Raw genomic sequence first — 67,257 nt, 5'->3', positions numbered from 1 at the left:
GGGGAGGGTCCGGGGAGGGTCCGGGGAGGGTCCGGGGAGGGTCCGGGGAGGGTCCGGGGAGGGTCCGGGGAGGGTCCGGGGAGGGTCCGGGGAGGGTCCGGGGAGGGTCCGGGGAGGGTCCGGGGAGGGTCCGGGGAGGGTCCGGGGAGGGTCCGGGGAGGGTCCGGGGAGGGTCCGGGGAGGGTCCGGGGAGGGTCCGGGGAGGGTCCGGGGAGGGTCCGGGGAGGGTCCGGGGAGGGTCCGGGGAGGGTCCGGGGAGGGTCCGGGGAGGGTCCGGGGAGGGTCCGGGGAGGGTCCGGGGAGGGTCCGGGGAGGGTCCGGGGAGGGTCCGGGGAGGGTCCGGGGAGGGTCCGGGGAGGGTCCGGGGAGGGTCCGGGGAGGGTCCGGGGAGGGTCCGGGGAGGGTCCGGGGAGGGTCCGGGGAGGGTCCGGGGAGGGTCCGGGGAGGGTCCGGGGAGGGTCCGGGGAGGGTCCGGGGAGGGTCCGGGGAGGGTCCGGGGAGGGTCCGGGGAGGGTCCGGGGAGGGTCCGGGGAGGGTCCGGGGAGGGTCCGGGGAGGGTCCGGGGAGGGTCCGGGGAGGGTCCGGGGAGGGTCCGGGGAGGGTCCGGGGAGGGTCCGGGGAGGGTCCGGGGAGGGTCCGGGGAGGGTCCGGGGAGGGTCCGGGGAGGGTCCGGGGAGGGTCCGGGGAGGGTCCGGGGAGGGTCCGGGGAGGGTCCGGGGAGGGTCCGGGGAGGGTCCGGGGAGGGTCCGGGGAGGGTCCGGGGAGGGTCCGGGGAGGGTCCGGGGAGGGTCCGGGGAGGGTCCGGGGAGGGTCCGGGGAGGGTCCGGGGAGGGTCCGGGGAGGGTCCGGGGAGGGTCCGGGGAGGGTCCGGGGAGGGTCCGGGGAGGGTCCGGGGAGGGTCCGGGGAGGGTCCGGGGAGGGTCCGGGGAGGGTCCGGGGAGGGTCCGGGGAGGGTCCGGGGAGGGTCCGGGGAGGGTCCGGGGAGGGTCCGGGGAGGGTCCGGGGAGGGTCCGGGGAGGGTCCGGGGAGGGTCCGGGGAGGGTCCGGGGAGGGTCCGGGGAGGGTCCGGGGAGGGTCCGGGGAGGGTCCGGGGAGGGTCCGGGGAGGGTCCGGGGAGGGTCCGGGGAGGGTCCGGGGAGGGTCCGGGGAGGGTCCGGGGAGGGTCCGGGGAGGGTCCGGGGAGGGTCCGGGGAGGGTCCGGGGAGGGTCCGGGGAGGGTCCGGGGAGGGTCCGGGGAGGGTCCGGGGAGGGTCCGGGGAGGGTCCGGGGAGGGTCCGGGGAGGGTCCGGGGAGGGTCCGGGGAGGGTCCGGGGAGGGTCCGGGGAGGGTCCGGGGAGGGTCCGGGGAGGGTCCGGGGAGGGTCCGGGGAGGGTCCGGGGAGGGTCCGGGGAGGGTCCGGGGAGGGTCCGGGGAGGGTCCGGGGAGGGTCCGGGGAGGGTCCGGGGAGGGTCCGGGGAGGGTCCGGGGAGGGTCCGGGGAGGGTCCGGGGAGGGTCCGGGGAGGGTCCGGGGAGGGTCCGGGGAGGGTCCGGGGAGGGTCCGGGGAGGGTCCGGGGAGGGTCCGGGGAGGGTCCGGGGAGGGTCCGGGGAGGGTCCGGGGAGGGTCCGGGGAGGGTCCGGGGAGGGTCCGGGGAGGGTCCGGGGAGGGTCCGGGGAGGGTCCGGGGAGGGTCCGGGGAGGGTCCGGGGAGGGTCCGGGGAGGGTCCGGGGAGGGTCCGGGGAGGGTCCGGGGAGGGTCCGGGGAGGGTCCGGGGAGGGTCCGGGGAGGGTCCGGGGAGGGTCCGGGGAGGGTCCGGGGAGGGTCCGGGGAGGGTCCGGGGAGGGTCCGGGGAGGGTCCGGGGAGGGTCCGGGGAGGGTCCGGGGAGGGTCCGGGGAGGGTCCGGGGAGGGTCCGGGGAGGGTCCGGGGAGGGTCCGGGGAGGGTCCGGGGAGGGTCCGGGGAGGGTCCGGGGAGGGTCCGGGGAGGGTCCGGGGAGGGTCCGGGGAGGGTCCGGGGAGGGTCCGGGGAGGGTCCGGGGAGGGTCCGGGGAGGGTCCGGGGAGGGTCCGGGGAGGGTCCGGGGAGGGTCCGGGGAGGGTCCGGGGAGGGTCCGGGGAGGGTCCGGGGAGGGTCCGGGGAGGGTCCGGGGAGGGTCCGGGGAGGGTCCGGGGAGGGTCCGGGGAGGGTCCGGGGAGGGTCCGGGGAGGGTCCGGGGAGGGTCCGGGGAGGGTCCGGGGAGGGTCCGGGGAGGGTCCGGGGAGGGTCCGGGGAGGGTCCGGGGAGGGTCCGGGGAGGGTCCGGGGAGGGTCCGGGGAGGGTCCGGGGAGGGTCCGGGGAGGGTCCGGGGAGGGTCCGGGGAGGGTCCGGGGAGGGTCCGGGGAGGGTCCGGGGAGGGTCCGGGGAGGGTCCGGGGAGGGTCCGGGGAGGGTCCGGGGAGGGTCCGGGGAGGGTCCGGGGAGGGTCCGGGGAGGGTCCGGGGAGGGTCCGGGGAGGGTCCGGGGAGGGTCCGGGGAGGGTCCGGGGAGGGTCCGGGGAGGGTCCGGGGAGGGTCCGGGGAGGGTCCGGGGAGGGTCCGGGGAGGGTCCGGGGAGGGTCCGGGGAGGGTCCGGGGAGGGTCCGGGGAGGGTCCGGGGAGGGTCCGGGGAGGGTCCGGGGAGGGTCCGGGGAGGGTCCGGGGAGGGTCCGGGGAGGGTCCGGGGAGGGTCCGGGGAGGGTCCGGGGAGGGTCCGGGGAGGGTCCGGGGAGGGTCCGGGGAGGGTCCGGGGAGGGTCCGGGGAGGGTCCGGGGAGGGTCCGGGGAGGGTCCGGGGAGGGTCCGGGGAGGGTCCGGGGAGGGTCCGGGGAGGGTCCGGGGAGGGTCCGGGGAGGGTCCGGGGAGGGTCCGGGGAGGGTCCGGGGAGGGTCCGGGGAGGGTCCGGGGAGGGTCCGGGGAGGGTCCGGGGAGGGTCCGGGGAGGGTCCGGGGAGGGTCCGGGGAGGGTCCGGGGAGGGTCCGGGGAGGGTCCGGGGAGGGTCCGGGGAGGGTCCGGGGAGGGTCCGGGGAGGGTCCGGGGAGGGTCCGGGGAGGGTCCGGGGAGGGTCCGGGGAGGGTCCGGGGAGGGTCCGGGGAGGGTCCGGGGAGGGTCCGGGGAGGGTCCGGGGAGGGTCCGGGGAGGGTCCGGGGAGGGTCCGGGGAGGGTCCGGGGAGGGTCCGGGGAGGGTCCGGGGAGGGTCCGGGGAGGGTCCGGGGAGGGTCCGGGGAGGGTCCGGGGAGGGTCCGGGGAGGGTCCGGGGAGGGTCCGGGGAGGGTCCGGGGAGGGTCCGGGGAGGGTCCGGGGAGGGTCCGGGGAGGGTCCGGGGAGGGTCCGGGGAGGGTCCGGGGAGGGTCCGGGGAGGGTCCGGGGAGGGTCCGGGGAGGGTCCGGGGAGGGTCCGGGGAGGGTCCGGGGAGGGTCCGGGGAGGGTCCGGGGAGGGTCCGGGGAGGGTCCGGGGAGGGTCCGGGGAGGGTCCGGGGAGGGTCCGGGGAGGGTCCGGGGAGGGTCCGGGGAGGGTCCGGGGAGGGTCCGGGGAGGGTCCGGGGAGGGTCCGGGGAGGGTCCGGGGAGGGTCCGGGGAGGGTCCGGGGAGGGTCCGGGGAGGGTCCGGGGAGGGTCCGGGGAGGGTCCGGGGAGGGTCCGGGGAGGGTCCGGGGAGGGTCCGGGGAGGGTCCGGGGAGGGTCCGGGGAGGGTCCGGGGAGGGTCCGGGGAGGGTCCGGGGAGGGTCCGGGGAGGGTCCGGGGAGGGTCCGGGGAGGGTCCGGGGAGGGTCCGGGGAGGGTCCGGGGAGGGTCCGGGGAGGGTCCGGGGAGGGTCCGGGGAGGGTCCGGGGAGGGTCCGGGGAGGGTCCGGGGAGGGTCCGGGGAGGGTCCGGGGAGGGTCCGGGGAGGGTCCGGGGAGGGTCCGGGGAGGGTCCGGGGAGGGTCCGGGGAGGGTCCGGGGAGGGTCCGGGGAGGGTCCGGGGAGGGTCCGGGGAGGGTCCGGGGAGGGTCCGGGGAGGGTCCGGGGAGGGTCCGGGGAGGGTCCGGGGAGGGTCCGGGGAGGGTCCGGGGAGGGTCCGGGGAGGGTCCGGGGAGGGTCCGGGGAGGGTCCGGGGAGGGTCCGGGGAGGGTCCGGGGAGGGTCCGGGGAGGGTCCGGGGAGGGTCCGGGGAGGGTCCGGGGAGGGTCCGGGGAGGGTCCGGGGAGGGTCCGGGGAGGGTCCGGGGAGGGTCCGGGGAGGGTCCGGGGAGGGTCCGGGGAGGGTCCGGGGAGGGTCCGGGGAGGGTCCGGGGAGGGTCCGGGGAGGGTCCGGGGAGGGTCCGGGGAGGGTCCGGGGAGGGTCCGGGGAGGGTCCGGGGAGGGTCCGGGGAGGGTCCGGGGAGGGTCCGGGGAGGGTCCGGGGAGGGTCCGGGGAGGGTCCGGGGAGGGTCCGGGGAGGGTCCGGGGAGGGTCCGGGGAGGGTCCGGGGAGGGTCCGGGGAGGGTCCGGGGAGGGTCCGGGGAGGGTCCGGGGAGGGTCCGGGGAGGGTCCGGGGAGGGTCCGGGGAGGGTCCGGGGAGGGTCCGGGGAGGGTCCGGGGAGGGTCCGGGGAGGGTCCGGGGAGGGTCCGGGGAGGGTCCGGGGAGGGTCCGGGGAGGGTCCGGGGAGGGTCCGGGGAGGGTCCGGGGAGGGTCCGGGGAGGGTCCGGGGAGGGTCCGGGGAGGGTCCGGGGAGGGTCCGGGGAGGGTCCGGGGAGGGTCCGGGGAGGGTCCGGGGAGGGTCCGGGGAGGGTCCGGGGAGGGTCCGGGGAGGGTCCGGGGAGGGTCCGGGGAGGGTCCGGGGAGGGTCCGGGGAGGGTCCGGGGAGGGTCCGGGGAGGGTCCGGGGAGGGTCCGGGGAGGGTCCGGGGAGGGTCCGGGGAGGGTCCGGGGAGGGTCCGGGGAGGGTCCGGGGAGGGTCCGGGGAGGGTCCGGGGAGGGTCCGGGGAGGGTCCGGGGAGGGTCCGGGGAGGGTCCGGGGAGGGTCCGGGGAGGGTCCGGGGAGGGTCCGGGGAGGGTCCGGGGAGGGTCCGGGGAGGGTCCGGGGAGGGTCCGGGGAGGGTCCGGGGAGGGTCCGGGGAGGGTCCGGGGAGGGTCCGGGGAGGGTCCGGGGAGGGTCCGGGGAGGGTCCGGGGAGGGTCCGGGGAGGGTCCGGGGAGGGTCCGGGGAGGGTCCGGGGAGGGTCCGGGGAGGGTCCGGGGAGGGTCCGGGGAGGGTCCGGGGAGGGTCCGGGGAGGGTCCGGGGAGGGTCCGGGGAGGGTCCGGGGAGGGTCCGGGGAGGGTCCGGGGAGGGTCCGGGGAGGGTCCGGGGAGGGTCCGGGGAGGGTCCGGGGAGGGTCCGGGGAGGGTCCGGGGAGGGTCCGGGGAGGGTCCGGGGAGGGTCCGGGGAGGGTCCGGGGAGGGTCCGGGGAGGGTCCGGGGAGGGTCCGGGGAGGGTCCGGGGAGGGTCCGGGGAGGGTCCGGGGAGGGTCCGGGGAGGGTCCGGGGAGGGTCCGGGGAGGGTCCGGGGAGGGTCCGGGGAGGGTCCGGGGAGGGTCCGGGGAGGGTCCGGGGAGGGTCCGGGGAGGGTCCGGGGAGGGTCCGGGGAGGGTCCGGGGAGGGTCCGGGGAGGGTCCGGGGAGGGTCCGGGGAGGGTCCGGGGAGGGTCCGGGGAGGGTCCGGGGAGGGTCCGGGGAGGGTCCGGGGAGGGTCCGGGGAGGGTCCGGGGAGGGTCCGGGGAGGGTCCGGGGAGGGTCCGGGGAGGGTCCGGGGAGGGTCCGGGGAGGGTCCGGGGAGGGTCCGGGGAGGGTCCGGGGAGGGTCCGGGGAGGGTCCGGGGAGGGTCCGGGGAGGGTCCGGGGAGGGTCCGGGGAGGGTCCGGGGAGGGTCCGGGGAGGGTCCGGGGAGGGTCCGGGGAGGGTCCGGGGAGGGTCCGGGGAGGGTCCGGGGAGGGTCCGGGGAGGGTCCGGGGAGGGTCCGGGGAGGGTCCGGGGAGGGTCCGGGGAGGGTCCGGGGAGGGTCCGGGGAGGGTCCGGGGAGGGTCCGGGGAGGGTCCGGGGAGGGTCCGGGGAGGGTCCGGGGAGGGTCCGGGGAGGGTCCGGGGAGGGTCCGGGGAGGGTCCGGGGAGGGTCCGGGGAGGGTCCGGGGAGGGTCCGGGGAGGGTCCGGGGAGGGTCCGGGGAGGGTCCGGGGAGGGTCCGGGGAGGGTCCGGGGAGGGTCCGGGGAGGGTCCGGGGAGGGTCCGGGGAGGGTCCGGGGAGGGTCCGGGGAGGGTCCGGGGAGGGTCCGGGGAGGGTCCGGGGAGGGTCCGGGGAGGGTCCGGGGAGGGTCCGGGGAGGGTCCGGGGAGGGTCCGGGGAGGGTCCGGGGAGGGTCCGGGGAGGGTCCGGGGAGGGTCCGGGGAGGGTCCGGGGAGGGTCCGGGGAGGGTCCGGGGAGGGTCCGGGGAGGGTCCGGGGAGGGTCCGGGGAGGGTCCGGGGAGGGTCCGGGGAGGGTCCGGGGAGGGTCCGGGGAGGGTCCGGGGAGGGTCCGGGGAGGGTCCGGGGAGGGTCCGGGGAGGGTCCGGGGAGGGTCCGGGGAGGGTCCGGGGAGGGTCCGGGGAGGGTCCGGGGAGGGTCCGGGGAGGGTCCGGGGAGGGTCCGGGGAGGGTCCGGGGAGGGTCCGGGGAGGGTCCGGGGAGGGTCCGGGGAGGGTCCGGGGAGGGTCCGGGGAGGGTCCGGGGAGGGTCCGGGGAGGGTCCGGGGAGGGTCCGGGGAGGGTCCGGGGAGGGTCCGGGGAGGGTCCGGGGAGGGTCCGGGGAGGGTCCGGGGAGGGTCCGGGGAGGGTCCGGGGAGGGTCCGGGGAGGGTCCGGGGAGGGTCCGGGGAGGGTCCGGGGAGGGTCCGGGGAGGGTCCGGGGAGGGTCCGGGGAGGGTCCGGGGAGGGTCCGGGGAGGGTCCGGGGAGGGTCCGGGGAGGGTCCGGGGAGGGTCCGGGGAGGGTCCGGGGAGGGTCCGGGGAGGGTCCGGGGAGGGTCCGGGGAGGGTCCGGGGAGGGTCCGGGGAGGGTCCGGGGAGGGTCCGGGGAGGGTCCGGGGAGGGTCCGGGGAGGGTCCGGGGAGGGTCCGGGGAGGGTCCGGGGAGGGTCCGGGGAGGGTCCGGGGAGGGTCCGGGGAGGGTCCGGGGAGGGTCCGGGGAGGGTCCGGGGAGGGTCCGGGGAGGGTCCGGGGAGGGTCCGGGGAGGGTCCGGGGAGGGTCCGGGGAGGGTCCGGGGAGGGTCCGGGGAGGGTCCGGGGAGGGTCCGGGGAGGGTCCGGGGAGGGTCCGGGGAGGGTCCGGGGAGGGTCCGGGGAGGGTCCGGGGAGGGTCCGGGGAGGGTCCGGGGAGGGTCCGGGGAGGGTCCGGGGAGGGTCCGGGGAGGGTCCGGGGAGGGTCCGGGGAGGGTCCGGGGAGGGTCCGGGGAGGGTCCGGGGAGGGTCCGGGGAGGGTCCGGGGAGGGTCCGGGGAGGGTCCGGGGAGGGTCCGGGGAGGGTCCGGGGAGGGTCCGGGGAGGGTCCGGGGAGGGTCCGGGGAGGGTCCGGGGAGGGTCCGGGGAGGGTCCGGGGAGGGTCCGGGGAGGGTCCGGGGAGGGTCCGGGGAGGGTCCGGGGAGGGTCCGGGGAGGGTCCGGGGAGGGTCCGGGGAGGGTCCGGGGAGGGTCCGGGGAGGGTCCGGGGAGGGTCCGGGGAGGGTCCGGGGAGGGTCCGGGGAGGGTCCGGGGAGGGTCCGGGGAGGGTCCGGGGAGGGTCCGGGGAGGGTCCGGGGAGGGTCCGGGGAGGGTCCGGGGAGGGTCCGGGGAGGGTCCGGGGAGGGTCCGGGGAGGGTCCGGGGAGGGTCCGGGGAGGGTCCGGGGAGGGTCCGGGGAGGGTCCGGGGAGGGTCCGGGGAGGGTCCGGGGAGGGTCCGGGGAGGGTCCGGGGAGGGTCCGGGGAGGGTCCGGGGAGGGTCCGGGGAGGGTCCGGGGAGGGTCCGGGGAGGGTCCGGGGAGGGTCCGGGGAGGGTCCGGGGAGGGTCGTCCCGGGGAGGGTCCGGGGAGGGTCCGGGGAGGGTCCGGGGAGGGGGTCCGGGGAGGGTCCGGGGAGGGTCCGGGGAGGGTCCGGGGAGGGTCCGGGGAGGGTCCGGGGAGGGTCCGGGGAGGGTCCGGGGAGGGTCCGGGGAGGGTCCGGGGAGGGTCCGGGGGAGGGTCCGGGGAGGGTCCGGGGAGGGTCCGGGGAGGGTCCGGGGAGGGTCCGGGGAGGGTCCGGGGAGGGTCCGGGGAGGGTCCGGGGAGGGTCCGGGGAGGGTCCGGGGAGGGTCCGGGGAGGGTCCGGGGAGGGTCCGGGGAGGGTCCGGGAGGGTCCGGGGAGGGTCCGGGGAGGGTCCGGGGAGGGTCCGGGGAGGGTCGGGGAGGGTCCGGGGAGGGTCGGGGAGGGTCCGGGGAGGGTCCGGGGAGGGTCCGGGGAGGGTCCGGGGAGGGTCCGGGGGAGGGTCCGGGGAGGGGTCCGGGGAGGGTCCGGGGAGGGTCCGGGGAGGGTCCGGGGAGGGTCCGGGGAGGGTCCGGGGAGGGTCCGGGGAGGGTCCGGGGAGGGTCCGGGGAGGGTCCGGGGAGGGTCCGGGGAGGGTCCGGGGAGGGTCCGGGAGGGTCCGGGGAGGGTCCGGGGAGGGTCCGGGGAGGGTCCGGGAGGGTCCGGGGAGGGTCCGGGGAGGGTCCGGGGAGGGTCCGGGGAGGGTCCGGGGGAGGGTCCGGGGAGGGTCCGGGGAGGGTCCGGGGAGGGTCGGGGGAGGGTCCGGGGAGGGGTCCGGGGAGGGTCCGGGGAGGGTCCGGGGAGGGTCCGGGGAGGGTCCGGGGAGGGTCGGGGAGGGTCCGGGGAGGGTCCGGGGAGGGTCCGGGGGAGGGTCGGGGAGGGTCCGGGGAGGGTCCGGGGAGGGTCCGGGGAGGGTCCGGGGAGGGTCCGGGGAGGGTCGGGGAGGGTCCGGGGAGGGTCCGGGGAGGGTCCGGGGAGGGTCCGGGGAGGGTCCGGGGAGGGTCCGGGGAGGGTCCGGGGGAGGGTCCGGGGAGGGTCGGGGAGGGTCCGGGGAGGTCCGGGGAGGGTCCGGGGAGGGTCCGGGGGAGGTTCCGGGGGAGGGTCCGGGGAGGGTCGGGGAGGGTCCGGGGAGGGTCCGGGGAGGGTCGGGGAGGGTCCGGGGAGGGTCGGGGAGGGTCCGGGGAGGGTCCGGGGAGGGTCCGGGAGGTCCTGGAGGGTCGGGGAGGGTCCGGGGAGGGTCGGGGAGGGTCCGGGGAGGGTCCGGGAGGTCCGGGAGGGTCCGGGGAGGGTCCGGGGAGGGTCCGGGGAGGGTCCCGGGGAGGGTCCGGGGAGGGTCCGGGGGAGGGTCCCGGGGAGGGTCCGGGGAGGGTCCCGGGGAGGGTCCGGGAGGGTCCGGGGAGGGTCCGGGGAGGGTCCGGGGAGGGTCCGGGGAGGGTCCGGGGAGGGTCCCGGGGAGGGTCCGGGGAGGGTCCGGGGAGGGTCCGGGGAGGGTCCGGGGAGGGTCCGGGGAGGGTCCGGGGAGGGTCCGGGAGGGTCCGGGGAGGGTCCGGGGAGGGTCCGGGAGGGTCCGGGGAGGGTCCGGGGAGGGTCCGGGGAGGGTCCGGGGAGGGTCCGGGGAGGGTCCGGGGAGGGTCCGGGAGGGTCCGGGGAGGGTCCGGGGAGGGTCCGGGGAGGGTCCGGGGAGGGTCCGGGGAGGGTCCGGGGAGGGTCCGGGGAGGGTCCGGGGAGGGTCCGGGGAGGGTCCGGGGAGGGTCCGGGGAGGGTCCGGGGAGGGTCCGGGGAGGGTCCGGGAGGGTCCGGGGAGGGTCCGGGGAGGGTCCGGGGAGGGTCCGGGGAGGGTCCGGGGAGGGTCCGGGGAGGGTCCGGGGAGGGTCCGGGGAGGGTCCGGGGAGGGTCCGGGGAGGGTCCGGGGAGGTCCGGGGAGGTCGGGGAGGGTCCGGGAGGGTCCGGGGAGGGTCCGGGGAGGGTCCGGGGAGGGTCCGGGGAGGGTCCGGGGAGGGTCCGGGGAGGGTCCGGGGAGGGTCCGGGGAGGGTCCGGGGAGGGTCCGGGGAGGGTCCGGGGAGGGTCCGGGGAGGGTCCGGGGAGGGTCCGGGGAGGGTCCGGGGAGGGTCCGGGGAGGGTCCGGGGAGGGTCCGGGGAGGGTCCGGGGAGGGTCCGGGGAGGGTCCGGGGAGGGTCCGGGAGGGCCGGGGAGGGTCCGGGGGAGGGTCCGGGGAGGGTCCGGGGAGGTCCGGGGAGGGTCCGGGGAGGGTCCGGGGAGGGTCCGGGGAGGGTCCGGGAGGGGTCCGGGGAGGGTCCGGGGAGGGTCCGGGGAGGGTCCGGGGAGGGTCCGGGGAGGGTCCGGGGAGGGTCCGGGGAGGGTCCGGGGAGGGTCCGGGGAGGGTCCGGGGAGGGTCCGGGGAGGGTCCGGGGAGGGTCCGGGAGGGTCCGGGAGGGTCGGGGAGGGTCCGGGGAGGGTCCGGGGAGGGTCCGGGGAGGGTCCGGGGAGGGTCCGGGGAGGGTCCGGGGAGGGTCCGGGGAGGGTCCGGGGAGGGTCCGGGGAGGGTCCGGGGAGGGTCCGGGGAGGGTCCGGGGAGGGTCCGGGGAGGGTCCGGGGAGGGTCCGGGGAGGGTCCGGGGAGGGTCCGGGGAGGGTCCGGGGAGGGTCCGGGGAGGGTCCGGGGAGGGTCCGGGGAGGGTCCGGGGAGGGTCCGGGGAGGGTCCCGGGGAGGGTCCGGGGAGGGTCCGGGGAGGGTCCGGGGAGGGTCCGGGGAGGGTCCGGGGAGGGTCCGGGGAGGGTCCGGGGAGGGTCCGGGGAGGGTCCGGGGAGGGTCCGGGGAGGGTCCGGGGAGGGTCCGGGGAAGGTCGAACTAAACATTAAACTAATTTCAATGGTACAGTATATTTTTCAAGTAGTGGTACCCCAAACTTTCGCAGCTCTTATAAATTCCCCCTTTTCACACCATCAATAGGTAAACTCCCCCCTCCCCCCTTTCCCCCCCCCCCCCGCGCCAAACTGCGAGTCCACCGGCACGTACACCACCTCTTTCCTAAAATCCGACAATCAAATGCTGATTTGTATGCTAATTTCTTTGTCAGAACACCTTGTTTGCTCGCACACAGGTCCAATGTCTGAGCGTGGTTGTGTTTCGCTAAATTATCCTGTTTGATGAGTCCTAGGTGCCTCGTTGAACGTATATGCTCTAACTTTAACATAGCTATTTCTGTGACCAGTTACAAGCTAATCACTCAGCCATTTCAATGCTAATTCCTTTGTCAAGGGGTACCTCTGCGGCTGTGTATACTTTAACTTAGCTATTTCAATGAGCCATTTCAATGCTAAATTATATGCCAATTCCTTTGTCAAGGCACTTGGCCTTTTTCTTCTCACACAGCTTAAAGGTCGTGATCTAAGCGTGGCTTCTTCCACTCCAACGCTAATTCCTTTGTCAAGGGGTACCTCTGCGGATGTGTATACTTTAACTTAGGTATTTCAATGAACCATTTCAATGCTAAATTATATGCTAATTCCTTTGTCAAGGCGCGTGGTCTTTTTCTTCTCACACAGCTTTAAGGTCGTGATCTAAGCGTGGCTTCTTCCACTCCAGCGCTGTCCTCCAGACAGTCTCGTCCCTTCACCTGATGAAGGCCGCTTGTGTCGTGGCCGAAACGTCGTGATTTTTTGTTATTTTATTTTCACCTACGTGACTTTACCCAATAGAAGCAAAGAGTATGGATCCTAGCAGTCACGAAAGCTTTAAATCTAGAATTTACATTGTAACTTTTATGTCTATAGTTATAGATTGAACAAAGATAATGACTTTTTACTGGGATGGGGAATGCAGCAGCAGTTACACCCGAGGCAGCAATGAGAGGCGCACCGGCAATCTCGTCAATCCGCTGCTGGATCCAATGCTCGCTTAGTGACGGGCAAGAGAGCGCAACGCTAACGTCAGTGGTGAGTACTTGAACGGCCGGTCCCTGAGGCACCGACCCCTTTACCGAACCGTGGCAAAGTAAAGATCACAGTAACACTCATGGAGAGAGGGCTTTATCCGGAATGGCATCTACAAAGAGGCTACGAATTCTCCGATCGATGTTCACAGGTGTGCGTTGTACCGCGTGTGGGGAGCGGTGGCACATCGGTCATCGATCCGATGCTCTGAATGGATGGCATTGCTGATAGAATGTCACTTTGCTGACTTCTCTGTATCTTGTTTTATTCATCCATATAGTCTCAATTTAACTCTGCATCTCTGTAAATGAACAACATTATTAATATTTATCAATATATATAGGCATACATATGGCCATAAATTAACATGGACTAAAACTCATATTCATTTGAAAATAGTGTATTTTGCGCTAAGATCCTGGCGACCCGAGTTCGATTATGTGAACCGGTCCTGGGCCTCTTCTAGGTCGACTCAGCCTCAAATGAGTACCTGGTGCGATGTGTAAACATCGCCACTCGGGAGAGACAAAGGCGGCCGGGGGTGGTGCTGGCCACCCAACCTGGCCTTCATAGGCGGTGCTCCGTAACAGCACTTGCCCCAACGGTCTGTTAAGCCTACGCGGGGGATCTTTTATTTGTTGTACCGCATGAATGTTGCGCCCCACGTGCCTGGAGTGAGTGAGCTTCCTGAGGAACTGGGCAGGCGAAACGTCGCGCATTGGCACGATGCGCCACGCGTTTTCCAACCCGAGAGCTCATCAGATAGTCGTGCAGCTACCAAACACACCGATTGCATGCCAGGCTAGGTGTTCCCTCGACTTAAACATCTTACAATCCAGTCTCACATCGCCTTGATGCAAGAAGATATCTAAAGTGGGCCCTGGTCATTCATAAAACCCGTATTGGCAAATCTGCGTTGCACTTATCTAATTCATTAACCCAAGAAACATAAGACGTCCATCAAATTTCCATTTAACTCTCCCCCCCACCCTCTCCCCCCCACCCTCTCCGCCCCACCCTCTCCTCCCCACCCTCTCCCCCCCACCCTCTCCCCCCCACCCTCTCCCCCCCACCCTCTCCCCCCACCCTCTCCCCCCCCACCCTCCCCCCCCCACCCTCCCCCCCCACCCTCCCCCCCCACCCTCCCCCCCCCACCCTCCCCCCCCCACCCTCCCCCCCCCACCCTCTCCCCCCCACCCTCTCCCCCCCACCCTCTCCCCCCCACCCTCTCCCCCCCACCCTCTCCCACCCTCTCCCCCCCACCCTCTCCCCCCCACCCTCTCCCCCCCACCCTCTCCCCCCCACCCTCTCCCCCCCACCCTCTCCCCCCCACCCTCTCCCCCCACCCTCTCCCCCCACCCTCTCCCCCCACCCTCTCCCCCCACCCTTTCCCGGTGTAGTCGGCACTTTGCTTCATTCATCATTTCGGTTTTTTTTATGCTTTGCTTTATGTAACCCCCCCCCCCTTTTTAAATGAAAGACCCAAAATATACTTTTTTTTCTTTCCCCTTCCCTCTCTCTTTACCCCCCTCTCTGCCCCCCCTCTCTCTCTACCCCCCTCTCTGCCTCTCCTCTCTCTCTCTACCCCCCTCGCCGCCCCCCTCTCTCTGTGCCCCCTCTCTTCCTACTCCATTTGCCTCTCTCTCGCTCTCTCTTTTTTCTTTATAACTACGACAAGTGCTGCATCGGCACGCTGCCCTTCCCACAGTCAAACGGCCTCCGACGGGTAGCTTAGATCTGCATGCAGAGCTCTCCGTCATCTGCCACCGAGCACACGGCCTCCTCCAGCGCCCACTGCTCCTTGAAGGCCGGCACGGCGTGGGTCAGCCGCGCCTGGCAGAACTCCAGCCACACCCTGGCTCCGACCAGAGCGTGGAAGATGCCCAGGCTGCTGGCTGGACGTTGCCCCTCCAGGGCCACCTTCCTCGCCCTGTATATGGCGAGCTTGGCGTAGCCGAAGAGCACGTTGACCAGCCCCTGAAGATGTTGGGGTCTGTTGCCCTTCGGGTATCCAAAGATGAGGACCGTCGGGGAGAAGTGGAGGCTGAACCTTAGGAGGATGTTTCTCAGGACCTTGAACAGCGAGTCCAGGCTCTTGCACTCCACATATTGGTGCGCCACCGTCTCCAATTTACCGCAGAACCGGCACTCCGGGGACGTGTCGGTGAAGCGCGCCAGGGAGACGTTGGTGGTGACGGTGCCGTGGGCGATGCTCCAGCTGAGGTCGCCGATGCGGTTGTACGTCGGTCTGCAGCAGAGTTGCCTCCAGCGAGGCCTCTCCGGAGAGACGCAGGGCAGGGCTTTCCTCCAGGCATGGTCTTTGTGGCTCCTCAGGGTGTCCTGTTGGTGGAACCGGACCATGTAGGAGTAGAGCACCTTCCTCTTTACATTTGCGAAGGCCATCTCCGGTAGGTCTTCTAGCCGGCACAGGTTGTGATCCGCCTTCGTTTGTCGGCATTGGCGATGCAGTGGCACGACTGAGAGCTCCGGTGGAGGGGGATCGAGAGGGGCCTCGTCATCCCCAACGTCAAAGGGGGGCGTTCTCCCCGCTGCCGCTGAGAAGGCCCCCTTGGCTTCGGCCAGGATCCGGGCAGCCACCCGGAGCGACTGCAGCCCTGTCTTTGCAGCCACGTCTACTGGTTCGATCCACCGGCCCCGTGTTTCAGGCTCCACCAGATCTCCCATCCTGGTGAGCCGCGCGTTGGCGAGGCGCCTCTCCATGCCAGGGGTGGTGGTGGTGGATGGCAGCTTTGTCTGTGGGTTCCTGAGGATAGGTTCGAAGACCAGATCCTCAGCCGATCACGGTTGGTTCAGCCTCCTGCCGGCGAGGGAGCTCCATGTCTGCAGGACGCTTCTGTAGAAGGGTGGCAGCTGTCCCAGTGGGAGGCCCTGCAGGTCCATGTAGAATAGTTGCTTGGAGCACTGCAGACCCCCAGCTGTTTCAGGAGGAAGGAGGCCGTGACGCTCCAGGCCGGTGCAGGGGTGGCGTGCAGGAACTTTTGCGCTGCCTGCAGTCGGAAGGTGGCCAGCTGACTCCGCACGCACACCAGCCCGTGACCGCCCTCGTCCAGTGGCAGGGCCAGGACCCCAGCCGCGACCCGATGTCCTCCACCCGACCAGAAGAAGTCGAGGACTTGCTTCTGAAGTGCGTTGACAAGGCTCATGGGGGGGTGCAGGGAGAAGAGTCGGTGCCACAGCATGGACGTCACCAGCTGGTTCACCACCAACGTCTTTGTCCTGAAGGTGAGGAACTTGCACAGGCGACTCCAGGTGGCCAGCCGATCCTTCACCTTCTCCTCCAGCTCGACCCAGTTCTTCTGCGGTGGTTCCTCCTCTGGTCCGAGGAACACCCCCAGGTGGTGCAGCGATGTTGTGCTCCAATTGATGGCTTTTGCCTTCTCGGGACACTCAGTCATGTCCCACGCTCCAACCAGCAGGCCGCTGCACTTTTGCCAGTTCATTTTTGATGAGGAGGCTTTCGAAAAGACCTCCTGGCACTCATGCAGCAGGGCGACATCAGCCAGGGAGCACAGGATGAGGAGGACGTCGTCGGCGTATGCCGTCAGGACCAACTTGATGCTTGGTTCCCTCAGCACCAGGCCGCTGAGTCTCCGCCTTATGAAATTCAGGAAAGGCTCTAATGCCAGGGCATAAAGTTGGCCCGACAATGGGCATCCCTGTCTCACTCCTCGCTCGAATTTGACCGGGGCAGTGAGGGCGCCGTTGATCTTGATCATGCACTCCGCCTTGGTGTAGAGTAGGCGGATCGTTCGGACAAAGGCATACCCAAAACCCAAGGTCTTGAGGGTTCCTCCTCTTCCTCCCCCTCCTCCGTTCTGAACATAGATGGACTCGTCCGTCTTAACAAAGCTCGTCTCTCTCCGTGGTGCTAATCCCTCACACCAACATCATGCTCATCCCCCAGTTACATGCTAATTTATATGTAAACTGCTTTGTCAAGGTGCTCTGTTCCTCCCACACAGCTTAAAAGACGCTGCCATGCTTGGCAGGGTTCACTCAAGCGCTGTCTTCCAGACAGGAAGGCTACTTGTGTTGTGGCCGAAACGTCGTGAGAATTTTATTCTGTTATTATTATTTTTATTATTTCATCTCCATTCTACGTGATTTTACCGAAAGAACCCAGAAGAACAATGAGCTATCATTATTTTGTTGTTGTTTGCAAAGTGCAGGGTCTTGAGGACTTTGTGGAAAAGTGCGGAATAAATGCAAAGTAACTCCCAAGAAGTGGTGGTGGTTGGACAAAAAGGACAATGGTGACGCCGATGGCTAAGGTCTCCTCCTGCGATGGCGAGATGTAAACTCCCTCGCATGGTATACAGGAGGTCGTGGGTTCGATCCCTATCCCGACCTTAACGCCTGTTATGTGTTTGGAGTCCACGTGTTCTCTCTATCTTCCCTCTGCATTTAATCTGGCTGCTGATATACATTACCACGTGATGAGCAACTTCGTTGATCTATCAGTTGTGGCCAGGTGGCTTCTGAAAAGAGCTTTATACCTGGTATTTTTTTAAGGTGGCCATGGTGCTCACCGTGATCTACATGTTCCTCATGACGGGCACGCTGCTCGCTATGGTCGGCGACATTGTCAAGAACGGTATCCTCACACCCAGCAGCATCTTCTTCATCACTCTCGCGGGCATCCATCTCATCGCCGCGGCGCTGCACCCGCGCGAGTTCTTCTGCATCGTGCACGGATTCTTGTACCTCATCTGCATTCCCACGGGATACCTGCTGCTGCTCATCTACTCATTGGTCAACATGTACAACGTATCATGCGGCACGCGTGAGACCAAGGCGCCTACTGAGCCCTCCCCTAAGGAGGTGAGTTACTTTATGTGTTATCGTTATTGTCGTTGTTGTTTTTGTGTCGAACGTTATTTGGAGTTTCGTTCCATTCTCTTCTGTTGCTCCGTCCCGCACCTCCGATTAGCATGATTGGCTACGTACATTGCAAAAAAAGTGTAACATATGCCCCCAACCCCCGCCAAGACGAAGGCAGCGATCCCCCATATAGCTTTTAACCGACCGTTGGGGCAAGTGCTGTTAGCGAGTAGCATCTGTGAAGTCCGGAATGGCACATAAGAGGGTAGGTGGCCAGCACCATGCCCGGCCGCCTTTGTCTCCATTGTTGTCATGTTTACTACATCACATTTGGCTATTTTTGAGGCTTTTTGAGGGAAGGCCAAGGACTGGTCCAGATGTATGTATGTTGAACTTCTTTCACACCATGTGTAGTCAACTGTGCTAATTGGAGGTGCGAAGGAAGGAAAGTTTCTAAACACAAAGAGCAGTTTTTAAGAAATTCGTTTTCAATGTAATGATTTAAAAGTGCATAGCTCCAATTGCTTTCTCATATTGGAAGGAAGAGGGTTCCAGACGGACGCACACGCGCACCCAAAAGCACGCGATGTGGTCACTGTCTTTGTTCAATGGTTAGCCAAAATCCACTGAAGAGAGGATGACCGGAGCTTGCAAAATTATCGTTTATGTTTCTTGACAAGAACGGTGGTGGTGGCTGTGCCACTCGTGTCCATTAATCCAACACGGTGGGTATCGAGGAGGAGTCATTCACTGACTTTCCAGGAGAATGTAGTATGACAATTATGGACTCTATCTGTTCCATCTGAATAGAACGCAATGTTTCCCCCTCGCATTTGTGGGTCTATTCCATGGTGTTCTGGTTTCCCGTTGGCCAATAAAATCTTCATACATGGAGGACCGCAGAGCTTGGACAGTTATTGGCGCCAGTTCACTGAGCAGCTGAAACTGCCTTCCAGCTTGTGTGCGCTTCCCGCTGGTTTGATATCATTGAAGGACCCTGCCTTCAGCACAATGCCCATCCTCCTGTCCCAGCAGAAGAAGGAACGCAAGCATCGTTTGAATGGAACGAAATGCTGTATACTGCCACTCGAGTGGGACTGCTTCCATTGGAGGATCAGCGTCCATCCGAAGAAATACTCGGCGCTGAGTCAGGAGGATGACAGTTCAAGGTGCCACCACCTCACTGAGAGCCTGTAGCCATGCTTTTAACTTTGATCCTTACCTCTCGTGTATCGATAGTTCAATGTTTATGTCCCATATTATTGAGGGACTGTGTTATCTTGGTGTGGTTTGGGATTGTTGTTTTGCTGCCTTGCCCCAAGTTATGCATTTAGTATTGAAAAATTGGCAGTAGCTGATGTACTCATGCAAGTTGCACTCATACTTTATTTATTTTCTTATCTTTCCTATACTTAGCACTGCTATCGTTTTATGTTCTAACTTTCTAATCCCCTACACCTACTGGACATCTGTGAAAATAGGTTCATAGCTCATCGGACTCCTCCTGCAGTAGAAATACAGATTCTGATTATTGATTGGCTGTGTCGGGTGGAGGAGGATTTACAACGTAACATTTTACTCAAGTCAATACTGAGTCTTGTCTCAACTTATCAACTGTGATTCTAGTTGTGCTTGTATCTTAGGCGCCGTGGTGGCTAGATGTTAACTACCTCCCCTGGTATGCAGGAGGTAGTGGCTTTGATCCCAAACCTGACGATGCCTGTTGCCTATATGGAGGCTGCGTCTATTCCTTTCTCTCCCCATGTTGGTGTGGATTTTACTCCGGGTCCCCTGATTGTTTCCCTCCTCATTTAGAATCATCATGTGATTAGAGTATTTGGCTGCTGTAATTTCCACGTGATAAGCCGCTCATTGAGTTATACTTTGTGATATTCAGGTCGATTCTACAAAAAAGCTTTATAGCTCAGTGGGCCTTACATGGTAAAATAAAAATAATGGTTTAGTTTAACAGTTTATCATCATCCCTCCCAGCCGAGTGGAGTCGTGCACGGTGGAACTCGACAGAGAGATGAAGCTGCGTCCAATTGAGGCCAGACAACAGGACACTACGAGCACTCAGATGGAGCATCCAGAAGGAGCAGAGATCGAGGCGAGAGGAGAGGACATCACGAAGACTCATATGGAGCACCCAGAAGGAGCAGAGACGAGACCAGAGGACATCGTGAGCACTCAGACAGATCATCCAGAAGGAGTAGAGAGTGAGGAGAGACGACAGGGCATCGCGAGCACTCAGACGGAGCATCCTGAAGGAGCAGAGATCGAGTCGAGAGGAGAGAACATCGCAAACACTCATATGGAGCATCCAGAAGGAGCAGAGACGAGACCAGAGGACATCACGAGCACTCAGACAGATCATCCAGTAGGAGTAGAGAGCGAGGAGAAACGACAGGGCATCGCGAGCACTGGGACAGAGCATCCTGAAGGAGCAGAGATCGAGTCGAGAGAAGAGGACATCGCAAACACTCAGATGGAGCATTCAGAAAAAGCAGAGACGAGACTAGAAGACATCGCGAGCACTCAGACAGAGCATCCAGAAGAAGTAGAGAGCAAAAGTCGACCTCCAGAGCAATCAGACACAGACCTCGCCCTCCATACCAAAGGTAATATTTTCATCAAACAAAGACAAAGTATTCTTGGTTCTTTCGTTAAAGAGGGTAGGTGGCTGATCACTGTTACAACGCTGTGGGGGATCACGATATAATTTTCTCCGATACCAAGGTTCTTTGCAAACCCACGGGCTTTTATCAGAGATTTGTTCATGAAGCAATTCAGATCTACAAACACAGACACAATTTTAACCGAGAGGATGGTTTCAAATTAAGCAACCATTGGAAATATGTTCTTAATCGAACTAAACATTAAACTAATTTCAATGGTACAGTATATTTTTCAAGTAGTGGTACCCCAAACTTTCGCAGCTCTTATAAATTCCCCCTTTTCACACCATCAATAGGTAAACTCCCCCCCCCCCCCGCGCCAAACTGCGAGTCCACCGGCACGTACACCACCTCTTTCCTAAAATTCGCCAATCAAATGCTAATTTTTATGCTAATTTCTTTGTCAGAACACCTTGTTTGCTCGCACACAGGTCCGATGTCTGAGCGTGGTTGTGTTTCGCTAAATTCTCCTGTTTGATGAGTACTAGGTGCTTCGGTGAACGTATATGCTCTAACTTTAACATAGCTATTTCTGCGAGCAGTTACAAGCTAATCACTCAGCTATTTCAATGCTAAATTCGATGCTAATACCTTTGTCAAAGGGTACCTCTGCGGATGTGTTTACTTTAACTTAGCTATTTCAATGAGCCATTTCAATGCTAAATTATATGGTAATTCCTTTTTCAAGGCACTTGTCCTTTTTCTTCTCACACAGCTTAAAGGTCGTGATCTAAGCGTGGCTTCTTCCACTCCAGCGCTAATTCCTTTGTCAAGGGGTACCTCTGCGGATGTGTATACTTTAACTTAGCTATTTCAATGAGCCATTTCAATGCTAAATTATATGCTAATTCCTTTGTCAAGGCGCATGGTCTTTTTCTTCTTACAATGTAAAGTTAAATTTTAATGTGCAACGTCTGGCACTTTTCTTGCTGTTGTTTAAACCGAGCTTGGAAATTTGTATACTTTTGAAATATGAACTTGTATACTTAATCTATGTTATATATTCATTCTTGGTGCTTTGCTTACCTTTCCTCTACTTTGCACTCCTATTCGTGTTTTTGCATTGTTGTAACTTTTTGACTGGCCCCTTTGGGACACCTTTGAAAAAGAGCTTGAGAGCTCATCGGATTTCTCCAGGATAAATAAAGATTCTGATTCTGAACTAATTTCACCACAAAATGTATTTATATGAAAAAATACCGTCGAGGCCGTGAAATCGCCGTGCCTCCTCGTAATGCGAGAAACTGAGATTTACCTGAGGGGGGCCACGGTGACAAGATGTTAACTCCCTCGATTGGTATACAGAAGACCGTGGGTTTGATCCCGACTGTGACGCCTGCTGTATATTTGGAGTTTGCATGTCTTTCTCCCTGTGGTCGAGTGGATTTTTCTCCGGGTCCTCCAATTTTTCCCTCCACATTTAGAATCAATATGCCTTTAGAGTATTTGGCTGCTATAAATTCGCACGTGATAAGTTACTTCGTTGTGCTATAATTTGTGGTCAGCTCATTTATAAAAAGAGCTGTACAGCTTAATGGGACTTACCAGGTAAAATAAAAAAATAGTGAGTCCGTTAGATTAGTCCCGACAATGCTCTTATCGGGTGCACAGGGCACAGCGAGGCAACCAGAAGAGGTGATGAGTCATCACGCGAATCTGATTCTCGTCTACTCTTGCATATGGCAGCAATCGGCTCGGGAGCTCAGGAACTGGATGCCAATGTCAAGGTCTGCTAGCCACGAGAGGACTGCAAGAGAGAATTTGTGTAGTGTTATTCCTCCTCCATTGAAGGAGTGCAGACAACAGTGGTTTAATAACAGTCAGCACAAAGCATTACACTACTAATAATACTCATCTACAATTAGCTCGTAATCCACAGGAATTAGCAGTTAATCCACTTTAAATAACCTCGTAATCAATATTTACTTATATCCAGGAAAGCCACATTGAGTGGAAAGACTCATTTTAAGGAGGGGCTTGCTGATGCTACATTGAGTTTTTATTTTAAGTTGTTCATAGCCAATAAATGATCAGCAGTGTTTATTATTATACGCAAGTGGGAGCAAACCCAAGAACCTGGTGAAAACCCACGTGTTGCACGAGGCAACGTTCAATCCCGGTTCAGATTGAAACAGATGGCGATTAGTCCACTTGATGTATCGCCCTCTCCTGACGAGCCAGGGTAAGGCACTTCCTCGAAGCCCACGGGAAGGGAGTTTCACGACATCATCTGTGGGTGATCCACCAACCCTCCCTGCTGCCTCTATAGTGCTGGATTACCGGGGACGTGCGAAGCCGCCACCACCCGGTTCTCTCTCATATGTACGATGTTACATATGGACACAGTCATCGTGGTAATGTTTATTGCAGGGCAGACCGGTATCCATCAACATCACGAACCCACTGCGTGAGGCTATTTCAGCAAGAAGACCGTCCCTCTGCAGAGCAAGGGTCGTGCTCATCAAGATGCTCCCCGTGACTCATCGCCTGCTGAGGAGTTCCCACTCTGTGACTGTGCGCCCGATAGCAGCATCGCCGCCGGGACTCCTTTGGGGTGAAGTATCTAGCAATGTAAAAGGAAATGGTGTTTCCCTGCCTCAAGGCCATCTCTGTGAAACATAATAAACACACAGTGGGAATTGTGACTCGGCTCAGGTGAAACATTCACAGATGGCATCTTTATTCAGAGCAGGTGAAATACAACGATCATAGGCGATGCTGACAAGGGCAGCCCTTTAAAAAGATAGATTTTAACAGCAAGACTTAAAAAATATTGGGAAATATACAACATAATTAGGTGTTTGTTGATCTTCTTTGGCACCGTACGTAGCCAACCGTGCTAATCGGAGGTGCGGGGGAAGGACAACAAACTACCGAAAGAACCAAGAATATAATATATGCATTTTCTTTGAAACTGGTTGGTCCACACCAGAGACAGCTTTCTTTGGAGCCTAGTCTCAAACAGTGTTAATGCAGACAAGATTCCTTGTAAAAGGTTTCACTTTGGTGTTTTAACATCTTAACACCTATATTCTTTTTTATTTAAAGCTTTCGTGACTGCAGGGATTCATATTCTTGGTTCTTTCGGTAAAGTCACGTAGAAGGGAAACAATCAAATAATAAACATATAAAACAATAAAATTCTCAAGACGTTTCGACTGTAACACAAGCAATTATCATCATGATGATTGTTTTATATTTTTATTCTTTTATTGTTTCCCTTCTACGTGACTTTACCGAAAGAACCAAGAATATTAATCCCTGCAGTCACGAAAGCTTTAAATCAAAATCTTAACACTTGTTTTGTTGCCAGATAAAGGGGAAAACCTATTCTCATATTTTGGTACTGGCAAAGGAAAAAAAGCAGTTCTAAAGAAATTCGCTTTTAATCTAATTTATGATTTTAAAGTGCATAGCTTCAGTGGCTTCATAATATCGGAAGGAAAAACGTTTCAGACGGTGGCAGAAGCGCATGGGGAGGGATATTTAAACATGCGTTTAGATTATTAAGATAATTTGGCTGCCATAAATTTGGCTGCTTTTCATTTCCACATGATAAGCCAACTTCGTGAAGCTATCATTTGTGGCCAGGTTGCTTCTGAAAAAAGAAGCTAATACTTCAATGGGCTTTACCTGGTAAATTAAATATTGTTTATTTTAATTTCAATTTTTTTGTAGTGATTTGTTTACCTTTCCTATACTTTGCACTCCTATCGTGTTTTGTATTGTTTGTTGATGTAACGCTTTGACCTACCCCTAATGGACATCTGTGAAAAAGAGCTTCATAGCTCATCGGATTCCTCCTGCAATATACATAAATATTCAGATTTTGATGTGACAGGCACTCGTGCAGAAATTGGTGAACGGCAGTGAATTGATGAGAAGTTAAAGGCAGATTGTGAGAGCATAACGCGAGAGACACAATATGGCGGGAGACAGAGAGAGAGAGACACACGCAAGACAACGTTCTCCCATACAAGCTTCAACAGACTGTTGAAGGTTGTATGGGTGAAGGCTGGCACGAGCAACACCACATCCGGCCGCCTTTGTCTCACCAGTGCTGATGTTTTACACACCGCACCCGATACTCGTTTTAGTCCGAGTCGACATAGGGGAGGCCCAGTACGGGTTCAGATATTCGTCACCCGATATTGGAGGTGAGCGGAAATCGAACTCGTGTTCACTGTTCCGCGGCTCCAAATGCATACAGACATGCGCACGCACATACCCACAGTAGAATGTGAACTCAATTCGTCTCACGTGAACGTGAATGGATAAGGAGATGTTGACTTATAAACAACCTGGCTCGGTGAGAAGCCTTATCGAGGTGATTAGAGGAACGTGATTTGATTATCCCTGCAACTGCAAAGCTCACAAAGTGTATCGATTGGGATGAAGTCCGCGCACCTGCCTTGACATTCATCCCGCGATAGCGTTCAGCCACAGCAAGGGGCAATCCTTAATTGCCTCATCGTTGTTTAATTCCGCAATCGCGGTCGGGGGTATGTGGGGAGCGTGTTGGACTTTGACCATTCCTAACCACGTTGGTGAAGGACAACGGTGAGTATAGGTGAGAGGGCGAGTTGCACAGTCACCCAGGGCCCCCGTGGTCCATGTCCCTTCTCAAAGGTTTCTCGAAGGTTCTGCCACCACCTCCTCCTGATCCAAAAACAGTGTTCTTCACTCATTTTCAGAGGGAGGCTACTTCAGCCGATATGACATCAGTCTGAGAGCCGCAACACCGCCTCACCTACAAGGGGTGTTTTCATATCCATGTGCTGTCAGGGGTCACACTGAAGGCCACCTGGGGCCGCCATTGGCCCGTGGGCCTTGAAATGAAGAACACTGCTCTAACCGATCCTAATCGTCCTACTGTGACCGCCTTAGCTGGGCGGCTGCCCATAGTAATTGGCACGTTTTGTTTAGGTGACAAACCTTGCTGATTAGCTGTGTCGGGTGGTGGTGGGTTAACGACACATTTATATTTACGCGAAATAATCCAAAAAAAACTTTACTATGCGGTACACAGTTGCTTCGCAGCTAAAAATGCCCCACGGTTCAGTGCGACTCGTATGGATAAATAAGAAAGCAACAAAAACAAATTAATCGGTTCCATATTTCCCCATCATCCCGTTCTCCCCGCGGGTCCCTCAGCCCTGCGGAGCGCTGACGGCCTGACAAGTGGGATGACGAATCGCCTGTGAATCACCGCACACGCGGCAGGCTGTGGATTTGTCTCGCAGGTCACGAAGCTCAGCCACGCAAGCAAACGACAGCTGTCCGTGTTCAGACTCGTCTCTTAGTCCTCCTGCGCTCGGAGCACGAACAGTAATCTGCACGAGGTTCGTGGGTTAGATCCCGACTCCATCGAGCGGAGCGCCGGGCGGATGTAATGCGGCAAGTTGACAGTAGGGGGCACAGGTGGTACATCTGCCAGTCATCTAATTCAGTCAGCCCATGGCCCCTGGGTCTGTCCCGTGACCTTCAGTATATTTTGAGTTTATGTCTCACTCTCTCGTCCCGTGGTCGCGTGCATTTTTTTTCGGGTCCTCTGGTTTTCCCTCCTCATTCAGAATCAACAATGTGCGTGTAGTGTCTGCCTGCAATACAATGTCCACACAATAAGCCACTTTGTGGAGCTATCATAGTGTGGCCAAGTCTATTCTGAAAATAGCTAAAAAGTCAGTGGGCCTTACCTGGTAAATTAAATAGCTTTTTTTAGTTTTTCATTTATTGATACATTTATCTTGAGTGATTTGCTTACTCCTATCGTTTAAGTTTCTGACCCATCCCTACTGGACATCTCTGAAAAATATCTTCATAGCTTATCATATTTCTCCAGGATAACTAAAGATTCTGATTCTGATAATAAAACGCAAAGACTGAGGTTATATATATATACATACACGCACATCTAGGAAATAAGCATCTTGGCAAAATAATTACGTTGATAGGAGCACATTTAAAAGTTAGAGCGATTTTAAATGAGCCGTGGTCAGTCTTCTCTATTCGTTATTTCCACCTTTTCGGTGTCGCTATCTATGCCAATTAATGATTATAATTATTACTATTATTAGACGTCTGCCGGACTTCCGTTTAAGCCGTTTAATTTCATTTGTTCGACAAATAATCCCGCATAGCCAGTTATGTTATCCAGCTAGTTTCTGTAGCAACGGCCTACATCAGCCACTAACAGTGGAGTAATTGTGGTTGGAGTGGAGAGGCGCCCAGCCAGCAGCCAGCCAGGAATCTCGAGGTACGGATCATCATTAATCGTGCTTTTGGAATGATTCACCTTCATCCAAGGTGTCATCACTTCGCCACTGCAGATGTTAGCCGTGTCTTGCTATCTAACTCGGCTCGGCGGGTTGTTATTTTAATGTGCCAGGCGCGGCACCACCACTCCAACATCCTTCTCCATTCTACCGCGGTCTACCGATTCTGAGACGCACATTTGGCTTGTGCATTTTAAAGCAAAAGTTATAATCCAGGAGACGTCCACATGTAAGAGCACGACCCGCAGATTCGTGTAGAGTGAGCGAGGAGGCTCGTTAAGGATGCTACTGTGCAGTGCCAGGATACGTGCACCTAGAAGACACTATTGGGAAGTTTGAGGCAATCGTCCTCCAACAACAGCGGAGGGCAGAGGAGCGACGCTCACAACAATGAGCGGATAACCGGGTCGAAAAAAATACAGGAAGTTGGCACAATAGGGGGCACAGGTGGTGCATCTGCCAGTCATCTCAGTCAACCCATGGCACCTGGGTCTGTCCTGTGACCTACTGTTAGAGGGTCTTCGACAATTCACGTGGCCTCAAAGTGCACATCGCCTGGCACAAGTGTCATGGTAACGTCACCACCACTTAGTGGCGAATGGCGACTTTTTGTTATTGTGAAGAGCAGCGCTCGGCGCTACGAACTTGGTGACCCGAGTTCGATTCCTGCTCACGGCCTCCCCTAACTTCGACTCAGCCTCACATTATTACCCGGTACGGTGTAATGTGTTAACATGGCCACTGGGGAGATAAAGGCATCCGGGCGTGGTTCTGGCCACCCAACCCTCGTGTGCTGTGTCAGCCTTCATTGGTGCTCGCTTGCAGCACTTTCCCCAACAGTCTGTTCAGGCTATACGGGCGATCTTTGCCTTGTGTGAGGCCAAATATGTATGTTTTGGGATTCGTCTTATAATTTGGAGAAGCATGCAATACGTTGAAAGGCGTTCGTCAAGGCTGGACCTATAACGACCTGGACCTCAGTGCAATAAAGGTCATAGAGACCGTGGCGCAGTGCACAAACCACTGCAAAGACAAAGACTCATGTATAGCCTCTATCAGGCTGTTGGGACAAGTGCTGTTAGCAAGAAGTACCGATAAAACCCGGTACGGCACGCGAGGGAGTGGTTGGCCAGCACCACACCCGGCCACCTTTGTCTCTCCAGTGCTGCTGCTTTATACACACATACACCGTACCATCCTACTCATTGGAAGCTGAACTCTGTTCCACCGTGCATTAACAACAGCCGCCATCCGCCATTAAGTGGTGGTGACGGCACCACGGCGCTTGTCACAGGCTAAGTGCACTTTGAGTCGACTTGCAGTGTGGGAGGCTTGCTACTGGTAGGAGTCCCAGGACAGGCCCAGGTGCTATGGGTTGACTGCTGTGCCAGCTGGGTGCAGGAGGAGTTCACGGGACAGACCCAGGAGCGGTGGGTTGACTGAGATCACTGGCAGAGGCAACGCCTGTGCTCCCCACTGTGTGCGTATGAATTCAAATATTGTACCGTACTTTCCTTCCTCTCCACGTTTATACAATGTTCACCTACCTCCACCAACCCGGTTTGGTCAGCGTGGTGAAGTATGGTCAATTAACCTCCTCTACAACACACTCGTTAACAACAATGCATTGAAAGGACATGGATATAATTGTCGACGTTTCGAGCAATGCTCCTACTTCATAGCAGGTAAACAGATATAGTGGGTACCGAGGGTTTGAGACCAGCGCTGGCTGACACCATGGGGGCCTCGTGACAATCACACAGCACAGTACAGCATTAGAACACTTAATTTGTCAATTGCATGAACGCGAAATTTCGTAAAATCGAACTTTGTAAATAGAGAGATACTTGAACATGAAGCAGGCCACCTCCATAACCTTCTTCCATTCCTCTCTGAAGGCCTCACCTCTTTTTAATAGCCCATCCCCTTCCTCTTCCCTCCCCACCGTTCCATTTTGTTCCGTTCCTTCCCTATATCTCTTGCATGAAGCCACATGTCCTCTGTTCGGGACACTCATTCCTCGGCCCTTGCACTGCCCTTGCCATATAAATCACTTTGTTTTTGTTACAGCTTTTAAATGTTGGAAAGCGTGCCTTGACCAAAGGTGCTCTATAAATATAGAAAAGGATAGGATCCCAGCTATGACCACATCCAGCACCTACATCACACAAATGTACTATCCCCATGTTAACAATAATTAGTAACTATATATGACCACAAACCTATTGAGCAAAAGTTATTTCTGGGCAGTATTCGGGTTACGAACCTAGTTCGTTCCTGAGACCTGTTCGAAATTCGAACGGTTCGTAAGCCGGCAGTTCAGTTTGCAATTGCGAATTCGCATTTTAAATCAATATTTTTCTTTTTTATATATATATATTTCATGGAAGCGGGCGTTCGTAAGTCGGACACTCGCAAGTCGAGGACTGTCTGTTTACTTTGGGTTAGATGGTTTGAGTATAAAGGCAATATTCAGATATACTCTCCACCATCCGTCAGAGCAAATCAAATCAAGTGGTCACGTGGGAACCAATACCAATTAATTTGTTTTTTTACAATCCGTCTTTGAATCGTTGGTGACCGGGCTGAGGCCATCAGCTAACTATACCGGGAGAGCCCTGCCAGTCACAGGCAGGGTGCCACGGTGACTAGGAGATGTTAACTACCTCGCCTGCTATGCCTGTTGTATGCTATGCCTGCTTGGAGATTGCATGCCTCTTTCTCTTCGTGGTCGCTGGGATTGTTCTCCATATTTGGAATCAAAGTGCGTTAAGAGTATTTTACTGCTGCTACAAATGTACACGTAATTAATGATCCACTTCGTTGAGCTATTATTTGTGGCCAGGTCGCTTATTTAAAAAAAAGCTGTATATCTTAGTGGACTTTACCTGGTAAAATAAAAATAAAAGTTTAGTTTCAGTAGCCGGGGTTGAACCCAGCTTCTCAATGGTACCAGTCCAGCGCTGATCTTTGAGCAACCTGGCTACCTCTCTAATTGTCGACACGACGACTATGCGATGTGGCATTATTTCAAGCGGTTGGTGCATACGCATTTATTTATTTGGATGTGGCAATGCTAAAGTGAGTGGTGCAGTATTGATTAGCGCGCTAAACTGTGAACCCAGCGATATGTAGATTTGGAGGTTGGTTTACTCCAGATAAGAATGCAAATTACACCAACGACCGAGTTCAAACGGCTGGAAGTCGTGTGGGGCGCTGTTGCGCAATCTGTAGGTGGCAGGCTGTCTAAATCGCCCGGAGGGGTGATTCATTGCAGGGCTGCGCCACTATCTCTATGCAAGCAGTCGAGAATACATGACTGATAACGGCTTGCAAAAGTTCAGTAAACTATATTTGTGCAAAGTAAAAAACAATAGGCAATAAAGTGCATATAATCAGTACGTGCCGTGTTACCACATTGTATGTTAATTTACTTAAATAGCATCGTGCAAATATGTTCTCCTACAAACGAACTCTATTCTCATTGCCATGAACTAAAACGTAATCTTGTCAAGTTTAACAAAAGCTAGAAATCGCGAAGTTATAAACTAAAAATAACCTTTGGGATTTATTGTCAAGCAGAGGAATGTAACCTACATTCATCTGGGGGGGATGGGGGAGGAGTGCACGTTTAACCGCTCACCACCAACGCCTTCGTGCTGTTCCACGTTTCAGACACCATGGGACCAGCCCGACAACGCATCCACCAGAAAGACACAGAGCTTAACGTGTGCGTAACCACTATACGCGCCCAGCGAAGCGTAGACTTAAAAGGTTTGGATCGATCGTTAAGCGTTTGGTAAGTGACCTGTTGACCAAGACACTACCGTCCTCAGAAGGTGCAAGGGAATTCACAGTTTTATTTACCAGTTAAACTCAACTGTGCTCTTAGCTCTTGTTCATAGGCGAGCTGGTCACACGTAATGATAGCTGATGATCGCAGTAGCTGATATCACCACACGTGAGAATTTATAACAGCAGTCTAATCATCTGAACCAAGGAACCTGGATAAAAACCCAAGCTCCGACCACCACAGCGAGAGCACACGCCGACTCCAAAAGTATAACAGAGGCACCGCCAGGGTCCAGCATGACCTCCTGTGTACCGATCGAGGGAGATAGCATCTTCTCAGCGGCAAATAGCAGCGAAACATTGCCTTAACATTAAAATTATGGATTCACATCTCCAATACAATATTTTGGGGAAACTATCTGAACGTGGTGCTCTGGATGGATGACTGCTTCTTCTCCGTCTTGTTTTATTTATCCACACAATCTCAATGTAACTCTACATCTCTGTAAATAAACCACATTATACATATCAATCTAGCGTCCACGCAACGATCCCCTCCCCCTAGCCCACACACCCCCTCTTCCCCCCCCCTTGCCCCGCCCCCCGTTCTTACCTAGAAACCTCTTACCATGGCATCTCTCTCCCACTTCAGTAGAAAAAACTTCTTGCTGTTGGGTTTCCCACCTGATGATGATTGCTTGTGTTGCAATAGAAACGTCGTGATTTATTTTATTTTATACCTACGTGACTTTACCGAAAGAACCAAAGAGTATTATAAATATCTATAAATATTTGTTGGCATATATATCTGACCATCAGTGAACGTGAAATAAAACTCGTGTTCATAGCCCTGCACAAGTATTTGAGCCTTGGGACGCTAGTTCAACTCCCACTCATGGCCACCAACAATAGTGGTGATTATCTAAACCGGTTCTGGGCCTCCCCTAGGTCGACTCAGCCTCAAATGATAAAATGGTGCGGTAATGCAGTTTGACTTGGTGCTGGCCACCCACCTTGTGTGCTGTGCCTGCCGTTATTAGGTGCTCACTAACAGCTCCATAAGTCTATTAAAGCGATATGGGGAATCGTTTTCTGTGTTTGGTAGAGAAACCTTTCTAAAAACAAGATTTCCCATGTGGGTCGCTCGACCTCTAAATTAATCAGGCGTAAAAATGTGATTTGATCAACTTCTATGGTTAACGGGACAGTCTATATGTGGGTGATGTTTACATCCACGATAGCATGGTTGGCTAAGTGCAGTGCAAAATAAATTGAACATACAAACAACAACAGGACGTTTCCTTCATCTGACCACTGCTACATAGAAGCGACTTCTCTGTCCGTGGCCAGGAGCAGCTTCAAAGCCCCTACATTTACTTTAGCCGATGATATCACAAGTGATGTCCACCGTTGTTGTACAGCAGCCCTTTTGACTGCATTCCATTGTAATGAGAGGCTGCCCTGCTGCAATTAACTCGTCACCACACTTGCGATCTAGAGGTCGATCCTTAGGCCTGGCATTTGGAGCGACGCTGCAAGCTTCTTAAATCTCGCTGCCTCTGTCCACCCAGCTGCGTAAATGGATACAGCACAGTTGGTCGATCGGCAGGTCGCATGCGGTGGTGGGGTAAAGCGTGGGTAACTCCCACCTCTTCCAACAAGGGAAGCATCTTGCAGGGCTGCACCTTTACTGACGGCACCGTCATTGATAAACCACGACGTGCATGGGTCCACGTATGACATGCGAGTAGGGGGTCCACGTGCAGCGTGCGAGGATGCGAGGAAGGGATTCACGTGCAGCGTGTGAGTAGGGGGTCCACGAGCAGCGTGCGAGGTGGGGGTCCACGAGCAGCGTGCGAGGAGGGGGTCCACGAGCAGCGTGCGAGGAGGGGGTCCACGAGCAGCGTGCATGGAGGGGGGCCACTTGTGGCTTGTTAGGAGGGGGTCCAGGTGCGCCGTGAGTGGAAGGGGTTCATGTGCTGTGTGCGGGGAGGGGACCCACGTGCGGCGTGTGAGGAGGGGGTCCAGGGATCTGTTAGACAATCTCTCTAAGACGGCGCTGCTGAGCGTCATCGTCGTCTCCATCGTTGACGAATGCTTTGTTGTCTCGACCAACAGCACCCCTCTTTGACTGCTGGCCCGACGACGACGACTCCACGTAGGAGAGCACGTGCAGCAGCGTGAACAACCTGAACGGGGGCAGAGGGGGGGGGGGGGCACGGAGGGGAAGGGGGAGGGGCACGGGGCGCCACGGTGGCAAAATGTCAGGAGTTAATGGGACAGACCTAGGAGCCAATGGTTAACTGACTGAGATGACTGACAATGCACCAGCTGTGACCCCTACTGTGCCAAATTGTTGTGTTTAGCTGCCCGGTGCTCTGCTTATGGATGCGAGCATCGCTCCTCTGCCCTCCATTATTGCAGGTGGGCGACTGCCTCCAACTGCCAAGTAGCATCTCCTCAGGAGTGGCCGATCTTGAGACCGCTGGTACCAGTTATTGGCAAGTCCACTCATCTCTATATATCCTCTTGTACCATATCATTCCTTTTTTTTCCTAGCCCATGCCGTGCCCTTTTAGTCTGATCTATCCTTCCAAATAATAGCTGCTTTGCCATACAGTGGCTGGGCATGGGGGCTACATGACCCAGCCAACACAGCCACGCTTGTGAGAGGAGCTCACCAATGGGAATGTGTCTAGATCTTTTAAGAATCTGTGAGCTCCTGACACAATCCAGTCTGGTTAAACCCAGGATGCATTGTAGGCAGGGTGACCTGAATATTTCTAACCGGTGCAGATGTTACTTTAGACACCTCAACATCCTTCTCGAAAGAATAAAGAAGGGAAGATATCAATGTGGTCAAAGAAAATCCGGAGCTTCGCATGGAATGACAAACCAAGTAGTTTCCACCCAGTGTTACACAGCCGATGAAAAGATAATGCTGCCCGACTCTTTCGGAGTGAGACCTCGGCTGCGAAACCGGAGCTGATCATAAGCACACTGCCCACACTCACATAAAGGCAAAGACAAGGATCTCCTGGATAGCCTTAAGATACTGTTGGGGCAAGTGCTGTCAGCGAGTGGCACCTATGAAGGCCGGTACGGCACAAAGGGGGAGGTCCAGGACCATTTCAGATAATCGTTACTGTTGTTGGTCACTGAGTCGGCATGCACACACACCCCCTATGGCCACGCATGGGTCGAACCCCTCCCCTCCTCCTCACCTGTGGTACAGCATGGCCAGGAACTGGACAATGAGCATGCTGGAGAAGGTGATGAGGAACATGAAGGCGAGCGGCAGCACGTCGATGACCGTCCCCTCGTTCTTCGTGCTCGGGATCTGGATGTAGAGGTCGGCTCCCACGAACTGCAGTGCCAGGGTCGCCACCAGCCACAGTGCATTGATCATGAAGTAGACGAAAGTGCCCTGCACGTTGGGACAGACAGACCAGGCCTGATTTACATTGCATTGGCCGAGTGGCGGGGGGGATGACCCCGGGCTGTTTATGCGTTCATTTTTCTCCCCCACTGTCCACTCTCGACGCCAAATGGTCACTTCTGTTGTTATTGTTTTATTGTTCATGTATTTTACAAGATTAGCGGATTATTGGAACAATTAACAATTAATTCGTAGAAATAATAAGGCATAGGTAATTCAATGTCATTTAAATCTTCTTCTACCACATGCCAAGTATGGTAAGTACTCGCTTAACGCCTGCTGTTTGCACAACGCGTTGTCGCTGGAACGCAATTTTTCTGTTATCGAAGCATCTCCGGTACTCGCGATGACGCGTTGCCAGTGCCTTGTTTCTTATCTCTAAGAGTTCCTGCTTCACGCGTTTCCTGTGATCGTCATCTTCCTCCAGAGGCTTGAGGTAGTCACTGATCATGCTCTTCCAAAACTCGTCTTCCTCCTATACATTCCCATCCACGGGACAGAAGGTTCACTTTGTGCGATTGTCCAAATAACAACAACTTACTCCGATGAATAATATTAATATTGTAATAGTAATAGGTTTTACCCTTTTAACTGGCACAAAAACTGATACCTTTATTCAAGGCATCATGTTTGCAATAACCACAACACAAGCAATCAAAATGCAAACAAAAGAGACAACTCTGATAATATGCACTGTCCTTGAAATTGATTGGTCCACACCCGAGACGGCTTTTCTTAGAGCCTAGTCTCCACTGGTGTTAAATGCTCACCCCGAACCCTCAATACTCTGATAGTGCGCTGTTTTTGAGTTGTACGCCTTTTGGCGTCTTCTGGTCCAACACTGCAACACAAGCAATCATCATCAGCTGTGAAAACTACAGCAAGAAAATTTGAAAAAAGTGGCGGTTTTATTAACGTTAGCACCACGTAGAGCGATTTTACAGTTTGTTCAGATGGACGAGTCCATCTATGTTCAGAAAAGATGAGGGGGGAGACGAAAATAATGGATGCGGTCTGAAAGCCACCGTAAGCGTGAACAATCAATTAAGACCCGAAATGGTTTATCAGATCCTTCCAATGATTGCTAAGCCAGAATCCATCTTCTCGATTGGAATTGTCTCTATGTTTGTATACGTGGATAGCCTCATGAACGAATCTCTCATGGTAGCCAGATGGCTTGCAAAGAACGTCTGTCTTGGAGAAGTCAATGTCATGTGAGCCTACTGAATTATAAAAGTGATCTGCCACGGCCGAGGTATTGGTCCTACCGTGTTTTAGGTCTGCTTTGTGTTCACGAATGTCGTTTGGTTTCTCTAATGTAACTACTACCACAGATAATTTTGTTGTTTTATATTTTTATTATTTTATTGTTTCCCTTCTACGTGACTTTACCGAAAGAACCAAGAATATGAATCTCTGCAGTCACGAAGGCTTTAAATCAATATTAATATTAATGGTAATTTGTAATGCCCTATCACTGCACAGTTATTTGCTTTCGACGAGAGACATAGGGAGGGATTCAGAGACACAAGGAGGAATCACATATAGATGGGAAGGCAGCAGCAATGCACACCATGAGACGGTGCTACCAACAATTGCCCAAGCTCTGCAGTCCTCTGCATATAAATGTGTTCTCGGCCAATTAATGATTGTTCACATGTGGCAGAAAACCGGAGCAACCGGAGAAAATGCACGCGTGTGAGGGGGCAACATTACAACCTATACAGACGGAACAGGTGGATTCTACATTTGCTGTACCACCCGCTCCTGGCAAGCCAGGGTGCGGCTCCTTTCTGACGCCCACTGGAACTGAAATTCACGGCATCTTCTCAGTGTGTGATCCACCAACCACGTGTAGCACCAGCGTAGCCACCACCACCTCCAAGAATCATGACATCACTTCCTGTCCACTGTCCAGAATTGTTATCCAAATTGAACTGTCCTTGCACGAGATAAAAACTGCGAGTGGAACTCTCCCAGAACAATGCAGTGCTAAGGTACCTTTTTTTCAAAGTCTCAAAGCCACACATTAGAGGAACGCGCCACTTGTTTGATCGTCACAGAAAACGACACTCAGTCAACTGACGGCAATATTTGGACATCTGGCCAATGCGTTGAACAATTAAGCGAGACAGGCAGCCGGGGGAGGGGAATGATGACTTCTAAATTGATTGAGTTGCTTAGTACAAGAACCCCAACATTAATGTATAATCTTAAACGTAAACATCTCGATATTATTTTGATAGATTTATTTATTTCAGAATGAAGGGCCAAATTAGCTGCCAGGCAGTTTCCCGATATATTTTCTTCATTAAAGTTGGTTGTTATCTTCTGGGCACTTATACACGAACTAGGACATAGATCAAAGATCCCCGTGTAGTCTTAACAGACTGCTGGGGCACGTGCTGTTAGCGACCACCTCTGAAGGCCAGCACGGCACACGAGGAGGTGGGTGGCCAGCACCACGTCCGGCCACAATTGTCTCTTCAATTTGGGATATTTATACACTACACAAGGTACTCATTTGAGGCTGAGTCGACCTAGGAGAGACATAGGACCGGTTCAGATAATCGTCACTGGTGTTGGTGACTGAGCGGGAACCGAACTCAGGTCGCTCGTTTCTAAGCGCAGTGTGTTAACCACTGCGCCACTACTCCCTACAACGTATATGTAGCACACGTACAAAGACCGACACAGACATAAAAACACACAGACATAAAAACACACAGACACAAGGACGCACCTGATCGAGGCTGCACCTCTGGGTGATGGCGTAACCCTGAGGCAGGACGTTCTCAAACATGACCTGCATCTTCTGGTGGCGCTGCCACACGAGGTCATGGCGCCCTGCAAGGGACAAAGGAGGATAGCGATGTGCGGTGCACTCCCACAGAGGCTCGGGAAAAAAGTTTACTGTGACTCAGCGAAGAGAGCTGCGCAGACGGTAGTGATTATTCTCATCGTTAGGCTGGTTTAGCCTGCAACAAAGCCTGGCTGAGTCGCAAGGCTCTGTGTTCATGAGGGTCTTACCAAGTTACCATAGTAGAGGGGTGATGTTGCTGCTGAGTGCGGTCCAAATTAAGTGATTTGCAGTTATCTTTTTCAGAAGTGTAAAATTTTGGCCAATACCAATGACACATCGGAGGAAACTGGAGAAAAAGATGCCCATGCAGAACAGGGGGAGAGAATTCCTCAATCTCCCACGCTTCTACTGCAGCAGCAGCAGCAACATGCCCTCATTACAGAGTGCTTGCCACAAATGAATCACAATAGCTTGCTAATCTCGTCTAGGAGCATTAACCATCACCCACACTTCGTTCATCCATTCATCGAACAAAGACGGTCACCGCATCGCGTGATTTCAGATGCGCGGTCTTGTTTAACTGACAAGCAATGACTTCGCCTTTAATTTTCGATTTAAAGCTTTCGTGACTGCAGGGATTCATCTTCTTGGTTCTTTCGGTAAAGTCACGTAGAATGGAAATAAAATAATACAAATAAAACATAATAAAATAAAATTCTCACGACGTTTCGGCCACAACACAAGTAGCCTTCTTCAGGTGAAGGAACAGAACTGTCGGGACGACAGCGCTTCAATGAACGCTGCTAAGATTCGCAGCGTCTTTTAAGCTAGGTGGGAGAAGTAAAGCGCCTTGACAAAGGTGTTTACATATCAAACAGGATAATTTAGCATTGAAATAGCGGTGTTAAAGCGTTGGATCAGCAGGGTGTTAAAGTCAGAAATTGACTTGTAACTGGGAGATTAGCATGATGTTAATGTGAGGGATTAACATGTGACTGGTCACGGAAATAGCTATGTTAAAGTCGAAGTTTATATATCAACAGAGGCATTTAGTATATGGACGCTAAAGGACTGCAACTACCCAACTATCATACAATAAACCAATGTGAAAAAACTAAGTATAAACTACATCAATGTTATCAATAAACTCTATATACTCTCCAATCAGCTGAGCTACTAACAATAAGTCGTTATACTAGCCCATCTATGTTCAGAAAAGATGAGGGGGGAGACGAAAATAATGGATGCGGTCTGAAAGCCACCGTAAGCGTGAACAATCAATTAAGACCCGAAATGGTTTATCAAATCCTTCCAATGATTTCTAAGCCAGAATCCATCTTCTCGGTTTAAATTGTCTCTGTGTTTGTATATGTGGATAGCCTCATGAACGAATCTCTCATGGTAGCCAGATGGCTTGCAAAGAACCTCTGTCTTGGAGAAGTCAATGTCATGTGAGCCTACTGAATTATAACAGTGTTCTGCCACGGCCGAGGTATTGGTACTACCGTGTTTTAGGTCTGCTTTGTGTCCACGAATGTCGTTTGGTTTCTCTAATGTAACTACTACCACAGATAATTTTGTTGTTTTATATTTCTATTATTTTATTGTTTCCCTTCTACGTGACTTTATCGAAAGAACCAAGAATATGAATCCCTGCAGTCACGAAGGCTTTAAATCAAAATGTATATTTATGGTAATTTGTAATGCCCGATCACTGCACAGTTATTTGCTCGCTTTCGACGAGAGACATAGGGAGGGATTCAGATACACGAGGAGGAATCACATATAGATGGGAAGACAGCAGCAATGCACACCATGAGACAGTGCTACCAAAAATTGCCCAAGCTCTGCAGTCCTCTGCATAAAAATGTGTTCTCGGCCAATTAATGATTGTTCACATGTGGCAGAAAACCGGAGCAACCGGAGAAAATGCACGCGTGTGAGGGGGCAACATTATATCCTATACAGACGGAACAAGTGGATTCTACATTTGCTGTACCACCCGCTCCTGGCAAGCCAGGGTGCGGCTCCTTTCTGACGCCCACTGGAACTGAAATTCACGGCATCTTCTCAGTGTGTGATCCACCAACCACGTGTAGCACCAGCGTAGCCACCACCACCTCCAAGAATCATGACATCACTTCCTGTCCACTGTCCAGAATTGTTATCCAAATTGCACTGTCCTTGCACGAGATAAAAACTGCGAGTGGAACTCTCCCAGAACAATGCAGTGCTAAGGTACCTTTTTTTCAAAGTCTCAAAGCCACACATTAGAGGAACGCGCCACTTGTTTGATCGTCACAGAAAACGACACTCAGTCAACTGACGGCAATATTTGGACATCTGGCCAATGCGTTGAACAATTAAGCGAGACAGGCAGCCGGGGGAGGGGAATGATGACTTCTAAATTAATTGAGTTGCTTAGTACAAGAACCCCAACATTAATGTAAAATCTTAAACGTAAACATCTCGATATTATTTTGATAGATTTATATATTTCAGTAGGAAGGGCCCAATTAGCTGCCAGGCAGTTTCCCGATATATTTTCTTCATTAAAGTTGGTTGTTATCTTCTGGGCACTTATACACGAACTTGGACAAAGATCAAAGATCCCCCGTGTAGTCTTAACAGACTGCTGGGGCACGTGCTGTTAGCGACCACCTCTGAAGGCCAGCACGGCACACGAGGAGGTGGGTGGCCAGCACCACGTCCGGCCACCTTTGTCTCTTCAATTTGGGATATTTATACACTACACCAGGTACTCATTTGAGGCTGAGTCGACCTAGGAGAGACATAGGACCGGTTCAGATAATCGTCACTGGTGTTGGTAACTGAGCGGGAATCGAACTCAGGTCGCTCGTTTCTAAGCGCAGTGTGTTAACCACTGCGCCACTACTCCCCACAACGTATATGTAGCACACGTACAAAGACCGACACAGACATAAAAACACAGACATAAAGACACACAGACACAAGGACGCACCTGATCGAGGCTGCACCTCTGCGTGATGGCGTAACCCTGAGGCAGGACATTCTCAAACATGACCTGCATCTTCTGGTGGCGCTGCCACACGAGGTCATGGCGCCCTGCAAGGGACAAAGGAGGATAGCGATGTGCGGTGCACTCCCACAGAGGCTCGGGAAAAAAGTTTACCGTGACTCAGCGAAGAGAGCTGTGCAGACAGTAGTGATTATTCTCATCGTTAGGCTGGTTTAGCCTGCAACAAAACCTGGCTGAGTCGCAAGGCTCTGTGTTCATGAGGGTCTTACCAAGTTACCATAGTAGAGGGGTGATGTTGCTGCTGAGTGCGGTCCAAATTAAGTGATTTGCAGTTATCTTTTTCAGAAGTGTAAAATTTTGGCCAATACCAATGACACATCGGAGGAAACTGGAGAAAAAGATGCCCATGCAGAACAGGGGGAGAGAATTCCTCAATCTCCCACGCTTCTACTGCAGCAGCAGCAACATGCCCTCATTACAGAATGCTTGCCACAAATGAATCACAATAGCTTGCTAATCTCGTCTAGGAGCATTAACCATCACCCACACTTCGTTCATCCATTCATCGAACAAAGACGGTCACCGCATCGCGTGATTTCAGATGCGCGGTCTTGTTTAACTGACAAGCAATTACTTCGCCTTTAATTTTCGATTTAAAGCTTTCGTGACTGCAGGGATTCATCTTCTTGGTTCTTTCGGTAAGGTCACGTAGAATGGAAATAAAATAATACAAATAAAACATAATAAAATAAAATTCTCACGACGTTTCGGCCACAACACAAGTAGCCTTCTTCAGGTGAAGGAACAGAACTGTCGGGACGACAGCGCTTCAATGAACGCTGCTAAGATTCACAACGTCTTTTAAGCTAGATGGGAGAAGTAAAGCGCCTTGACAAAGGTGTTTACATATCAAACAGGATAATTTAGCATTGAAATAGCGGTGTTAAAGCGTTGGATCAGCAGGGTGTTAAAGTCAGAAATTGGCTTGTAACTGGGAGATTAGCATGATGTTAATGTGAGGGATTAGCATGTGACTGGTCACGGAAATAGCTATGTTAAAGTCGAAGTTTATATATCAACAGAGGCATTTAGTATATGGACGCTAAAGGACTGCAACTACCCAACTATCATACAATAAACCAATGTGATAAAACTAAGTATAAACTACATCAATATAACAAATGTACTCAATATATTCTTCAATAAGTTGAGCTATTAACATAAAGTAACTGGGTATACACTACACTATATAATGAATACCATATAGTAAACTAATAAAAAACTAAAATATAAACTACATCAGTGTTATCAATAAACTCTATATACTCTCCAAACAGCTGAGCTACTAACAATAAGTCGTTATACATTACAATGCCATATGGCGAAAAAATGGGTGGCGGTTTTTTCTTTTCAACGTTAGCACCACGGAAAGCGACGAGCTTTGTTCAGACGGACGAGTCCATCTATGCTCGGAACGAAGAAGGGGGGAGAAACAGCCACGATGGGCTGCTCTGTTCTGTGTTGCGTTACAACTATGTTATAAACTAGACTACAATACATTGCAATGTTATACCTTCCAATCTAAACTACATTGTATAATATCGTATACAGCCCAATGTAAGCTCTAACATTATGCATTATATTGATATGTCTCCAACTAAACTTTTTTCTACATTACACGACTATACACCGTAATATACACTGCCATAGACAAACCCACCATTAAATTATACAATGCGTTACTATACACTACCCTATACTTTAGACTGTAAAAAAGACTTGTAATATTACACTATGTATTATTCTACCAACCCTACTGTATACCACACTGCTGTATATTCACTATACAATTATGATACCATATATTGCCTTATGAATTATGTTAAACATTACAATGTTATACTATTTATTATACAACATGCTATACCTTTGACCGTTGTGTGAACGGTATTTAGAGGCAATGCCAGGGAATGAAGGATGTCATTCCTGACTTACAGTAACCCGGGGTTTACAAATTGAGTTGTACCTGCGGTGATTGCTATATCGGGGAGACAAAGCGACATGTCTCTGACCGAATTCGCGAGCACAAATCAGATTTGAAACACGGCAAAACGAATTCTTCTGCCGTAGCTGATCATTGTTACAATGCTGTGGGTGATCACGATACAATTTTCTCCGATACCAAGGTTCTTTGCAAACCCACGGGTTTTTATCAGAGATTTTCTCACGAGGCAATCCAGATCTACAAACACAGACACAATTTCAACCGAGAAGATGGCTTCAAATTAAGCAACCATTGGAAAGATGTTCTAAATCGAACCAAACGTTAAAGGAATTTTTAATAGTACAGTATATTCATTCAATTAGTGGCATCCCAAACTCTCACGGTGGTGCTAATGTATCTTTGATTCTATTTGCGAGCTTGCACAGCTTTACATTTTTATGCAAATTCCTTTGTCAAGGCGTTTTTTCTGTTTACCCACTCACAGCTTAAAGGAGGCGACCTGCGCTTGAATTTTTTCACTCCAACGCTGTCCTCCGGACAGGTTGGTCCCTTCACCTTATGAAGGCCACTTGTGTTTGGTCGAAACGTCGTGATTTTTGTTATTTTATTTTTTTACCTACGTGACTTTACCCAATAGAACCAAAGAGTATGGATCCTTGCAGTCACGAAAGCTTTAAATCTAGAATTGGTGTTAGTCAGCCTGTGGTCTGCCTTAGCTCAGCATGGCACGTGCCAGCTCATGCCCACTGCTATCTTCTCCTGGCAGATTTCATGGCCATCTATTTATTTATTGTTTGCGAGCCAGCTGGTCAGGAAGGTTGGACGATTACCAAGGTTGGCGATGTGTTGGATTATTACATCGGCGAGTCGTGAGAGATGGCGACGACTTGGGGGGAGGCCTTCATCCCGCAGTGTATGGACCACGGCTGTTAATAATGATATTGATTTTGTTTTCACTTAACAATTCTATAGGATTTGCGTAATTTACTCCGAAGTCTTTGCAGTATTTTGGTATTTCATTTGAGTTATGTAAAGTTAAACTTACATTACTAGCGGTGGTAGTGGTCTTTCTCAGACCACTTCATGATATACTAATCCTGCTCCATGTCCACTCGGTATTGCTGTGGTGGATGCGTGTTGATTTAATTACAATCCTTCCACCGTGCTTACGTGTGTGTTTATTTAACTTTATTTAAACATCCCGAGTAGTTGTGGTAGCAACGGCGCTCTGTGATTCACAATAAAGGTGTTTGGGTTAGATCACGTAAGTATAAATGTGTCATAACCCTCCTCCATCCGACACAGCCAGTAAGCTTGATTTGGAGCTTTCATGACTGAAGGAATTACTTTTTGCTTCTTTCGGTAAAGTCATGTAGAAACAAAAGAAATTAAATAATAGAATACGACGTTTCGATTGCAACACAAGCAATCATCATCAGGTACGAATGAATGAGAAAAAACAAACCTGGTCAACTTAGAAATATAATGCAATACAACGTAATCAACCCTACCTGGTTGATTACACTCTTCCAAAGATTGCTAAATTTGAGAGACAAAACACGGACACGGAGACACATATACAGACACGTCAGCAGAGAGAGACACACACATAGGCACACAGAGAAACATGGCCTCTGTGTCGAGGACTTAAATAGAGAGAGAGGGCGGCAGAGAGAGAGGGGGGCAGAGAGAGAGGGGGGTAGATAAATTAGCACGTCAATGAAAGCTTTGGAGCTTTCGTGACTGCAGGAAATACTAAAGAGAACATGGAGACACAGAGAAAATCAACTGAATAAAAAAACTTAGTAAAATTTGGGAAAGTATTGCAATGCAACACAGAGAGTCGGTCAACACACAATTAACGCATAGCCTGGTTGATTACGTTCTTCCAAAGATTACTAAATTAGAAGTTAAGTGTAAAATTTGAGAAAGAGACAAGACAAACACGGAGACACAAAGACAGACACATGCAGAGAGAGACAACACATTTACAATTTGAATACGAGGTTTTGCTGGTAATTGCATTCAGCATTATCGGGCGATTTCACAAATCGTACTCGAATTGTAAATGTTGTAGATTTACTCTCCAATACACGGGTGGGCTGAAGTAGTCATTAATTGGCGCATTTTGTTTAAGTGACAAACCTGACTGGCTGTGTAGGGAGGTAGAGGGTTACTAAACATTTATACGTATGCGAACTAACACAAAAACCTTTATTATGAATAATATTGCTTGCAAAAGCCTACGTGTTAAACTGGCGTTCTGTTAGTCTGCTGAAACAGCGTGTGCACTGAGGGTGAATCTTGCGTGAGGATTGCATCAGGGACACCCTAGGCCACTGCATTTGCATGTTTTCCAATTACTTCAACGATAACCTGATGGGAATTAATTGTTGAATGCTTAATTCCGACCTGCAACGGTTGTGCGTAATCTGATTGGGTTGAGTGCCATTTTACTGCAGGACTTTAACAGAGGCGAAGGCGTTCAAGGTGCTGAAGTTAATACGCCGAACAATAAAAAGCCGAGCAATAAAACGTGCGGGGCGGGCATGCGGTTCGCACAGTTAAATTGTGTGGCACGACCAGGAAGTGGGGGTGGGGGGGGCGTTGATTTCCCCACCCAGAATGCGAAAGCAACAAAATCAGATCCGATCCGAACGTTAATCACTGTCGCGGGTTTCACATTTCCATAACTTGTAAACAATTAACACATTCCTGTGGAGGGAGCTGGTAGGAACGTTGGGTTGCTCGGTCAATGGCCAGGGTCAACGGCGGCGTGGTGTATTCCGCAAATATGCCCGACTGTGAGGGCGGCCAGAAGCCGGCGTGAGTAGGTTTAACGTTGAGTTGTATAAGGGCACCACGGGGTGACCAGCCCCTCCCCACACAGCCCCACCCCTCCCACCACCCAGCCCCACCCTCCCCTCCCCACCCAGCCCCTCCCCACCCAGCCCCTCCCTACCCTCCCCTCTCCACCCAGCCCCACCCCTCCCACGTGGACAGACATCCACAGACATACACAATTAATCCCCTGCCTCCTGTGAGAATTAATCCCGGTTGGGCTTCCAGTCCATATAAGGGCACCACGGGGTGACCAGCCCCTCCCCACCCAGCCCCTCCCCACCCTCCCCACCCAGCCCCTCCCCACCCTCCCCACCCAGCCCCTCCCTACCATCCCTTCTCCACCCAGCCGCACCCCTCCCACGTGGACAGACATCCACAGACATGCACAATTAATCCCCTGCCTCCTGTGAATTAATCCTGGTTGGGCTTCCAGTGCACTACGTTTCCTACCAGTAAAATCACGCTGTACACGTCTGCCATCCACACGCACCCATTCTCAAGCGCTGTCCAGGCTCGGCGCTGCTGATATCTGGTGGCATCCCGCACCAAAGACAAAGATCCCCTGTGTAGCCTTAATAGACTGTTGGAACAAGTGCTGTTCACAAGAAGCGCCTATGAAGGCCAGCACGGCACGCCGAGGGGGTGGGTGGCCAGCACCATGCCCGGCCGCCTTTGTCTCCCCAGCGGCGACATTTAAACATCGTACCAAGTTATAATTTGAGGCTGAGTTGACCTAGGGGAGCCGCTGTACGGGTTCAGACAATCGTCACTGGTGTTGACCTTGAGCGAGAATCGAACTTGGGTCGCCAGGTTCATAGCGCAGTGCACTAACCACTGCACCACCACTCTGCACCACACACGCGCGCATCCTACACCACACACACATCCTGCACTACACACATCCTGCACCACACAAGCATCCTGCACTACACACATCCTGCACCACACAAGCATCCGGCACTACACACATCCTGCACTACACACATCCTGCACCACACACATCCATCCTGCACTACACACATCCTGCACCACACAAGCATCCTGCACCACACAAGCATCCTGCACCACACACACACATCCTGCACCACACACATCCTGCACCACACAAGCATCCTGCACCACACACACACATCCTGCACCACACACACACATCCTGCACCACACACACACATACTGCACCACACACACACATCCTGCACCACACAAGCATCCTGCACCACACACACACATCCTGCACCACACACACACATCCTGCACCACACACACACATCCTGCACCACACACACACATCCTGCACCACACACACACATCCTGCACCACACACACACACATCCTGCACCACACATCCTGCACCACACACACACATCCTGCACCACACACACACATCCTGCACCACACACACACACACATCCTGCACCACACACACACACCCTGCACCACCACACACACCACAGCTGTCTGCGCACCCACGCCCGTCGGGTGAATTCTCCCGCAGGCGGCGCCAACGGTGGAGTCCCTCGTGAGTCGGTCGACCAGCATGGAGAGCGCCGAGGGGTAGAAGTCCGTGTCTCCGTCCAAGGCCAGCACGTAGGCGTTGCGCTTCTTCCTCTGCGGGGGTGAACGGGGAGTAGTGGCATGGAGACAGATCAGCAACAGCGGTGGCATTACAGCCGTGACCTCGTACAGAGCAAGCAAAGCAACCCGCTCACTTAGCTCCTCAACCCCAACGCTCTTTCTCCTACCTCTAACAACCAAACACACAACGTATGCATGCTGTATGCAAGGAGGATGTGTCCCCCAATATTCAAATATGCTCAAAATGCCCCCCCCAATGTATTGCTATAAAATAAATTTCTGTTTATATGATTGTAGTTATGGTTGTACTTTATTAATCCCTGATCTCTGCCATTACATACAATGAAACAAGAAAAGGTAAATAAGAAAAACAGAGCATTGGAATACAATACACTATTAGACATTATTGTAAAAAAAGTCCTATGTGTTAGTGAATATTTTTTTATATATTTTAGGCAGGAAATGGCAGGAAACGAGTATTCAAATTAAGATTTATTTTTTTTCTGGGGGAGACCCCCTGGAAGAATTAGTCCCCCCAATGTTGACTCCATGGCTACGGCCTTAGCTGTATGTATATTGTATGTATGTATAACTTCTTTCGCATCGTATGTAGCCAACCATGTTCGTCAGGAAAGGATACAAACTAAACACAAACTGCATTTCACAGAAATGAGTGTTCAAATAGATTATTTAAAAGTGCATAGCTCCAGTGGATTCCTAATAACAACCACGCGGGTGGAGAGATCATTTCTATCTGCAGCGCTACAACCTCTGGAAACAACCTCCCTGAAGCGGTGCGCACACTCGACTCCATCGTCACTTCATTAAGTGACAACTCAACAGCAACAACGCGGCTCTTTTCGCTTGCGTACACCAACAACTAACTCCGGTCATCCTCGCAGCAGCGGCTTTGGGCGAGCCATCGAACAAAGATGGGCACTGCATCTCGCGCTTTCAGATGCGCTTCTACGGTTGTCTGGAACGCTCTTCCTTCCGATATTAGGAAGCAACTGGAGGTTTGCACTTTTAAATAATCAATTAGATTGGAAACTACATTCTCTAGAACTGCTTTTTGTGTTTGGTTTGTTGTCCTGCCCCCACACCTCCGATTAGCACGGTTGGCTACGTACAGTGTGAAAGAAGTTAAACATAAATACAACTACATTTCAGCCGCAAACCTATTTTACACTTCTATTTTAAACAACTGTAATAAGTGTATATTTTTTTCTTTTTGTATAGAAAGTTATATTGCTATTGTAGTGACCTATATTGGGTCACTACGGCGTTTAGCGCCAGTTACTGACAAAATAGGGGAACTGTGCGTGTTAGAGCCTCTCTCTGGCACCAGAGTATGTTTGGCATGGAAGGGCGCCCTACGGGGCATGTTTCTGGTGACTATCAGAGAAAGGGCAGTTGAGGACGTGACAGTCTAGGTAAACCCGAGAGGGCACGTGACCAGGACAGGATAATGAGGGGGGCCAAAAGGTGGCGAGAGGGACACGTGATATTAGGCCCAGAACCTTCTGGTAATATCCAGAAGGGTGCGTGGCCGAGGGCGGAGCCAGGCCACGCTCAGGGGCATAAAAGGGAGGTCCCGAGAGCCGATCCAGGCTGTCTGTTGGAATGGAACGCGTCGGTGCTACGCCTCTTCGATCCTCGGTCGTCGGTCTTTACGCTCGGCATCGTGGGTCAGGCAGTGTGTTACTTACTGACCCGGTTATGTAGTTACCCCGTTGTGGTCTAGTTACCCGTTGTCGTCTAGTTAACCTGCTGTATGTTTATGTAGTTACCCTGTTGGGGTGTAAGAATAAACGTGTTGCCTCCGAGTTCAAGTGTGTGCCTCCGTGGAACCCACTACACTATTTTGAGTATCAACGTGATGATGGCGCGTTGAGTGACAGATTGTGCCAGAAAGGCAACCAAAGATTAACTTCTAAATGTGCCGACTCTGCGTGCAGAGACACGCATAGTGCACGCTATGACTGGGCCTCGACCCAGAGGGAAAGGGCCTGAGAGAGAGAGAGACCCTCTAACAAACGAAACAATTTAAATTTACTAGGCAAGACCCACTGAGCAATTAGCTCTTTTCAGAAGCGACCTGGCTATCATAAATAATAGCTCAACAAAGTGGATTATCACTTGGATATTTATAGCAGCCAAATACACGAAATGCGTGATGTTGATTCTAAATGTGGAGGGGAAAACCGGAGGACCCAGAGATATATCCATGCGGCCAAGGGGAGAGAGACACGTAAACTTAAAATATGCAGGCATCAGGGTCGGGATCGAACGCAGTGCCTCCTGCATACCAAGCGAGGTAGTTAAAATCTCGCCATGGCGGCACCCTAGCAGGGTGTATTTGGCCTACACTTCCACACTGCTCCCACGTCTTGGGAGAAGTATAATTGGGTAGGCCCTGCACGTTCCCTGGATGGGCAGCTTGCGTGCGGTTCGCGTGCGGTGGGGTAGAGTGCGAATACTCACACTCTACCCCACCGCATGTAGAACTGCCCATCCACGGAATGTGCAGGGCCTACCCATTTATACTGCTAAGTTGAAAGTGGCCTCCCCTATGTCGGCTTAGCCTTAAATGAGTAAACATTAGCACTGGTGAGACAAAGACGGATGGGCGTGGTGTTGGACACACGACCCGCTCGCATGTCATCCCACCCTTAACAGGTGCTCGCTAACAGCACTTGCCTCAACAGTCTGCTAATGGATATATGAGGCGTCGTTGTCTTTGCAGTTTACAAAATCCTTACCTCTACCCATTCCTCTTGTTCATCTTTCTTAACTGTGTGGATCTTGCGGTAGATCTTCCAGCCAAGGAGGTAGTACAAGTACATCACCTGTACAGAACACGTCAAGGGGTTTAATAACAACAATCACCATCAGCAGCAGCAGCAGCAGCCGTGATTGATCCACTACTGGATTAAGACCTACCCAAGTCGTCGCGATGTTTCATGAGATCCTGAGTCGTTATCCACCCAGAACCTCTATTACCGACTGATTCCATCGCTCCATCTCCCCAGTGGTCACCTCTCCGCAATGAGTTCCATTCTTTGGCTGCCGCTCCGTTATTATTCTCGACCCAATGGCCATGACAGCGCGTGCTGTTCAAGTGTAACTCAACAGCGCCACCAACCTTCCCCCCCCCCCAGTCGTGGATAGAAGGCAATAGAACAACACGCAAATGAGCATCGGCGTGAGATTGCTGTGATACATCGATAACAACCCTGGTGCAGTCATCATCATCGTCATAGCACTCAACGGGTAACACCACGGAACACCAAATTAATCGAGTCGGGGAACACTCGGTCACGGACAACACTGCTGTGTGCAACTCGTTTACAGCACTTGCCCCAAAAAGCCTGCTGAGCCTATATGGGGTATCTTCGTCTCTATGGTGTGCACTGATTCGCACGTGAAACGAATTTTTAATCATCACGTGATTTAATTTCAATATGAGAGCATGACTCTCGAGGTAGCATACAGATGGCTTCAATAGATGTGAGCTATTGCCATCTGCTTCTTACGGCTGATGCTGATGTCGACTCGTAGAGCGAGCTGTAAATTTACATCGAGGTGGTTGACGATCCAGATGATTGCGTCAGGAGTAGCGGAGTGGCGAATCATCGCTGCTGTGATGATGCCTCTCCCTTCATTCGTGTTGTGAATCGGGTGTTGAGTCGTTGTGTGTTCAGTCGCTCTGTTCCAGGTGGTGACCACTGTCGATATTAGGAATGCACCGAAGCTGTGCACTTTTAACTCTAGATTGGATACTAATTTATTTAGAACTGCTTTTTGTGTTTATTTATTTGTATCTTTCTCTATACCACCAATTAGCATGGTTGGTGAGGTACAGTGCGATAGAAGTTCAGCATACATACGTATCGTCGCCGGACACTGACCGGAGATATTTACTTTTCCAATTGTGCATAATCGTCATCGTCATGTAGAAGCACATCAGATGTTGCTGTTGCTACTATGCTCTAAGTGTGGATGCGGTTGTAGGGTTTGTGGCCCAATGAGATTTGGGGCGGAAGATCTGAAGCCCAGGGATGCAACAAATACCTGGGACAAGCACTTGCGGTGGCGGATCATCGCCTTGTCTTTGAGGTGCACGCACAGCGAGTTGCCGTGCGGGAGTTTGTAGGAGAGTCGCGCTCCGTACGGCGTCTGAGTCCTCTCCATTGAGGGCGCCTCTTGTGGAATCTTCGAGTTTTTCTCAAAATACATTCACATCAGCAGCAGCAGCGCAAGCGACAGAAAAGACATGCCCCAATTACTATGTTCCATTGCTGCTACTGCTGTCATATCTGGGATGAAGTCCCCAGTTGCCACCTCACTGCTGCACTCGCAATTTTTTTTATTTTGATTATTTTGCTGCTATAAATTTCCACATGATAAGCCACTTCGTTACGCTATCATTTGCGGCCAGTGCGCTTCTAAAAAAAAAGATTATACCTCAGTGGGTCTTACCTGGTAAAAAAAAGAATAGTTTCGTTTTATTTGTGATCTGCTAACCTGTCCTATACTTTGCACTCCTATCGTGTTGTTTGTTGAGGTAACGGTCTGACCCGCCCCTGCTGGACATCTGTGAAATAGAGCTTTTAGCTCATCGAATTCCTCCTGCAGTATAAATACATATTCTGATTCGGAATTGAGTAAAGCAGCAGCAGTCGTGGGTGACTGATGATCCAGCACTCAAAGATTATTTCCCAGTCGTTTGCTCGCTCTCTGTCAGTCAGTCGCCTCCGTATCTCACTTCTATCGCTACTACTTCTACAACCATTGTTACTGTTCACACGAACTTCGCTGCTCGATTGCTCCACCCATGGCGAGGGCCTCGGTCGCCCAGACTGAGTCGTCTCGTTGCCCAAATTCTTACCAACGCACGAACAAAAGACAAAGATCCCCCCGTATAGCCTTCAACAGAGTGTTGGGGCAAGGGCTGTTAGCCAGTAGCACCCATGAAGGCCGGCCCGACACACAAGGGGGTGGGTGACCAGCACCACACCCGCCTGCTTTTATCTCCCCAGTGCTGCACCGTTTGTGTAAATTATGTTAAGCGCCTAGTCCGCTCTACAGCAAGGTTGGCTACGTATGGTGCAAAAAATAGTTCAACAGATGAGGTTTCTGCTCAATTCAACACGCGCGTGAACGTCCATCTATCACACCGCCCACCATAGTGTCTCTGTTTGCCGGCCAATTGTCAGTTTGTGCACCTTCGGATTTGCACTCAACAACGGTGATGGTGACGCAAGGAAGGCATTGCTAGCCCTGCGATCCGCACTCACGACGTTCATCTGCGTGACCATCACCAATCATCGTCATCGTTCACCATGATCTATTCACTTCTGAACGAAGGCATCGGCGCAACCTGTTGCCATCCTTCCCGTGGTCTCTCGCACCACGAGCTGAGCTTAACCACCCCGTGTCGTCCCGTGCTTTGTTATTACAAGGCCCGTGCCTCTATCCATCCATCCCTCCCTCCCTCAACCCACCCACCCACCCAGCTCATCGCTACCACAGAATAACATCCGGTGCACTGACCGGCACACTTCAGCGATGACGTCCGTGAGGCTGGTCACGAACTGGTTGACCACCATGCGATCTCCCTTCCTCTCGAAGGCGTCGTCGAAGTAGATGTGAGCCGAGAAGTCGTACGGTTCCCGCTTCACCGTCTTCCCCTCCTCCTCCTCATGATTATTCTCCTTCTCCCACTTCTTTTCCTCCTTTTCCTCCTTCTGCTTATTTTCCTCATTCTCTTTCTTCTTCTCTTCTTTATTTTTCTCCTTCTCCTCCTCCTTCTTCCCATCCTGCCCCTCCTTCCCCTCTTCTTCCTCCTTCTTATTCTCATTCTTCTCCATCTCCTCCTTTTTCTCATTCTTCTTCTTCCCTCCGCCGCGGGAACCGACGTTGAGATCCTTTGGCTCACTCCTGTCCAGCCTGGCAGCGGCAAGGGGGAAGGGTCGTTATTGTTATCCCGCCACACGCTCCCCATCGAGTCAAGGTCATGGTACAGCATCGCTCTCCTCTGCAATCGAGCGCTCTCCCAAGGTCTCCCGCCGAAACGTTTCCTACACCTTTCTCATCCCACTGATCACAGCAAACTTCCACCGCATCCTACTGAGTTCAACTCACAACGATCTCTACCCATCGCCAGCACCGGCTTCTGGATGAGTGCGTTTCTCTGTAGCTGTACCAGTCAGCAGCCGTCTGGAGCTCTCTCTGTATCTCCCACTGGTGCACACGCAGGAGCAACCAAGAAGCAGACTCTAACCCATCCAGGCTCTCACCTGCCCAGGCTCTCACCTGTCGACGCTCTCAATATTAGCATGCATCATAATAATTTTTGTTGCGGGAGCCCAGACGTGTTAACTCAAGAGAAGTTTACAGCTTGCACAATTCACAAACATCGTTCAATGGTCACATACAAAGACCGGTCCGCGTTAAACACGATCAGCTGATTAGTTGCGACGTTCGAAGGAGGGCAAATGTTCTCGAGGTTAGTAACGCGCTGCTCCATGTGAAGATGTCATATTTACGAGCATCCAAAGAAAATTGAAAATACACCGCCCACAAATACTGCACTGCGTGTAAGCGGTTAAATGTCCAAGGTCGAAATATGACGGTCGTATATGCGACATGGTAATATGGCATTGCTGTAGATTGTCCAAATAAGAGCCACAGTAATGTGGTTCTATTTTGTTTAACATTTTTTCACCGGCATATGCATTGCTGCATATATCACGATATATTTTTTTCAGGACACTTTAAACGTGCAGTTTAGATTAATATCCTCAAATCTCGTTGAGCTGAAGGGAGGGACGCGGTAGCGTGGTAGCCTGACTGGTGTGGTGCCCTGCAGAAATGAATGTACGTATGTGTGGTGGACTTATTTCACACCATACATACCCAACCAAGATAATCGAATGTGCAGGAGAACGACAACAATCTAAACACAAAAATAAATTCTGAAGAAATTAGTTGTCAATATTATTTAAAAGTAAATAGCTCCAGTTGTTTCCTAATATCGGAAGGAAGAGTGTTCCAGACGGCCGCAGAAGGGCATTTGAAAGTGTGCGGTGCCGTGACCACACCCCATCTGCATAATCGCGAGGGACCCCCACTGGCCCTTGGGATCCGGCCGCTTGATGGAATTGGGCGATAGGGAATACACCACCTCAGGATGGACGAGATGATCTTCGTCATCTCCTCCTTGGTCTCGTGCCACATGGTTGCGCACAACCCCTCTCTTGCTTGTGGTTGCTAGAGGATACAACGAGAAGATGAAATCATGTTCAGATTGAGAGAGGGAATCGCAGAGCGCGGTTCTCTGTTTTATGCATTGGGCATATTGTGGGATGGACATATTTCAGTCTGTAGAACAGAAGGGCAAACGTCACAAATCGTCATCATTATTAAATAAATTCAGAAAGAAAAAAATCCTGCTTTGATTACACTGCTCATACTTAACCTCTGACACTCAAAACACGAAACATAGACAAAGGCATCGATCAGACTAACACAAACTAAAAACAAAGATCGTCCATAGAGCCTTGAGAGACTGTTGGGGCAAGGGCTGTAAGCGACTAGCACCGATGAAGCGGGAAACGGGACTTGAGGGAGTTTATGGCCAGTCACACAGACACACACCTAGTCACACAAGACACACACCTTGTCACACAGACACCTAATCACACTTACACCTCGTCACATAAATACAGCAAACAAAAAAGTGCCCCTGTGTAGCCTGAACAAACTGTTGGGGCACGTGCTGATAGCGAGCACCTATGAAGGCCGGCACTGCACACAAGCGGGTGGGTGGCCAACACCACGCCCGGCCGCCTCCCCAGTGGTGATGTTTACACACCACACCAGTTACTAATTTGAGCAAGAGGAGGCCATGACCTATTCACACACACACCTACTCACAGAGACACCTAGTCACACACACACTTACTCACAGAGACACCTAGTCACACACACACACCTACTCACAGAGACACCTAGTCACACACACACACACCTACTCACAGAGACACCTAGTCACACACACACCTACTCACAGAGACACCTAGTCACACACACACTTACTCACAGAGACACCTAGTCACACACACACACCTACTCACAGAGACACCTAGTCACACACACACACCTACTCACAGAGACACCTAGTCACACACACACACCTACTCACAGAGACACCTAGTCACACACACACACCTACTCACAGAGACACCTAGTCACACACACACACACCTACTCACAGAGACACCTAGTCACACACACACACACACCTACTCACAGAGACACCTAGTCACACACACACCTACTCACAGAGACACCTATTCACACACACACACACCTACTCACAGAGACACCTAGTCACACACACACACCTAGTCACAGAGACACCTATTCACACACACCTACTCACAGAGACACCTAGTCACACACACACACACACCTACTCACAGAGACACCTAGTCACACACACACACACCTACTCACAGAGACACCTAGTCACACACACACACACACCTACTCACAGAGACACCTAGTCACACACACACCTACTCACAGAGACACCTATTCACACACACACACACCTACTCACAGAGACACCTAGTCACACACACACACCTAGTCACAGAGACACCTATTCACACACACCTACTCACAGAGACACCTAGTCACACACACACACCTACTCACAGAGACACCTAGTCACACACACACACACACCTACTCACAGAGACACCTATTCACACACACACACACCTACTCACAGAGACACCTAGTCACACACACACACCTAGTCACAGAGACACCTATTCACACACACCTACTCACAGAGACACCTAGTCACACACACACACCTACTCACAGAGACACCTAGTCACACACACCTACTCACAGAGACACCTAGTCACACACACACACACCTACTCACAGAGACACCTAGTCACACACACACACCTAGTCACAGAGACACCTATTCACACACACCTACTCACAGAGACACCTAGTCACACACACACACACCTACTCACAGAGACACCTAGTCACACACACACACACCTACTCACAGAGACACCTAGTCACACACACACACCTAGTCACAGAGACACCTAGTCACACACACACACCTACTCACAGAGACACCTAGTCACACACACACATCTACTCACAGAGACACCTAGTCACACACACACACACACCTACTCACAGAGACACCTAGTCACACACACACACACCTACTCACAGAGACACCTAGTCACACACACACACCTACTCACAGAGACACCTAGTCACACACACACCTACTCACAGAGACACCTATTCACACACACACACACACACCTACTCACAGAGACACCTATTCACACACACACACAGTCACACACACACCTACTCACAGAGACACCTATTCACACACACACACACCTACTCACAGAGACACCTAGTCACACACACACACCTAGTCACAGAGACACCTATTCACACACACCTAGTCACAGAGACACCTATTCACACACACCTACTCACAGAGACACCTAGTCACACACACACACACACCTACTCACAGAGACACCTAGTCTCACACACACACACACCTACTCACAGAGACACCTAGTCACACACACACACCTAGTCACAGAGACACCTAGTCACACACACCTACTCACAGAGACACCTAGTCACACACACACACCTACTCACAGAGACACCTAGTCACACACACACACCTACTCACAGAGACACCTAGTCACACACACACACACCTACTCACAGAGACACCTAGTCACACACACACACCTAGCACCTAGTCACAAATTACTCATAGTCACACACGCTCATAGTCACACACGCAAGTCCAATACACCGCACCAACACCAACATACGAACCTCCTCTCCTCCAGCACCACCACCTCCTCCTCCTGCTGCTGCTGCTGCCGCCGGTTGAGCAGCAGCCCCGCGACGAGACACGCAGGCTGCGGGGTGCGGCGCACGAAGAGCTCGCGTGTGCGCTCCATGCGCCTCGCGTCATCTGGGCGCAACGCCGGCGCCACCGCCAGCAGCAGCGCCGCCAACCACAGAGCCCCGGCGCCGAACGTGGCCACGGCGTCCACTGCGGAGTCCTCGCCGGCGCCTACGAACGAGCAGACGGCGGCGGCCGTGCGGTCGTAGAAGAGTGAGGCGGTTGCGGGACGTCGTCCGCTCGGAGCCGTTCCACCGTCGGACCGACTCGCAGTCGTAGCGAGAGTCGCCCGAGGCGTCGAGCGCGAGGTGGAGGGCGAAGACGACCGCCAGGGCGGCGGGCGTGCCGAGGCAGAGCGGCGCGGCGAAGCAGCTCCCCTGCTGGCGGATCTTGCAGGCGGCGTTCGCGAGCCACTTGCAGAGGATGGAAGCGCCCGCCTGCACGCCCAGCAGAGCCAGGACGAGCGCCATGCGCTCGCGGTGTTCCGCGATGCCGCCGATGGCGCTGAAGCTCCTCCACTCGCCCTCGACGCCCGCGTCCAGCAGCACGACCGCCACGATGATGAGCGTGCGCACGAGCGAGCCGTAGAACTCGGCGAGGTTCCGCGATTCGCCGATGGCGTCGCGGAATTCCCGGAGCCAACCGGCGGGCAGGAAGTTCTCCCACCACGACAGGGACACGAGCAGCAGGCTCAGCAGCAGCAGCGCCAGGTGCGCGAACCTTCTTGCCTCCGTGGAGCCATCGTCGGGCGCCACCAACGCCACCTTGGCGACCGACAGTGCTAAGGCGACGAGACAGCAGCAGAGGTAGGCCAGACTCAGGAGCTTGGACGTCCGGGGCGGCTTCCTGCGTCCCGTCCACCTGCCGCCGAACTGCAGCGCGCTCGGCACCAGGGTGACGCCGTTGAGGAGGAGGATGCTGCTGAAAAGGTTCGCCGACTCCGCCGGGAGGACGACGATGGCCATGAGCGCCGCTCCGAGGCCGATGAAGCCTTCCAGCAGGCAGTTCTGGGTGACGCCCAAACAAACGCAAGGACACTGAGACATAGAGAGATTGAGGATTGTTGGAATGGTGAAACACGCCAAACAAACGCCGGGGCTATCGTGGTTTGTTTTTTAAAGGCCTAATTGTCGTCTTTGTACAAAACAGGTGACAACTGCGCTGGCCAACGTTGGTGAGGCTTGGGAAAAAATCAACCCCCACTGATGGACATGGCCCAACGTGGATTAAAGACAACAACAAGACCTCCTTAAAAGGAATGCATACATCAAGGCCCCGCAGAGTTTGTTATTAAGGTTGTTATTGTTTCTAGCTTTGAAGCTTTCGTGACTGCAAGGATCCATACTCTTCGGTTCTATTTGGTAAAGTCACGTAGGTAAAAAATAAAAACAAAAATCACGACGTTTCGGCCACAACACAAGTGGCCTTCATCAGGTGAAGGGGACCGTACTGTCACGAGGACAGCGTTGGAGTGAAGACAATCCAGCCCAGGTCGCGTCCTTTTAAGCTGTGTAGGAGGACACAAAACGCTTTGGCAAAGGAATTAGCATAAAATTACCGTAAAGTGCAATAGGACCGGCAAGGAGGGGGGGAGAGGGGGAGGGGAGTGTGAAGGGGAATGAAACCATCTTCTCGGTTAATATTGTTTCTGTGTTTGTAAATCTGAACTGCCTCGTGGATAAATCTCTGATGAAAACCCGTGGCTTTACAAAGGACATTGGTATCGGAGAAAATGCTATCGTGATCACCCACAGCGTTGTAACAGTGGTCAGCTACGGCAGAAGAATTCGTTCTGCCGTGTTTCAAATCTAATGTGTGCTCGCGATTTCGGTCAGAGACACGTCGTTTCGTCTCCCCGATATAGCAATCACCACAAGTGCAGCTCAATTTGTAAACCCCGGGGTACTAAATCATACCAAACATTAAACTAATTTCAATGGTAGTATATTTATCCAAGTAGTGATATACAGAACTTTCATTGCAGCTTATTTCACTTCAAACCACATTTGTAAACTCCCCTCCCCCTCTCCCCCCCGTGCCGGTCCTCTACGTTACGGTCATTCCCCTTCACACTCCCCTCCCCCTCTCCCCCCTCCTTGCCGGTCCTCTTGCAGTTTACGGTCAATTTATGCTAATTCCTTCGTCAAAGCGTTTTGTGTCCTCCCACACAGCTTTAAAGGACGCGACCTGGGCTGGACTGTCTTCACTCCAACGCTGTCTTCGTGACAGTACGGTCCCCTTCACCTGATGAAGGCCACTTGTGTTGTGGTCGAAACGTTGTGATTTTTGTTGTTTTATTTTTTACCTACGTGACTTTACCGAATAGATCCAAAGAGTATGCTGTTGTTGTTAATTGGCCTTGGGCACCACTGCCAACGCAGCTGCAGCATCCCCAACATACTCTTTCCACATTTTGTATGTCCAGCAATGGATTGTCAAATGACTCCGTGAATGATATTCATTGTTTCATTTTTATTAGTGACATAGACGCGATGTTGCTGCTGCGAGGTAATGGTCAGCACAGTCGACGTGCAATTCCTTAGGCCGCCGGGTCTATCTCCCAGTGCGGCAGCTGAAATAAACGGGCGAGTTTGTGACCTCTCCTCGCTCTGCCCACCCAGAACCAAGGGAGGGCGGGGCGGGGGGGTCTAGCAGAATCATTTACATTTATACTTGAGGAATGCGATGAGCTATACAACTCTTTTTCTTAGATGTCCATTCGAGGTGGGTCAGATCGTTACAACAACAAACAATACAAAAAACACGTAAGTGTAAAGTATGGGAAAGATAAGCAAATCACTTATAAACAGGATTTACAAAAAAACTTTACTTTAGCAGGTAAAGTCCACTGAGCTATTAGCTTCTTTTTCAGAAGCCATACCCGATAGCTCAACGAAGTGGCTTATCACGTGGACATTTATAGCAGCCAAATACTCCACCCAGGGAGAATATGCACACTCCAAATATACAGGCATCAGAGTCCGGATCGAAATCACGACCTGTATACTAGGATAGGAATATAACATCTCGCCATTGTGGTGACCCATTCGCTTCCTCTTCCCTCCCCTCGCCCCTCAACTCCGTCTCTTTCTTCTTTTTATAGCTCTTCCGTTACCCCTAAGTATGCCTCTATCACTCTCACTCATTCCTCAATCCTTGTAACATGCCCGTGTACACTAGATCATTCCATTCTGTAATTGTTATGCAAGCTACATCATAGAGTGCATGGGGAGAAGGCGCTCTATAGAAATATAACTTAGATTAGACATGGGCTTGCAGCGTGGACAAGTAGGGCAGCATGCGTTGACAGAGCAACTTCAAGACTGCACCTTTGCCTTGTCCTCTGTCCGTCTTTGTCTCTCTGAATCTTACCAGAGCGATCATCATCCGATTGGAGACATCGGAGTTCTTGAAGGCGAGCCGGAGGCCGCAGTGGATGGAGCTGAAGATGTTGGGGAGGACGAGAACGAAGGCGAGGACCCAGGAATAGAACTGGTTCTGGTCGAGCTCGCCGGCCTGCCTGGCGACCCTCTTCATCTCGGCCAAGTACACCAGGCTCAGTTGCATTCTACCACATTGCACACGCGAGACAGAAAAAAGCGTCACGATACTCTGCGCATCCTATCTACATAGGGAATCCTCGTTGAGCGTGCGGCATTCACTCTCCGCGTCTTCTGCTTTCACGCAATTTATATTTTATGGAAGGTTTTTCGTTAAACGCGCACTGCGCCTGCTATAACGCGAGTCTAGTATGTGACAGACTTCTAGCTATAACGTGAATCTTGCTTGTGGCACACTGCTCGCTATACATGTGCAGTTAACCCTCCTCAGATTTCTGGCAACTGCCTGATGATGCTGGCTGTAACTCCCAGCGAGGCGTCCATACCCAGTTGGTGAATGTGTGTGGATCACTCTCGAACAACAACAACAACCACACCAATGGTGCTCAATGTCAATCAATAAATCAATGCTCCTGCTGCTGCTGAAGCAGTAATACACATTGATTGGCTGCACATTTGTTCAGTGACAACCTCATTAATTAAGTATGGCTTAAGTGAGATATATCTCGTCTATGTACACGGGTGTGCCTGTGTGTATCCGCAACATCTGAAAGGCATTGCTGTGTCAGCGGTTATGGTGAGGGCAGTGTAAAGTATTTCATGGCATGACAAAAAAATAAATATGCTTACAGAATACAATAAAACCCACAGACCGAGACGTCCCACAGGTTGTCGTCGATGAGACTAAGAATAATAGCAACTGAGATGCCGACTACATGAACACGATGTGAGGGTTGAGGTGACGAGATGTTATCTCGCTCGTCTGGTCCACAGGAGCTCGTGGGTTCGATCCCGTCCCTGACGATGCCTATTTTATATTTAGAGTCTGCGTGGTCTCTCTCTCCCCGTGGTCGTGTGGATTTTTCGCTGGATCCCCCAATTTTTCTCTCCACATTTAGAATCAACATCACGTGTTCAGAGTATTTAACTGCTATACATTTCCAAGTGATGATGATACATCACTAAGTTGAGCTATCATTTGTGGCCAGGTCGCTCATGACATTTGTATTCTATGCAACTCAGTGGGCTTTACCTAGTAAAATAAAAATTTGTTTTAGTTTTTTTCATATCGAGGGCATGTGTGTATATATCTTGAGCTTCTTTCCCACTGTAAGTAGCCAACCGTGCTAATCGGAGGTGTGGGAAACGAATCGCGTGATCGTGCAGCAATGAGGTGAGGCTGGGGAGAGAGGTGAGGGAGTTTCTCCTTTCTCCTCACCTTGTTGAGCACCGCCGTTCCGAACACGGCGAGGAAGAGCAGTGTCAGGAGGATAAACCTGAGAACCCGAAGACCCCGAGTTGAGGACTCCTCCTCATCGATGTCTGGGCGAATGTTGAACCTGTCCCAGGATCTACGGTGGAAACAGACGTTCGGTCGAGTCACAGTGAATGTTGTGTTGCGAAATTGCTCTCCTTAATCAGCTGCTGCTGTTGCTGAATCTGCAGTAATGCATTAGATCTTTTGTTCACGTAACAACTTTTTTAATTGGTTGCGTTAGGTGGAGGAAGCTTTGCGACACGACATTTTACACATACGATCTGACCCGAAAATCGATTACGAAGCACGATAAGTGGTCGCAACAGTCTACACTTTGCTAGATTCAGTCGAATAACTTCAGAGCTTTAATCGACGATATTCGTTGCCAATAGGAAGAAGACGTTGACGAAGCAAATGGAGAGGAGGGCAAAAAAACAACCCTCTTATAATTGTGCAAAGGAGACTGGATCGGTGGACGCTGGGCATTGCACGAAGAGGCAAGGAGAGGAAGACCATGCGTGACCATTCTGGTCAGCGTGGACTGGGGAAGATGCCACTTTGTGACCGATGCTCACCCATGCCTGAGAGGAAATTGACATCTCCTGTCGCCGAGTCTGGAGCGATGGCATCCTCTGAGACATTGATCCCAGACGACGGTGACTCAAGCAGCTTGAGCGACGCATTCTGGGGCATTGCTTCGCTTTGCCAGAAACTGGTTGGCTATTAAAGCTAAACATAAGAGGGTCGGTTTTATTACGTAATTGTTTTTAAATATACATTTTAGTTTGTCGCCTACGATCGAATCACCCACCTGTTTGCTGGTGCTGCTGAAGTAACCAGGTTCACAGGGCAGTTGGCTGACCATGATTTGTCTCACGCACGCAGTAACTCCATTATATGTTTTGACGAAAACTTACCAGTGTCTTCAATGCCACCAATTGGGGGTGATACGGAATTCGCCAAAATGTTATTTGCGTGTTTGTCCATTGCCATTTCATTTGAATCTCGCCCTTCATTCGAGGCTAATCGACGCAGACAATGAACATAATCGAGGGATGCTGCAGTGTTTGCGATTCTCCCGTTGCGGCAGCTGGCCTCTGTCCAACCAGCAGTTCAAGTCGATCGACTGATCGCATGTGGTGGGTTGAAGTGTGGGTACCCCCACCCATTCAATACGTCATTTAGGCCCGTCTCGAAGAGTGGGCCGCATACAACCCTAGCGGGGGCCCATAGGACTCCCCGTGGTGAAGGGAGGCGCTGCCACCAGCAACACCACGGTGGCGAGATGTTATCTCCCTCGCCTAGTATGTAGGAGGTCGTGTATTCGATCCCGACCCTGACGCCTATTGCGCCTATTGTATATTTGGAGCTTGCATGTCCTCTCTCGCTGTCTCCCCATGGCCATGTATTTTTTTGCGGGTCCTCCGAGTTTTCCCTCCACATTTGGAATAAAAATCACGCGTTTAGAGTATTTGGCTGCTATAAATTCCCACATGATGAGCCATTTGTTTGAGCTATCATTTGTGGCCAGGTCGCATGTGAAAATAGCTTTACAGCACAGTGGGCATTACTTGGGCGAGAACATTCCACAAAGCACCGTGAGAGATGACACCGACTTGAGGCGGTGTTCATCCAGCAGTGGATGAATCAATGCTGATGCTCACGATTATTGATGGCGGTTGTGGTGGTTGTGGGGGTGGTTGTGGTGTAGGGAGTGGTAGTGTGGTAGTTAGCACGCTAGCACGCTAACTACCACTCGTACAGACGATTATCTGTATCAGTCCTAGGCCTCCCCTAGGTCGACTCAACCTCAAATGAGTACATTTTTGTAAAAATCGCCACAAAGGAGATAAAAGCGGCCGAGCGTGGAGCTGGCCACCCACTCCCGAGTGTGCCATTCCAACCTTAATAGGTGCTCGATAACAGCATTTGGGCCAACAGTCTGTTAAAGCTATGAGGTGGATCTGTTTCTTTTGCGGTGGTTATGGTGGTAGTGTTGTTGGTACTGTGTTGTTGATAGTGGTGGTTGTTATGGTGCTGGTTTTGGTTGTGGTGATTGCGGTGGTGGTGAAACGTTAACTTACTTCTCGCATTGGGTTTGGGGCTCCACTTCTTCTGATTGTGCTTTCCTCTGCACGTCCCTGCGTTCGTCCGCACACGGGCAGTCGCATTTCCATTCAACAGCTCCCGCCTCTCCTTTCTCTGGTGGCTTTAAGGACTTCGGTGATGCTTGAGGCTTCGTCATCGCCCGTCTACGCGTTTGGGAGCTCAAATGCCGGTGGTGGTAGAGTCTCCCTCTCGGGTCTCCCTTCAATAATCATTAAACCCCTACCTGTCTGCGATGAGCTGTGGCGTGATTAATGGACATAACTCATCTGTAGAGCTCAACTGAGAGTCGTTGAGACAATCAGCCCAATAGTTTTATCTTTGAGATGCGATTGTGTTGATACGCTACACTCTTACAACGTGTATTATAATTGTCACACGAACTAGCGATAATAATTATTATGAAATTGGCAAGATTCATAGTTCATAGTTCATTTATTTGGTATAGCCCTGTGAGCCATTCGGCTCTTGAATCGGGTGCAACCGCAACAAACAAAAAACATGAACAAGAAAACATCTTAAAGTGATTATGTGACTGTGCAAACAGAAAATACAGGAAAAAAATATCAAAATATTCCTGAAATAGCACCGTACACCAACGCTGTGTGCAAAAATCCCAGTGGGATGCAAGTCAAATAACAACAACAACAACCACAAGACAACTAAGATTAAGGCCATCAGTCTAACTCCGTACTACAATAAACAAAAACATGGCCAAAACAAAAAAAAACGTTTCGAAATCACCAAAATAAAAGCCATAAATCCAATGTAACAGTGATCATAGGGACTGTGACCGAATTTTTTACAATAAACTACATAAATAAATTATAACACCAAAATCTAGAGCGATATTTTAGGCCACTGAATAGCAGTGGCAGCTAGGGTTGTACAACTCCTCTAGAGCAGTTTTGAGTGAAGATCTCATAGGTAGTGATTCAAGTTGCAGTTTATTGGCAACAGCATTCCAGACCCTGGGGGCATCAATAGCAAAGACCCTTCCTCCAGTTTTTGTACGGCAATAGGGAATGTGAAGCTGGTAAATGAGCGAAGACCTGAGGTCAAATTTGTTCTTTGAAACAGAGAGGAGATCCAGTAGGTAGTCTGCGGATTTTTTTGTAAGTACATCGTGAATAAATAAGATCTGGTGCACAAGCCGTCGAACATTAAGAGATGTTAAGTTTGACCCAATGTAGAGATCAGTGGTGAGTCCTATATGGGCAGTTCAATGCAAATCTTAAGGCCGAGTGATAGATGGAATCAAGCTTCTTCAGTACAGTACTTGGGGCTGATTTATACACGATGTCACAGTAGTCAAGTAGAGGCAGTATGGTAGCTTTTATCAATTCCAAACGGAACATTGGGGGGAAGCAGTGCTTGTGTCGATACAGAAAACCAATTTTTATTTTTGTCTTTTTACCAATATAATCAATGTGATCTTCAAAACTAAGTTTTGAATCCAGGATGACCCCAAGATACTTATAGATCTTGACTTGCTCTATTTGATAATTATTCAAGGAATGTAATTGGGGAAAAATAACTTCCTGCTTTAGTCCCGGAGAGAAGCATAGCACCTTGGTTTTGGAGGTATTCAGGACTAGTTTAAGAGAAACTAGCTGATGCTGTAGTTTGTTGAAATCACCCTGGAGCTTAGCAATCACGTCATCCGGAGAGCGGCCAGCAGTAATCAGTATCGTGTCATCTGCAAAAAGATTTACCCTGGAATGATCCAGTTCAGTGCCCAAGTCATTGACATAAAGAGAGAACAAGAGGGGGCCGAGGATGGAACCCTGTGGAACCCCTTTTGTTATCTTAACACTGTTTAACCTCCAACCATCTGTGAATACAGTTTGGGTGCGAGAAAATAGGTATTTTTTTAACCATTGTGCTGTGTTCTCGGAAAAACCGAGGCAACTTAGTTTACTAAGCAGGGTGTTGTGGTCAACTGTATCAAAAGCTTTGGACAGGTCAAGAAAAAGACAGGCACAGTACTGCTTATTATCAAGGCAATTGTAAATTTGATTCAAAGAGTCTAATGCAGCAGATGTGGTGCTGTATTTTTTCCGGAACCCAGATTGTTTTAGATGTAGTAGATTGTTGGTGGACAGGAAACTGCTAATTTGGTAGTTCAATAATTTTTCAAAAATTTTCATCAATGGGGACAAAATTGAGATAGGTCGGTAGTTATTGGGATCATCTTTAGGGCCCCCTTTGTGAAGTGGACGGACATAGGAATGTTTCCATTCTAGAGGAACTGATGCTTCTTTGATGGACAGGTTGAAAATATGGGCTATAGGTTTGTATATTAGGTGACCAACAGTTAGTAGAGCAAAGACGGGAAAACTATCTGCTCCGGTAGAGGAGGACCCTTTGAGGTAGGACAGTTGTTTCAGAACATTACTTTCATGGATTGGTTGGAAACTAAATTCGTTTAATGTTTGGACAGGGGTGTAGGAATTTGCAGGAGCAGGGGTGACTCCCAATACATTATCAAAAAGATTACCAGCTTCAGAAAAATGAAGGTTAAAATTGTCAACTATTTTTTGGGGATCTGAAAAATATTCCCCATTTCGGTGAAGCTCAACGGGCAGATTTTCTGTTTTGGATGCCTTTTCGATAGATTTGATTGTTTTCCAAAAAATCCTGGCATTTCCATGTGATTCCAGGAGAGTGGAGGAAAAATAGGCATTTTTTGCATGCCGTACTTTTTTACGCATCTATTCCTTAAAATCCTGTATTCTAGCCAGTCATTTACCAAATTACTTTTCTGAGCACATGTCCAAGCCTTGTCCCTAGTTTTCATGAGCTTTGTAATCAAAGGATCATACCATGGTGGGCGGTTGCCTTTAGTTTTAAATCTAACCAACGGAGCATGTTTGTTAAGAATTTGGAGAAACGTGTACCTGAAAGTCTCCCAAGCCGTAGTCAGCTTGGGGACATCACAGACCTTATCAATATCCGAGTGAAGCACATCATTTGTAAATGCCTGAGTGCTGAAGTGCCTCAAAGAGTGCTTCTCAACAAATTTAGGGGGGGCTTTTGGTCTGGCTGATGATCTCACACCAAAAATGAAGGAGTGATCACTAAGGTTATTACCCAGAACACCAGTCAGTGCGAAATTGTGAGGGGCATTTGTCAATAGGACGTCAAGCAGAGTTGACTCTCCCGGATTTTTTAGGTTGGGTCTTGTGGGGACATTTATTAATTGAAAAAAGTTAAATTCATCTGTAAAATTTGTGGCCACGGCCGGCGGGTTTAGCCAATTCCAATTTAGATCACCCACTAAAATTATTTCACTTTTAGGGAGGCCCCCAAAAAGCTCTCTCAGTGCCGATGCAGCTTCAACATCCTTCCCACAAGGCGGTCTATAGCAGCACACTACCAATATCTGTTGATTATTTGTGAGAGTTATTCTGAGAGCCAGACCATCAAAGCAAAATGTTTTAAACAAGGAGTGAGCTGGTGGACATGCAATAGTGTTACGAACATAGATGGCAATTCCACCTCCTTTAGATCCTCGGTCAAGCCGAAAAAGGTTGTAGTTTTCAATCGTAATCTGCAAGTCATTGACGGCAGGAGTGAGAAATGTTTCTGTTAGGCAAAAAATGTCCGGGTCAAGATTTGCCACTTCTAGTTTTAGTTGACTTAATTTAATCACAAGCCCTCTGATGTTGACATGTAGAACACCAACACCTTTCCTGCCAGAAAAATCTACAGAATTATACGAGCTCTTTTCATTTGGGCCAGGATGAAGCTCAATACCACCCAGGAATAAGAAAAGTAGAATTAACAGTTTGCATAAGTATTTTCTGTGAAAGGATGAAGAGCGGCGAACCTTGGACGATTAGCAGCAGCTCGCAGATGGTGTTATTTTTAAGAGCAGAATGAAGTTTGGAAGGAGTGCTGGTGAAGTAATGGGACAAAGATAGGGTTTAAAAGGATACAATGATGGAGTGTAGAAGTGTCTATGAGCTGTTTCATTTGCAGGTGTAGTGGCAAATCGAGCAACAAGTATTGACGCAAAATAACGAGGGTAGCCGTTTGTAGAGTTGAGTGTGGCATTAGGTATGGCCGGGAGGGACAGCAGTAGGATACACAGCAGGAGAATTGCCATCTCTAAAATATCCGGGGTATACACGGATTTACACACAAGTGGAAATAGAAAAATATATATACTTGTAGGCCGAGGGTGAGAAAAACGTCTTGCCGCACTCGTCACACATGCACGGCTTCTCGCCCATGTGCTCCAGTGGTGAGGAAAGAAAGCATCTGACACTGAATGCAGATATTTCAACTGTCTACATACTTCTACAGAGGCATCAGCACTGAGCCCTCTAGGGAGCGGGGTACTAGTCTTTAGATAGCGTGGTAGCACCACTGATTATATATATCGAAAGGGAGCGATGACCCCGGGTTCAGTTTGACACCCTAATTTGCAAGTGGTCAATGACATAGCTGAGGGAGGCAGAGACTTGCTGAGCCACGGGGCATACATTTACAATGAGGAAGCTGATATTCTCTGCGGCTTAACGTTCACAGTCGCGATTTCGTGAGTTAATGTTCAAAGCAGCGTAATTCCGTCATCATCATTTTTTGCCATGAACAACATCAATCACGTCATCATCATCATTAACATTGAGTCATCAAACATCAACAACAGCGCCATCGCCATCATTAATTGCATTACCACCATTGCCACCATCATCATAATCATGATGAACATTAGCATCATTCATCAACATCACCCACCAGCATCGTTACCAATAGATGATGGAATCCCGACGCCACGTTGGTTGTGGGAGCTGTTTCGACCATACTTGACCACCATGCTGGGTCAGTGCTCGCGACGAGTAGGGTGGAGGGGTGGGGATGGGTGGCGCAGTGGTTGGCGCATTTCGCTACGAACCCGAATACCCGAGTTCGATTCCCCGCTCACGGCCAACATCGGCGACGCCTATCTGAACCGGTCCTGGGCCTCCCCTAGGTCGACTTAGCCTCACATGAGTATCTGGTGCGGTGCGTAAAAACATCGCCACTAGGGAGACAAAGGAGGCTGGGTGTGGTGCTGCTCACCCACCCTCTCGTGTGCTGTTCTGGCCTTCATAGGTGCTCGCTAACATCCCCTGCCCCAACAGTTTGTTCAGGCTATACGGGGTATCTGTTTGAATGGGTGGGGAGCG

At 53.1% G+C, this 67,257-nt stretch overlaps 1 protein-coding gene across 3 annotated transcripts; it reads right to left on the bottom strand.

Annotated features, from left to right (window-relative positions):
* Positions 1–30,095: 30,095 nt before the first annotated feature.
* Positions 30,096–50,654, bottom strand: LOC142923455 (chitin synthase chs-2-like). 3 transcript variants are annotated; one of them, XM_076064581.1, is made up of 7 exons: positions 49,237–50,654; positions 47,925–48,011; positions 45,054–45,195; positions 38,721–38,824; positions 35,678–35,781; positions 32,720–33,409; positions 30,096–31,684 (listed from the first exon to the last, which is right to left on the bottom strand). In XM_076064581.1, the coding sequence occupies exons 1-6, from the start codon at positions 49,399–49,401 to the stop codon at positions 33,382–33,384; spliced, it is 630 nt and encodes a 209-aa protein (XP_075920696.1). In that variant the 5' UTR covers positions 49,402–50,654; the 3' UTR covers positions 30,096–31,684; positions 32,720–33,381. The 3 variants fall into 3 exon arrangements, with proteins under 3 accessions (XP_075920696.1, XP_075920699.1, XP_075920698.1); XM_076064584.1 differs by having other exon boundaries at positions 32,720–32,922; XM_076064583.1 differs by lacking the exon at positions 30,096–31,684 and having other exon boundaries at positions 31,728–33,409.
* Between the last annotated feature and the right edge of the window lie 16,603 nt (positions 50,655–67,257).

Source organism: Petromyzon marinus, unplaced genomic scaffold, assembly GCF_048934315.1.
Source record: "Petromyzon marinus isolate PM22_M1 ecotype Great Lakes invasive population unplaced genomic scaffold, UKy_Petmar_22M1.pri1.0 PM_Scaffold_53, whole genome shotgun sequence".
NCBI classification, from domain to species: domain Eukaryota; kingdom Metazoa; phylum Chordata; class Hyperoartia; order Petromyzontiformes; family Petromyzontidae; genus Petromyzon; species Petromyzon marinus.
Note: the sequence above shows the minus strand (reverse complement) of the source record. Positions and strands in the feature narration are given on the sequence as shown.

What these genes read in the sequence shown, in the direction of transcription:
- LOC142923455 (XM_076064581.1), bottom strand. Translation starts at nt 49,401, where the DNA reads ATGTATTTTGAGAAAAACTCGAAGATTCCACAAGAGGCGCCCTCAATG. An exon ending in AACAAGAGGAATGGGTAGAG is followed by an intron (nt 45,196 to 47,924) that starts GTAAGGATTTTG and finishes TCACCCCCGCAG; the next exon opens with AGGAAGAAGCGCAACGCCTA. An exon ending in AGAGGTGCAGCCTCGATCAG is followed by an intron (nt 35,782 to 38,720) that starts GTGCGTCCTTGT and finishes TGTCCCTTGCAG; the next exon opens with GGCGCCATGACCTCGTGTGG.